Source organism: Carica papaya, chromosome 4, assembly GCF_054855325.1.
Source record: "Carica papaya isolate Zhongbai chromosome 4, ASM5485532v1, whole genome shotgun sequence".
Taxonomy (NCBI): Eukaryota; Viridiplantae; Streptophyta; class Magnoliopsida; order Brassicales; family Caricaceae; genus Carica; species Carica papaya.
This window is the reverse complement of record NC_142312.1, coordinates 22,042,447-22,114,143: the sequence shown is the minus strand read 5'-3', so window position 1 is coordinate 22,114,143 and position 71,697 is coordinate 22,042,447. Positions and strand designations below refer to the sequence as shown.

At 34.1% G+C, this 71,697-nt stretch overlaps 5 protein-coding genes and 2 long non-coding RNA genes across 15 annotated transcripts; 5 read left to right on the top strand and 2 right to left on the bottom strand.

Moving 5' to 3' along the window:
• Positions 1-12,758: 12,758 nt before the first annotated feature.
• Positions 12,759-14,037, bottom strand: LOC148266454 (uncharacterized). Its single transcript, XR_015818772.1, has 3 exons — positions 13,839-14,037; positions 13,108-13,170; positions 12,759-13,016 (listed from the first exon to the last, which is right to left on the bottom strand). It is a non-coding gene; the product is annotated as an uncharacterized LOC148266454 (long non-coding RNA).
• Positions 14,038-22,864: 8,827 nt separating this feature from the next.
• Positions 22,865-25,362, top strand: LOC110824760 (mitotic phosphoprotein N' end (MPPN) family protein). The gene is made up of 4 exons (XM_088218150.1): positions 22,865-23,003; positions 23,536-24,125; positions 24,342-24,453; positions 24,721-25,362. The coding sequence occupies exons 2-4, from the start codon at positions 23,563-23,565 to the stop codon at positions 25,024-25,026; spliced, it is 981 nt and encodes a 326-aa protein (XP_088074276.1). The 5' UTR covers positions 22,865-23,003; positions 23,536-23,562; the 3' UTR covers positions 25,027-25,362.
• Positions 25,363-27,046: 1,684 nt separating this feature from the next.
• Positions 27,047-27,603, bottom strand: LOC148266453 (uncharacterized). The gene is made up of 2 exons (XR_015818540.1): positions 27,462-27,603; positions 27,047-27,342 (listed from the first exon to the last, which is right to left on the bottom strand). It is a non-coding gene; the product is annotated as an uncharacterized LOC148266453 (long non-coding RNA).
• LOC110825595 (CASP-like protein 3A2) lies at positions 27,342-37,119 on the top strand. 6 transcript variants are annotated; one of them, XM_088218149.1, is made up of 5 exons: positions 27,342-27,796; positions 35,521-35,564; positions 36,086-36,164; positions 36,247-36,362; positions 36,736-37,119. In XM_088218149.1, the coding sequence occupies exons 1-5, from the start codon at positions 27,480-27,482 to the stop codon at positions 36,846-36,848; spliced, it is 669 nt and encodes a 222-aa protein (XP_088074275.1). In that variant the 5' UTR covers positions 27,342-27,479; the 3' UTR covers positions 36,849-37,119. The 6 variants fall into 6 exon arrangements, with proteins under 6 accessions (XP_088074275.1, XP_088074274.1, XP_088074273.1 ...); XM_088218148.1 differs by having other exon boundaries at positions 35,503-35,564; XM_088218147.1 differs by lacking the exon at positions 36,086-36,164 and having other exon boundaries at positions 27,344-27,796.
• A 6,554-nt stretch (positions 37,120-43,673) lies between these two features.
• On the top strand, positions 43,674-54,912 carry EMB2083 (AAA-type ATPase family protein). 2 transcript variants are annotated; one of them, XM_088218145.1, is made up of 11 exons: positions 43,674-45,173; positions 45,977-46,149; positions 46,348-46,449; positions 46,533-46,697; positions 46,846-46,986; positions 47,288-47,446; positions 49,350-49,435; positions 49,659-49,737; positions 49,987-50,109; positions 54,088-54,144; positions 54,240-54,912. In XM_088218145.1, the coding sequence occupies exons 1-11, from the start codon at positions 43,853-43,855 to the stop codon at positions 54,432-54,434; spliced, it is 2,601 nt and encodes an 866-aa protein (XP_088074271.1). In that variant the 5' UTR covers positions 43,674-43,852; the 3' UTR covers positions 54,435-54,912. The 2 variants fall into 2 exon arrangements, with proteins under 2 accessions (XP_088074271.1, XP_088074272.1); XM_088218146.1 differs by having other exon boundaries at positions 43,675-45,173; positions 54,243-54,912.
• A 5,238-nt stretch (positions 54,913-60,150) lies between these two features.
• On the top strand, positions 60,151-61,000 carry ENODL7 (early nodulin-like protein 7). The gene is made up of 2 exons (XM_022036248.2): positions 60,151-60,389; positions 60,505-61,000. Exons 1-2 carry the CDS (start codon positions 60,191-60,193, stop codon positions 60,873-60,875), a joined length of 570 nt encoding a protein of 189 aa, XP_021891940.1. The 5' UTR covers positions 60,151-60,190; the 3' UTR covers positions 60,876-61,000.
• Positions 61,001-65,148: 4,148 nt separating this feature from the next.
• LOC110810179 (Pentatricopeptide repeat (PPR) superfamily protein) lies at positions 65,149-71,267 on the top strand. 3 transcript variants are annotated; one of them, XM_088218144.1, is made up of 4 exons: positions 65,149-65,462; positions 68,426-70,549; positions 70,638-70,853; positions 70,941-71,267. In XM_088218144.1, exon 2 carries the CDS (start codon positions 68,489-68,491, stop codon positions 70,538-70,540), a length of 2,052 nt encoding a protein of 683 aa, XP_088074270.1. In that variant the 5' UTR covers positions 65,149-65,462; positions 68,426-68,488; the 3' UTR covers positions 70,541-70,549; positions 70,638-70,853; positions 70,941-71,267. The 3 variants fall into 3 exon arrangements, with proteins under 3 accessions (XP_088074270.1, XP_088074269.1, XP_088074268.1); XM_088218143.1 differs by having other exon boundaries at positions 65,149-65,478; XM_088218142.1 differs by having other exon boundaries at positions 65,149-67,181.
• Positions 71,268-71,697: the final 430 nt, after the last annotated feature.

Below are 71,697 nucleotides of genomic sequence, written 5' to 3'. Positions count from 1 at the left end.
TTTTAGTGTTCAAAATTTAGTACCCAACTACTAAAATAGAAACATAAGTTCAACTCAAAAGACAAAACAAATTGAGAAAAAAATATGGAAGATAATTTGTTTATTAATTTTTAAAACTCTACAACACATTTAGTTGGATTTTGTAAATCTCATAAAATAATATATTAAAAGATTGTATAAGACTATATTAAATTACAATTTTTTACTTTAATAAAATTATTATTATTTTTGTATCAATACTAAATTTTTTTTTCTGATTAATTCAAGGAATACGTTATCACATTGACAGTCATATATTTAAATTTTTACTTTTTGAAATGGTAATAACAAAAATCAGGTCTAAATAATTGATGTAAAGACTTTGGTACTTTATTATATAACATAAACAAACAAATTAATCAAATTTTAATCCAAAAATTATTTACCTGGCTAAATCAATAATTACAATCTTTATTATATAAAACGTGTGGGAAGAGACTAAATTTGAAAAGCAAAGTCATGTGAGAGAGATAATAAAATAATTGGGTGCACGTTGGTTTGATTCATAATTGTCTACCTGATCCTACACGTTTTTCTCTTACGTGGGCCCCACATCACCGCTACTCATGCATAGATATATATATATATATACACACACACACACACACACACATACATATGTATGTATACAATCGAACACTATTCCAATTTTGTAAGAGCTACAAGACCACCATTACACACCTTAATCCAAGTTTAATTATGTCAAATAAGATAAATAAGTCTATTATTCTCACAGTTTATTTTGAAGAATGAGAAGATAAATGTATTATTATGAAATCAAAGGTTAGTTTCCAAAAATATATGTAAATTACAATTAATTATATATTAAATTATTAAAATATAAACATTAAATATATATAGAATGTATGTGAATCAAACACAATATTGATTTATTTATATCTCTCAACATTAATTCTTGAACAAAATTGTGAATTTTTTACCTATACTAACATAAACTTATTAGCACTTGCATAAACAATTTGCAAATTGGTTAAATAATGTGTAAATAGTCACTTACTTTTTTAAACAAAATTTTAACAGAGTCATAAAATAATACATGAGTAAGAATTAGATAGTGATAAACGAATCGATCTCGAAAAGAATTCTTATGGTTTGTGAATACATCCTACGAGCGAAGGAATGAGCCACCAATTTCTATGAGTTTGATTCTTTTAAACCCATATAAGATTTCTATTTCTAATGCTTACTTCCCAAACATTTGTGTTATTAGAAATTCTATCCACTCATTAATATTTATAAGATTGAAATTATCATGTCGCAATCCCAACTATATTAAACTAGAACAGTCCAATTAAATGACATTGAAAAGAACATGTGAAAATAGAATTTCTGGTCACTATTATGATATATATATATATATATATATTTGAGATGTACTTTAAAAGCTTTTATTTCCAATTCTCTACCATAAATATTTTGTCTTTCTTGAATTTTAGTTCTCTATTCAAGAATTTGTCTAATACTAATATTCTTTCTTTCTCATACTAACAACCATGCACCATTTAAGAAAAAAAAAATCCTAATTTTAATAATACTTTTTTAAAGAAAGAAGTGAGACTCTAAAGGAAGCATGCACAAAATAACTTATTTTATCTTTAAATTGCAAGTGATTGATGTAATAGTCCTGAAATTTCAAAAAGAAATATATAATAATTTAAGTGCAGAAACGAAATAAAATATTAAAATTTATATCCCTTACACAATAACTTAAAAGTACTAAACAAATATTACGGAATGAATACTCTGAAAGAAACACGAGAAATGAGAAAAGTAAAGAAAACTCTAAAGTATTTAGTATCTACTCTCAATCTTCTTACGGATCGGGCTCGGGAACCAGGTCCTCTTGATCTGAAATGGTTAAATAAAGGATGAATTACACTAGCCCAGTAAGGACATCACACTATATCATCGGTATATAAGTAAAGGTTGGTAAAAAAATCAAAACAACTAATAGAGCACTAAATTTAAACCAATACATTTATTAAAAATAAAACTATTTACCCTTCACTTATCATTGGAAAATTTATGAAAACAAATTATAAAAGCAATAATATCATACAGATAACAACTTCATGCACGATCATCAACATAGAACATATCATAAATTCACATTCATTAATAATAAACTAAATCATAACCGTCTCTCGTTTCACCAGCCTACTAGTATCTATGGGGATCTATAGGGGTATCCCTGCTACAAATGAACCCTTTCCCTTAACAATCTTAATTACAGAGCCATCCCCATACCCTGTCCGGTATGAGCGCCAAATGACCAAGTCTCCATACCCCGTCCGGTATGAGACAACGTTCACGGTAGGGCTCTCCATGAACCCAGTCCGTCCACCATCTCCTAGGATATCTAGTGAGGCGGTCATCTTATCTGTTTATTAGATCACACCCATTTCCTGTTTTTCCTTAGTCTCCGTTACCAAATCAAACATAATTACATAGACAAATAAACATGCATTCGATAAAACAATTATATCTTAAATTCCAAAATCAAACAGTGATCAAGTAAGGAAATAATACATGCAGTTAAACCATAAAATAGATAAACCAGAAATTATCATGCTTTTAGACTACAAAATCAATCAACAGAGAATAATGTCCGGTTCGGGTTCCATTAGCAATCTGTAATTAATTATACACATCTATTTAATTTGTACAAAATATCGTATTATTATTTATTCAAACTTCAATTCTATGATAGGAAATATGGTGAGGATTCCTTACTTGATTTGACACCGAAAAGCTAAATGATTTATTGCTCCTACGGGTAGTCCCTAGGTTCCCTGAATTTTTCTTCAGGAACTGAAACGCACTTACAGTACCTACAAATATCCCAAATAACTCAAAAATTAGTCCCAGGGCCTACTCGGCCAATTTTGAAAATCTGGCACGGTGGCTCCGCCGTGCTCCGACGACGGCGCCGTCGCCTGTAGCGACAGTCTGCCTCGAGTCGACTATTTTCGGTCGAATTCGTTCAATTTTAGACCAATTCTTGTGAGCACACACGCTAAAGGGCCTCGGTAAGTCGAAAAAATACGAAAAACTGAAACTCACTGACGGCGAGGCTCTTCGGTGCGGTGGCTCCTCCGGCTCACGTTACGGTTGGGTGTTTTGTTTCGGTCAACTTGTAGATAGAAAAATGGTGATCTGGTGAAAAAATTACACGAAACGGGAATCGGGAAGGGCCTCATCGGAGGCGATTTGTGAAATTTCTCGTGACGGTGCCGCTAGGCATCAACGGCATTTTCCAGCCAATTGGTCGGTTTTTTCACTCCGATTTGGCCATGAGTGGGTTTAAAATTGAATTTTGTGCAAAAAGAGAAATTTTTACCTATTTTGACAGTCGAAAAAGGTTCCGGTCCAGCGGCAGGTGGCGGCGGTTGGCTCCCTAACGGCTGGGTTGTCTTCTCTGGCGAGGGGTTCTGGCGGCTAAGGTTTGGGTTTGGGTGCGGATTGAGTTATTTATACCCATCCACTTTTGATCTGGGCCGTCCATCGTTTTTCATCTGGACCGTCCGATCGCGATTAAATAGGGAGTTAATTTGAATCGTTCATCGCGATTCAATCTGGACCATCCATGCGCGATTCAATCTGGGTCGTCCGTCAGCGTTGGAACAGACCTCAGCCGTTCGATTGCGTGCACGTAGATCACCCACGTGGCTCCCCCCCGCATAGCCTCCCGTGTCAGTGCCTCTGCCACTTGGCGCGACCTGGTTGGTTAGGGCTGCTGACCGGACGTCTGACGTGGCGTAATTTTTTCAAATTACATTTTAACCTCCGGTTTCTGATTTTTCTTTCAAAAATACCTTAAAACCCAAACTTTCACTCTTTTTTTCCCAAAATTGTTTTCAATTTAATATTTAACAAAAATTTACCTATTTTTTCATTAAATTAAAATAAAATAAATTAAATAAATAAATAACTATATTTAAAAAAAATAAAAATAAAAATAAATGTTGGGTGTTACAACTCTCACCCCCTTAAAAAAATTTGGTCTCTCAAATTTGTCTCTCACTCTCAATCGAACAGCTGGGGATACTGAGTTCTAAAGTCTGATTCTAGCTCCCATGTAACCTCCCTCGGTATGTGGTTCTGCCATACAACCTTTACAAAGAAAATTTCTCGGTTGCGGAGTAATCTACTCTTTCGATCTACAATCACGACTGATACTTCCTTATAGGATAAATCCCCATAGAGTGGAAGAGGCTCATGGGCCAAGACATGAGAGGGGTCCGAGTTGTACTTGCGTAGCATGGACACATGAAACACATTATGGACCTTAGAAAATTTTGGAAGCAGTGCTAGTCTGTAGGCGGCATTACCAATCCTATCTAAGACTTCAAATTGTCCAATAAATCGGTAGTTCAGTTTCCCACTCCTACCGAACCTACTGATTCCCTTGAAAGGAGTGACCTTAAAGAACACCCGGTCGCCTACCTCAAATTCTAAATCTCTCCTCTGGGTGTCCACATAACTCTTCTGCCTGCTCTAAGCCGTCTGAATGTTCTTCCTGATCTTAACTATTTTGGATCTAGTCTCCTCTACCAGCTCCGGGCCAAACAGTTTTCTATCGCCCACTTCTTCCCAATAAATCGGCGATCTGCATGGGCGCCCATATAACGCCTCATACAGAACCATAACAATACTCGCTTGGTAGCTGTTGTTGTAGGCGAACTCTATCAGGGGTAGATGGTCATCCCAATAGCCCCCCGAGTCAAATACATAAGCTCGGAGCATATTCTCAAGTGTACGGATTATCCTTTCTGACTGTCCATCAGTCTGAGGGTGGAATGCAGTACTAAGGGACAGCTTCATTCTCATGGCTTGCTGAAAGCTTCTCCAAAACTGAGAAGTGAACCTGGGGTCCCTGTCGGACACCACTGTCACAGGGACTCCATGCAATCTGCCTATTTTTCAGATATACATTCTTGCTAACTTGTCTGATGGATCAGTCATCCTGATGGCCAAGAAGTGGAAAGACTTGATAAGCCGATCGACAATTACCCAGATGACATCATATCTTGAGTGTGCCTTAGGTAATCCTGTCACGAAGTCTATGGTGATATGTTTCTACTTCCATTCTAGGATCAGTAATGGCTGAAGTACCCCGTCTGGGCGCTGATGCTCTGCATTGACCTACTGACATACCAAACACTTAGAAACAAAGTCAGTTATATCTCTTTTCATCCCATTCCACCAAAATCAAAGTCGTATACTTTGGTACATTTTAGTGCTTCCGGGATGCATGACAAACTTTGAGCTATAGGCCTCTGTCATGATGTATCTTTTTAACTCACTGTCACCTGGAACACACATCCTATCCTAAAATCAGAGCAACCCATCGACAGAGACTCGAAATTCTGAGCTAACTCCTTATTCTGCATCTTTCTTGAGGGCTATTAGGGCAGGATTGGCTGATTGAGTTTCCCTTATTTTCTGGATTAACTCAGGTTGAGCGGTCAGATGACCCAAACATGTGACTCTCCTCAAGTCCTAAAGCCGAATCTGTTGTGTGCCCCCAATCTTCTTGCATTCTGAAACCATCAAATGGGCTAATATACCTGCACTTTTTCTGCTGAGTGCATCGGCTACCAAGTTGCCCTTAATCGGATGATACAAGATGTCACAATCATAGTCCTTAAGAAGTCTTATCTACCTTCTCTGACGCATGTTGAGATCCTTTTGAGTGAATATATATTTTAAACTCTTGTGATCGGTATAGATCTGAAAGGTATCTCTATATAAATAATGGCACCAAGTCTTCAAGGCGTGTATGATTGCGACAAGCTCTAAGTCATGGGTGGGATAGTTTTTCTCATGAATCTTTAACTGTCTAGACCCATAGGCTATGACCTTCCCATACTGCATTAAAACACAACCCAGTCCTAGATATGAGGCATCACTGTAAACTGTATATCCCCTCAATCCACTCGGTAATGTCAGCACAAGTGCAGTAGTCAGCCGCTTCTTTAGTTCTGAAAAACTTCTTTCACAGTTCTCATTCCACTCAAACTTAACATTCTTCTTTGTGAGCCGGGTTAGGAGAGTAGCTAGACTAGAAAATCTTTCAACAAACCTGCGGTAATAGCCCGTCATTCCTAGAAAGCTACAGATCTCTTTAACTGATGTCAATTCTCTCAGCTGAGCACTGCTTCAACCTTTTCAGGGTTCACTGATACTCCATCCTTTGATATGATGTGTCCTAAGAAGGTGGTATGCTCAAGCCAAAATCCACACTTACTCAACTTTGCATACAACTTCTTTCTTCTAAGAACCTACAAAATCTGAGCTAGATGGTGAGCATGTTCCTCTCTACTTTTTGAATAAACCAGGATGTCATCAATGAACGCGATAATAAATTGATATAAGAATTGTCTGAAAACCCTATTCATCATATCCATGAAGATGGATGGGGCGTTGGTTAGCCCAAATGGCATGATTAGGAACTCATAGTATTCGTACCTAGTTCAAAAAGTTATCTTGGGAATGTCTTCTGTCCTAATTTTCACCTGATGATAACATGAACGCAAGTCTATTTTGGAGAAGACTTGCGCACCCTGCAACTGATTGAAGAGGTCATCAATCCTGGGAAGGGGATACTTGTTCTTGATTGTGACTCTATTCAATCATCTGTAATCAATACATAGCATCAATGTTCTATCTTCCTTTCTAGTAAAAGTGACTCCGGCACCCCAAGGGGACACATTATGTCTGATAAAACCACTGTCTTACAATTTAGTGATCTGTTTCATCAGTTCCTCCATCTCAACGTGGCTCATGGGGTAAGGAGCAACCGAAACAGGCTGGGTGCCTGGCTGTAGGTCTATAGTGAATTCGACTTTCCTGTCCACTAGCAGTCCGGGTAGTTCATCTGAAAACACATCTAAAAAGTCTAGGACTACCAGAATCTCTTGGATATAATTCTATTTCTTAGATTTGCTTAGTTAGAGAAAATAGTAGGGTTGAAGCACTCGACGAATAAGAAAACTTGCCATCAAGAAATAAGTACTAAATGATTTTATTAATTTATAAATGGCTCCTTATTAGGAGGATTAAATACAACCTTCTTACTAAAACAATCTACGGTGATGTGATACGTCGCTAACCAATTCATTCCTAAAATTACATCAAAATATAGAATCAAGTTTATCAGGTAATACATTAAATTTTGATGCAAAAATAAGTGAAACAAATGAATGCGATGCACCAGTGTCAATTAAAATATGAGTAAGATAGTTATAGATAGTATACATACCCTGTACCACGTCCGAGTTGGCTTCAGCATCCTGCTGTGTGACATTATAAGCCCTGCCCTGGATAGGAGGTCAACCCTGATTCTGGTTTCTTGGGCATTCTCTCGCATAATGTTGGGCACTACCACATATGCGACAGGTGTTGTTGAGGCGGTAGTAGGGTCGATCCTCATGATCCCTACCGCAATGCTAACAGATCTTATCACGTCTTGCCATTGGAGCCTGAAGGAGAGCCTGGATCACCGGCCTGAGCCTCTTATTCTGTTGTACAGGCACAGTAGGTGCTGGTCTGCAGGGTGGAGCTGAGGGTCTGAGGTTCCCTACTACTTGAGAGAGGGTGTGGAAGCTCCTCTCCACCAGCTATGCCTTGGCCAGAACGGCCGAATAAGTCCTAAGCTCCAGCACAAATAAATGTTGCTTGATCTCTCAGCAGAGGCCCCACTGGAACCTCCTAGTCTTCCTGCCTTCATCCAACAACGTCTCAGGGGAGTATCGGCCCAACTCCAGGAACTTACGAGCATATTTTGATACAGTCATGTTCCTCTGGACCAACTGGACAAACTCCATCTCCTTCAAATGTCGGAGATGCTCTGGGAGGTACTCTGCATGAAAGGCTGCTAGGAACTGTTCTCAAGTAACTGAAACAGGTAGGGTGGTCTGTTTGAGTTCTCACCAGCGGTCTGCTTCTCCCACTAGCATGTAGGTAGCAAGGGTGACCTTCTGCTCAGAAGTCACCCCTAGGGTCTTAAAGGCCTTATCTGTCTCTGCCAACCAGTACTCGGCATCTTCAAAAGAGGATCCCCCTACAAAAGTAGATGGGTTTAGTCTCTTGTACCTCTCTATGTAGCCTGAGTCAATCGTGGGAGGAACTGGGTCCCGTGCAAGAGGGACTGGGCCAGGCTGAGGATAGACTAGGGGATCCTGTGGTGGTACTTACTGATACGGTGGGGGCACCAGATTTTACTATGGTGGTGCCAGGCAGTACTGTGGCTGGGGTACCAGATGATACTGCGGTGGTGCCGGGTGGTACTGTGGAGGAGCAGGATCGTACCAGGGTGGCTCAAGATCCTTTCTCTACAATGGTGGCTCAACTTGTGGCAGCGGGGGAGGGTAAGGTAGCTTTCTCCTCTCCTTTCGGCGCTGCTGGGCAGCAATGAGTCTCTCCAGCATCTCAAATATCCTATCAATATCTTCCCTAAGTGAACCATCATGGGCTGCTCGATTTAGTGAGGGTCTTTCTCTCCTCATCTCTCTGTACCTGCATTTCACAAGGAAGGGTTGAGTGATAATTCATTAATTTGGTGTTTCTCTAGGTATCATTGTGTAAGGGATGGGTCCGATGAACATGGCTCTGATACCAACTGTAACGGTCCTGGAAATCTAAAAGGAAATATATAATAATTTAAGTGCGAAAGTAAAATAAAAGATTAAGATTAAATCCCTTACACAATAACTTAAAAGTACTAAACAAACATCACGAAATAAATTCTCTGAAAGAAACACGAGAAATGAGAAAAGTAAAGGAAAATCTAAAGTATCTAGCATCTACTCGCAATCTTCTTGCGGATCAGGCTCGGGAACCAGATCCTCTTGATCTGAAATGGTTAAATAAAAGATGAGCTATACTAGCCTAATAAGGACATCACACTATATCACCGGCACATAACCAAAAGTTAATAGAAAATCAAAACAACTAATGGAGCACTAAATTTAAACCAATACATTTATTAAAAATAAAATCATTTACCCTTCACTTACCATCGAAAAATTTATGAAAACAAATTATAGAAGCAATAATATCATACATATCACAACTTCATGCACGATCAGCAACATAGAACATATCATAAATTCACATTCATTAACAATAAACTAAATCATAACCGTCTCTTGTTTCACCAGCCTACTAGTATCTATGGGGATCCATAGGGGTGTCCCTACTACACGTGAACTCATTCCCTTAATAATCTTAATTACCGAGTCGTCCCTATGCCCCGTCCGGTATGAGCATCAAGATATTAAACCTCAATACCTCGTCCGGTATGATGGTGAAGTGGACCGTCCCCATACCCCGTCCGGTATGAGCGCCAAATGACCAAGTCTCCATACCCTGTCCGGTATGAGACAACGTTCACGGTAGGGCTACCCATGAACCCAGTCCGTCCACCATCTCCTAAGATATCTAGTGAGGCGGTCATCTTATCTGTTTATTATATCACACCCCTTTCTTGTTTTTTCTTATTTTCTGTTACCAAATCAAACATAATTACATAGACAAATAAACATGCATCCGGTAATACAATTATATCTTAAATTCTAAAATCAAATAGTGGTCAAGTAAGACAATAATACATGCATTTAAATCATAAAATATATAAACCAGAAATCATCATGCTTTTAGACTACAAAATCAATCAATAGAAATCAACAGAGAACAATGTCCAGTTCGGGTTCCATTAGCAATCTGTAATTAATTATACACATCTATTTAATCTACACAAAATATCGTATTATTATTTATTCAAACTTTAATTCTATGATAGGAAATAAGGTGAGGATTCCTTACTTGATTTGATGCCGAAAAGCTAAATGGTTTACTGCGTCTATGGGTGGTCCCTAGGTTCCCTGAATTTTTCTTCGGGAACTGAAACACGCTTACAGTACCTACAAATGTCCCAAATAACCCAAAAATAAGTCACAGGGCCTACTCGACCAATTTCGAAATCCGACACAACGGCTCTGCCTTGCTCCAACAATAGTGCCACCGCCCGCTACGGCAATCCGCCTCGGGTCGACCATTTTCGGTCGAATTCAGTTGATTTAACATCGATTCATGTGAGCACACACGCTAAAAGGCCTAGGTGGTCGAAAAAATACAAAAAACTGAAACTCACTGGCGGCGGGGCTCTCCAGTGCGGCGACTCCTCCGGTTCACGTTGCGATTAGGTGTTTCGCTTCGGTCAACTTGTAGAGAGGAAAACGGTGATCACAACGGTAGAAAAATGACACGAAACGGGAATCGGGAAGGGCCTCATCGGAGGCAGTTTGTGAAATTTCCCGCGGCAGCGGCGCCGGGCTTCGGCGACATTTTTCAACCAATTAGCCGGTTCTTTCACTCCGATTTGGCCATGGGTGGGTTTAAAATTGAATTTCGTGCAAAAAAGATTTTTTTTACCTTTTTTGGCAGTCGGAAAAGATTCCGGTGCGGCGACGGGTGGCGGCGGTTGGGTTGTCTTCTCCGGCGAGGGGTTTTGGCTGCTAGGGTTAGGGTTTGGGTGCAGATGGGGTTATTTGTACTCATCTGCTTTTGATCTGGACCGTCTATCGCTTTTCATCTGTACTGTCCGATCGCGATTAAATAGGGAGTGAATCTGGGTCATTCATCGCGATTCAATATGAGTCATCCGTGCGCGATTCAATCTGGGTCATCCGTGCTCACGGGAACGGGCCTCAGCCGTTCGATCGCGCGCACGCGGATCACCCACATGGCTTCCCCCCGCGTGGCCTCTTGCGTCAGCACCTCTGTCACTTGGCGCGTTCTGGTTGGTCAGGGCTGCTGACCGGGCGTTTGACGTGGTGCAATTTTTTTAAATTGCGTTTTGACATCCGATTTTTGATTTTTCTTTCAAAAATATCCCAAAAATCCAAATTTTTACCATTTTTTTCTAAAATTATTTTCAATTTAATCCTTAACAAATTTTTACCTATTTTTTCATTAAATTAAAATAAAATAAATTAAAATAAATAAATAACTATATTTTAAAAAAATAAAAATAAAAATTAAAACAAATATTGGGTGTTACAATTGATCATATTTTTCCTAGCTCACAAGTAAGTGTTCATACTTATTTGGTTCCTTCAAAATCCAAGTTGTTTACAATAAATATATCAAATATTATAAAACAATTGTTCTTTATCTAGAGCAAATATAATATTATGTGCAAAATAACTTTCTCATTACAGTAGATACATATATTTAGTGTAATAGATTTATATTCTCTAACTTAGACTACATGTCCTAAAATGAGAAATTCTTGAATTGATACAATTATTTCAAAAAGAATATAGATTTGTCATTTTGACGTCTCGTGTTATCTTTTTTTAAAACCATATAAAAATTATTTTGAAATCTTTTTATAAAATAATCTCATATATTCTTTCACAAAATAGAATATATCAGTAAGAATACAACACAAGGAAGTATTCAAATAAGTTCAAGAAAATATTTTCTAGTCAAGTTTCTTTCTTAAATCATTTTTGAAAAAAACTTTAAGTGCACCTCATAAATAAAATCCAAAGAAGATTTATAAAGTTATCTTAAAGTTCATTCATTAAAATATAAAATGATTTATTATGAAGCCAAAAGGAGAAATAAGATTTTTGAAATGACATTCTATATATGATTTTTCTTTAATCTCTTTCTCTCTTGTTTAAATGAGGTAGCTAAAAGATATTTATGGACTTGATAGCAAACTCGTTGTTGGAGATAAATAGTTTTGAATACCGTGACTTTATCTTTTTTAAATAGTTAAAAATATATTTAATAAACATTTTAAGATTGATATGATTCAAGCGAAATTCAAATATATTTTTTTTTTAAAGAAAAAAAAAAGAAGAAGAATTCTTTTTCTTTAAAAATCTTTGTTTATGTGATATAAAAGAATTTTCTTCTTAAACCCTAGTGATATTCATACAATCTTAGAGGGATAATTCATAGAAAATTAATTTTTTTAGTTTCTTCCTCAAGTTGTTAATATCTTTAATGATTATCTTTTATATCGTTGTTGCTTTGTTTCTCGACCTTACTATTAGTCTTAAATATAATCTCGAAACAACATTACCACGAATTAAATATTTATTATTTATCAATCTCAATAGTTGTAAAAATAGATAACAAGTGCAACTAGTCCTCTTGACTCTTTTTCAGGGTTTTTCCCTTCCTTTAGCGAGGAAAATCGTAATTCGTGCCATCTTTATTATCCTTGATTTTTCCTAGAAATATTACACTTTTGACGTGATTGCAAGCAGCAATCTCCTAATTTAATGTTTATTAATCACAGTATATGCATGCATATATGTACACACAAAGTCATAATGAACATGGCAGGAAAGTAATGTATAGAGTGTAATATATAAAAATCCAACTGCAACTTAGTATATTAAAAATAAAAATAAATTAATTAATTAATCAAACTGAGAGAGAGGTTGTAATATTATTATGAGAAAAGTTTAATTAACCACATTTTAATTTTAATTAAATTTATTTTATTTTCTTGAAGAATTTATTGTGTTCTTTTAGAAAAAAAAAAACAAAAAAACAAAAGATTAATTTATATTTAATAGTGATTTCTAATGTTTATTAGACTAACTTGTAATATTTCTCCAAAATAAACAAGCAGGAATACAAAACTAAAAAAAAAAAAAAAACTCTTATAATTCACAAAAAAAATTAAACTTAGAGCATTATTATTATTGATGGGATTATATTCACACGAATTAAGCCTCCTCATTAAAAGAAAAATAAATGTTCTGAGCATATAATCAGAAAGGAGCAGAAAGAGGCTCCTTGAGAATTAGGTTAATAGGATCAGGTGAATCTGTATTTGCAGAAGAGTTGCATGAACATAGGCAAGGTCCTTCAATCATCTGCCCCTTCTCATCCCTCTCCTTTATTCTTTCTACTACTTGTAATCCCTGCATTAAATAATAGACTAAATTACTTTTCTTGTCATTTTGAAAATAATTTAAGAAAGTTAAATTCCAATTTCTCATTATTCATCCAAACCTCAATTAATATTGTTGAGGCTTCAGCTGGTTCCAATCTCTGCACTACTTCTGCTGCCATTTCCTGCATAATTCCAAGAAGATGATCAGATATCACACTTGTAATTTATGTTTGGTACCAAGTAGTCTTACTTTGTTTTTCATCACATTATTATTATTAAGATGGGTAAGAGTTTTTATTTCGGATTTGAATTCCAGTTTGTGAGAGAAATGACTCGGCTACTTAGTTCAAAAGTGTTATCTAATTTCTTTATGATGAGAAAAAGACTGAAAATTTTGTGTATATTAGATTTTATGGTGTTAGATACGTAGATTTAGTTAACAAATATATATATATATCAATAATTACCGTCGATTTTCTTACTATTTTCTCACACACAAAAGATATAAGTATATAAAAACAACAAAGATAATTCTAAACTATAAGACAGAAAAATAGTATTAGCTCTAAAACTCTTAATTTTTTTTTTTTTCCCAAAATCATATCACGTTAGATAGAATTGTTTTAAATATAAATCATTTAACACATCAGGGATACATGAAGAAGAAAAGCACAGATAAAAACAAATTATGAGACAAAAAATTTAAAAAAAAAAAAAAATTTGATCCTAATATTATGTACCGAAATTAAATAGAGTTATCTAACAATATAAACTATTTAAGATCTTCGTTCTTAATCAACCCGGATTTAATCCAAGATAAAACAGAAAAGTGGAAGGGAGAGAAAGTTACCCTAACAAAGTTGATCTGGCCATGGTTGAGAGTCTTAGGCTCAAGTTCAATGGAGCAGCAGACATTCGCCATTGATGAATGTGATGAAGGAGGTTTTAGGGTTTAGGTATTTATAAAATCCCAGATTGATATTTTTCACGGGACGAGAACTTGAGGCTGTAAATAAATCTACCTGTTCTTCTCATTCACATCCCGTGCAACATTCATATTCACCACCACAATAATTTTATTTGTGGTTGCTGCATTTTGTGTTTGATATTTATATTTTTAATGCAAATTAAATTGTTATGTTCACGATTCTTCCATTTTTTTAGCTTTTGATATTTAATTTTATGTGTGTACATACACATAAACCTTCTTAAAAAAAGCTGGGTGTTTTCTTTTTCTTTTTTTTTTTTCTAATTATATATCTAGTAGGTGTTGTTAAAACCAGTTAATTTGTACCATTTTATTTTTTTTTTAAAAAAAATTCTGCTGTGGGTTGGTGAGATAAAAACAAAATTATATATGTATTTATCTATTGATAAATATATATATATATTTTTTTTTTTTTTTGAAAAAAATAACTTATTAAAACATCATCGACATGAATATGAATAAGTAGTGAGATTATCGAATCTTGAAATTTTTAAAATCAATTTTTCTTTGGTTATAAGAAAATTTTAAAAATATAATATTAAAATTATTCTTGATTTAGGGTTTAAGAAATAATTTAAATGCATATAGTATAAAACTAAGGACTCTAGTATCTTGTATTCTATTCTTACCTCATTTCCTCAATTGTCTTTTTACTTCCATCTTTATACTTTATGTCTTTGCTGCATACATTTTCAAGTAAGCTGAAACTGATTTTAAAGAAAATTAAATATTTTTTTTTCGATCATCAAAATCAATTAGTATTTTCCAACAAATTACAAGAAAAACTTTCATAAAATTTCTATTCGAGACAAAGTATCCGCAAAGGAGATCTCATTTCTGATTACCTATTATTTATGTGCATATATAGGGCTTTTCAATGATGATTAAGAGAAAAGAACAAAATGGTGATCTCCATTATCCTAGAATCTATCAGTCAACTATGACAATTTTGCATTTCTTTTATTTGCAAACAACAATATTATTTTTGTAAAGCCAAAAAAATGAAAAGTTCAGACTCTTCCTTATGTTTTGTAAGTGTGTTAAAGAGCATTTTGCTTTTTCTGTGAGTGTGGATCTTACGATGAGAATCATTTGAATGATATCCTAGAAGTTAAAGCTATTAATTCCCATGGAAATTTGGGATTAACAATGACTATTGGAATCTCTAAAAGAGATGTTTGATTGTTTAGTAGAAGGGTTGGCAAATTATTTATGGAATGGAATGTTCTGATGCTCAGCCTATTCCATCTTGTTTTATGAGCTTTCCCATATTTCTCATATTATATTTGATCAACAATTTATTAGGTGTAATGGAGAAAACTTTACTCTCTTGGAAAATGAAATGATATTAGGATATAAAGATTTTCATAGTCTTTATTTAGCTTTAGTAGCCAAACAAACATAAAGTGTTCTAAAATATATCGATCCTCTTCTTTATAAGTTTTTAAAAGCAAAATACTATGAGGTGACAAATTTTTCATAATTACTCAATCTGAGGAAAACACAAGTTTTATTAGAGTTTACAACTCAAAGTTGAAGATAAATGAAACGGATTTGATGAACTTTGGTGGAGAAATTACAAAACGCACAAAGAGCATTCTAGAGAGAGAAGTTGAGCAGAAGAAGTTGGGAGTAAAAATGATTTTCTATGTATTAATGAGAAATGTTGCAGTATTTATACAGAGAAAAAAATTACAAAATTAACCTCCAACGTTTATATTAACTACAAAACTATTTATTATTCTAATAGTCCCCCTCAAGAAGGAGTATACAAATTTTGGATACCTATCTTACTGATGGCTTGTTTAAAACTTGAAGCTAAAAGGGACTTTGTGAAACAATATGCCAACTGATAAGAAGAAGGAACTGAAAGTAAGTGAATTAGGCTATTAGAAATCTTTTGACGAATAATGTGATAATGAATTTTGATGTGTTTCATTTGTTCATAAAAAACTGGGCTATCCAAATAGCTGACAAATTATCATAATATAAAGCAACTGTCTGATAAGGAATATGTAAGACAAATAATAAGTATTATAACCATTGCAATTCACATCTTACTACTGCAAGCGCTCTATACTCGACTTCTGAAGATGACTGAGAGATAATTTATTGCTTTATCGTCTTCTAAGAAATAAGATCATCATCGAAAAAGATACAAAAATCAGTGATAGACTTGCGAGAGTCAATGCAGGGAGCCCAATTAGAATCACTGAACGCCTTTAGATGCAAAGAGTTATTTGAAGGATAAAACAAGCCTTGGTCGAGCGGACTCTTGAGGTACTGTAAGACTCTATGAGTAGCTTGCAAGTGCAATTATGTAGGTGCATCTAAGAACTGAGATAACTGTTGCACAACATAACATATATCTAGTTGTATATTAGTGAGATACAATGGCTTGCTAATAAGGCATCTATAAGAAGTATTGTTAATAAAAGGAGAGCCATCATTACGAGACAACTTATGTGAAGGCACCATTGGTGTCAATGCTGGTTTAAAACCCAAAAATCCAGTATCTCGCAACAAATCCAACGTTTACTTTTATTGGCAAATGTTAATACCACCATTAGACCTCGCGACTTTAAAGCCTAAAAGAACTTCAAATCTTAAAGATATTTTATTTTGAAAACATCATGCAAATAGGCTTTGACAATCTGAATCTCATCATATTATTGCTAGCCAAGATAAGATCATCAACATATATAACAAGTGCAATGAATGAAGATGCAATATACTTAAGAAACAGGGAAGGATTTGAATGTGCCTGTACAAAGCCTTTATTTTTCAGTGCATCAGTGAGCTTGAAATGTCATTGCCTACTGGCTTGTTTTAAACCATAAAGATTTTTCTTCAATTTACATACGTGATTCTCATAAGTAGAAGGAGGACCAGGCGGAAGTTTTACATAAACTTCCTTATGTAGATCACCATGTAAAAATGCATTATCACTATAAAGTTGGTGTAAAAACCAACCTTTAACAACAGTAATTGTTAACAATGTTCGTATAGTGGTCAACTTAGCAATAAGAGAAAAAGTATCCAAATAATCAATACCTAATTATTGAGTGTACCCTTTAATAACTATTCTGGCCTTATACCTCTTAATAGAACCATCTGTCTTTCTTTTTATCTTGTATACCCATTTACACCCAACTGGATTCTTATTGGGAGGTAAAATGGTTAATTCCCAAGTTTGGTTCTCCTCTAATACATTAATTTCAGCAAGCATTGCCTCTTGTCGACATGGGAACGTAATGGCTTAGTTATAGGTTTTAGGCTCTTGGTCTTGAAAAATGGCAACGATAAAAGGCTTATATGACTCACTGATTTTATGGTATGAAAGAACTTGTGAAATGAAATGAGTAGTTGATTTATTGGAAATAATCCAGGGCTTTAAACCATACATGGTATTAGAGCTTCAAAAGTTTGTTAATTGAGCTGGTTTTGTCTTCAACACAATAAGCCCTAAATTCTCATATCTTGTTTCAACTTCTGATTATTTAAGAGTCAAACATGGATGCAATTTCAAGCAATCTAAGTGTGCTGAAGTCAGACGAGTTGTTTGCGAATCCATTCTTTATTCATCCAACAGTGAGTTCTTTTATGCTCACTTCATTGTGATTAATAGATTCTCATTTGGTTGATTCTTCAGTAAGGTTCAACGAATAATATAATGATTCAAAAGCAATGCATCTGTCATCTACCAAAGATCAGTAACAACAAATGATAATCTCAACTACTAATACAATCACAGTTTCAACCCCATACATTAATACCTGGTCAACCAAATTTCAACCTAAACCAGGTAACATCTTTCCTTACTATTTTCGTGCAGTAATGTTAGAGTTAGATAGTTGGATTATTGATTCAGGGGTGACTGACCATATTGTTAATAATCTTGAAATGTTCACCTCGTATCAACCATCACATAATTTGTTCATAAAGGTGCTTGATTACAAAATTATTTATTATTCTAATAAGTTTTATATTGCAAAGCACTTTGGTAGTGTGCGACTTTTTAGAATCAGGTCTGATATGGATAATGGGAAATGAATAGCAAATCGTTATGTAAACAAATAAATGGTTTTTATCATTATTGTAGGTGAATTTAATCTCTAAAGCTTTTTCCACTTATTTATCTCCCAAATTTCATTCATAATCATTCTGATGTAAGATAAGAGCTTAAAGTGAAATTAAATTTTTTTATTAAAAATTAAGCTTGGAGATCTCGGATCTCAATAATAATGTAATGTCCTAGTATTTAAGTAATAATCATGAATAATTTACTTAATGAATAAGTTAGGGTACTTATTCATACGTACTAAAATACAATAAAAATAAAAAGTTTAGAAAATTTAAAAAAATAAGAAAATAAGTAATAGAAAAAACTAGAAAAATTGGAATATAAGAACTGGAAAATAAATTTTCTTTTTACTTTGTTATGAAACTTTTCAAAACTTAGTCGTTCTATTTCCATAAGTGCTAAATAGTTCATTTCCTAAAATCAATCATCTTTCTTACATATACAGTTTGTCTCTCATTTTTCTTCATAAAACACAAAAAAGTCTTAAAACAGAAAACCAGGAGCTGGTCTATACTACCCCTAATACTATACTCAAAAGACCCTGATTGTGAAACCTTATAACCCTTGACAATTTTTTTGTTCACTTTTTAAGGTTAATTGACCCAAATTTTTGTCTTTCACTTGTTTTTGCAAATTGATATAAGACAAACCGTATTTAGTTTCAGGAAAATATTGAATGGATTTAAAATATTGTTAGGGTTATTTTGGTTACATTCTATTAAGTATATAGTTCAGTTGCACATGATGTACTTCATACAAAAAATTTTATTAATATCGATATGTTGAGAAGATTATAAATCGATATCCTGTCATTTTTTTTTTATGAACTTGATGAAAATGTTATTTGAGCTCTGAGATTCCCTCTAAAAATATTACTTATATAAAATATTTTATCAAATAGAAATTTAATATTTTTTCATTGCCTAAAATAATGAAAATAATTGTTCCATCTATAAAAGAAAAGAACTCAAGAGGACAACATGATAATTCTCATCCTCAAAAAGCTGTATTGACAGATAAAAATTAACTTTCTAAGATTTTATTTTAAAAAGTTGATATGTTTAACATAAAGATGAAAAGAACATGGAATCTTCAGTTGCATAAAAACCTCATATATCTATAACATCATAAAATATGAGGAATAAGTAAGGGATGAAAGGGTGAATGGATTAGTGAGTCAATAAAATCTTGTGAAAGTGTTGCAGCTTAATGATGAATAATTAACTATTGGTATTGAAAATATGCACACAAATGAGGCATTTGAGATAATATAAGAGATTGTGAACAAGGTTTTTATTCCTACTAATCAAGTTAAGTTTTCTAGTAACATGTCTCTCAATTTAGTTATAAACAATGATATTCTTGAAGTTGGAAATGTATAGTTCTCGTTATTTTAGGACAAAAAGGGCCCTACTTGAAGATACTACTCCTTATTCTTTCGCTCATAACAACAATGTAGAAAGTTTGATTATTCTTCATTTTATGGATTTTACGACTCCTAATTGGTTTATTACATTTTCGAAGTACTTGATTTCTGAAGAATTCCTATAATCTCATAAAAATTTTAAGTTTCACAAGCTTTAAAATTATTAAGGCAAGTTTCAACTATGATATTCTTTCTACTTCAATATTTCAAAATTTACGTTCAATCAAATGGATTAGAATAATACAAAATAAGGAGATATTAGAGTGGAAGTATTTCAAAGATAAGAGATATGAAGCAAAAAGAACCAAATGACATAAACTTCTTGCTACCATAATGTTGTGCTACCACAATGTTGTTAAGGATCTAAAGGTTAATATAAAATTTGTAGAGTTGCAAATGATGTATTGTTAAACTTAAGATACTAATGAAATTCAGATTGCCTTGTTCTACTATCTTATTATTAATATGAAGTACTAGACTCTTAATCTAGATAGGTTGGTTTTGAAAAAAAAAAAAATTTGCATTGGTAAAAAAATATTTTCTGTAACAGCCCCGAAGATTCATAATGAAATGTAGATTAAAAATATCAAATGCAGAAGCGAAGTCAAAATTTGAATAACATCCCTTACACTAAAACCAAAAACGTGCTCACAAAATATAAAAAATCAAACTACCTAAAGGAGAAACTTGAAAGTAAAAACTACGAATGTGACTATGGAGTCTTTAGGCGTCCTCTTCGTCGTCCTCCTGCGGAACCGGCTCGGGAACGATGTCTTCTTGATCTGAAATGATTAAATAAGGAATGAGCTACACTAGCCCAGTAAGGACATCACGATATCTCACCGTCACGGAGGTAAAGGTGGGTAGAAAACACAAAAAGACCAATGGAGCATAATTTACAACAAAACCTTTTATCAATAATAAAACCTTTACCATTCACTTACCTCGGTGAAATTCATAAGACAATATACGAAAGCAATAACATCATCATCATCATGAAATCATATATAAACTGTATAACGTAATACTTATCAAGCCTTTCGTAATTCAATCGTTACACAATATATTTTCCTCATTTACCAGCCCACTAGTATCCATGGGGATCCATAGGGGTCCCGCTACCCGTTAACCCTTAACACTTGAAATCATATTCCAAGGCCGTCCCCATACCCCGTCCGGTATGGGCGCCAAACCATAGACCTCATTACCCCGTTCGGTATGAGGGTGAAACGGGCCGTCCCTATACCCCGTCCGGTATGGGCGCCAAAACACATAAGATCTCCATACCCCGTCCGGTATGGGAGACCACAATCCCGGTAGGGTTCCCTACGGACCCAGTCCGTCCACCAGCTCCCATGATATCTAGTCAGGCTGGCCACATTATACAATTTTCATTTACATAACCTTTCATTCTCCTTTTCCCTCAGTCAGCATTATCAATCACATACAAACAAGTAAAACGATAACTTATGCCCAACAGACAACGTACAGCATCAATATCCCGGTCATTCAATCCATAATCAATAAAACAGTAAAATATGCACATGAAACCATAAAATGAAAACATCGAACCTCATGCTGCATTTAAAACTGTAAAACAGGCCAAATAACAGTTAACCGACAAACACACTAGACTCGGGCTCCATTAGCGACCTTAAGCAGTTTCACACACTCGTTGATTCATGAAATACCGTTTTATCATTTATTGAACTTTAAAACCGTGATAGGAAATAGGGTGAGGGGTCCTTACTCGTTTCGGGGTCCGAACACGGCTTCACAGTGCGCTTGCAGGCTGTCCCTAATTTTCCCTGAATTTTTCCCGGGGAACTGAAACGCACTACTGGTACCTGCACGTGTTCCAAAAAATCCCAAATTAGGCCCAGGGCCCCTTTCGGCCAATATCGCAACTCCGGCGACGGCGCCGCCGCTTGCGGCGGCGGTTCACCTCGAGTTGGCCGTTTTCGGTCGAATTCGGCCAAACTCGCATTGGTTCCTGCGATAAAACAACCCTACGGCCCTTGGGGGCCGAAAATTTACGGAAAACCGAAGCTTACCGGCGGCGGTGCTCTCGGGTGCGGCAGCTCTCCGGTGAAGTTCGTGTTTTGGTGATTCGGCTCCGATCAACCTGTAGAGAAAAGAATGGTGATCACGGTGATATAAAAATTGCGTTAAACAGAGGCCGGGAAGGGCCTCATCGGAGGCAAAAATCGAGGAGGGGCGCGGTGGCGCCGCTGGCTTTCGGCCGTGTTTTCCGGCCGTTTGGCCGGGATTTTAGCTCCGATTTGGCCACTGGGGAAATCAGCATGGAAAAATGAGTCGGGGGGTATGAAATTTACCTCGATCGGCGGTCGGAAATCCCTCCGGTGCGGCGGCGGGTGGCGGCAGCCGGCTTCTGGTTCGTCTTCTCCGACGAGGGCAGGCGGCTAGGGTTTGGGGTCTGGTGTGGGGGTCTTATTTATACCCTTTTGCCTTTTGATCTCAGCCGTCCATTTTGTTTTAATCTGGACCGTCCGTTTTTTATTAAATCTGGGCCGTCCGTGCGATTAAATCTGGACCGTCCGATCGTGCGCACGCGGGTCGCCAACGTGGCCCGTCCCCGGTCGATGTGGTTTTGCCACGTGGCAGGTCCTGGTTGGCCAGGCTTGCTGACGTGGCACACACATTTTTTTTTTTCTTCAATTTTCCCAGGCGCTACATTTTCCCTTAGGTGAAGGAAAATCTTATTTACTTTTAGAAATAGTATAATTTTTTAAATAATAGTACAATTTTTCTAAAATAATCTTTATTTAATTTGTATTGAATAAATATATATAAAAAAGTTAAATTATTTTTCTACAATTAAATTTTCACATTTAAAAGAATGAAAATCTTTTTTCTCTTGTATCTACTGATATCTTTCACTGTATATAATATTAAAAAATATTTTATTGAGTAAAATATTAAAAAATATTTATTCATTCTTCAACTGGTTCAATATAAAAGTTAGCTTGTTCTAGCAAGTATAGCTTTAATATTACATTTAAAAACTTATTATTTATTATTAAAATAATTTAAAAGTAAAATATGTAGTTCAAAAATAATTTTATTTATTTATTTTTTTGAAAGAAAAAATTAATATTTTAATTTTTAATAAATAAATTAGATTAATATTAAAAATAAAAACACGAAAAAACATCAATCAAACATTAGAAATTCAACATAAAATTGATGATATAATTTAATATTTGTTCTATATATAATATTTTTATAAGATAAAATTATTCAATAATCTTTTAATCTTATTCTAATCCGCCATTACAGATAACTCAGCACTAATATAAGCGCAGAGGGTATTTTCGTCATTATGGTGGAAGTCATCAGGTTAACTAAACTTAAGACCAAAAATTTGAAATTTGGGTCGGGATTTTCCGGATCACTTTCTTCAAAACCCATTAGGGTTCATATTTACGCCCCCTCTGAGCAGAGCTCTTCTCTCTACCAGATTCCTGGAAAACGTTCCATCCCTAATTACCTAGAGGTATCTTCCCTCTGTCTCTGTATTTTATGTATTTCGCAGAATATTTGTTTCGTAGTTGTATCCTTTCGGGAACTGAAATGTGTTGTAGTTGACATATTCTGTTTGTTTACCATGGAATTGGAAGGAGTTGGAAGATTCTTTGGGACATTATTTTTTTGAAGAAGGAATTTTAGGTTACAGATACTGGACTATACTGCTTGGTTTTGTTGATTTTGGATCTTTAATTATGTTCTGAACAGGTCATTTTCTTGTTCTTTTACTTCCTCTTCAGCCAATACGCGGACAGCGTTTCTTAGTTTTTTTTTCTTTCTTTTTTCTGTGGCGGCGTTGAGGGAGGGAGTGGGGGGACTTATCGGGATAGTTTTCACGGTGAATTGAGCTATTATTATATGGTTTCCTTCATTGAGTGTTTACTTTGTTGTGAACTAGGTCTCTTGGAAATAGATGATCCTTAATCTTCTGCTTGTGTTAAATTAGTTTTGCATTCTGGTTGAGACAAATTTTAAGTAGAAATTCTTGCTGCTCTGTGCAGACTCGTTTTACTTGGTGAGCATCATAAATGAGCACCACGGTGCATAGAACTCCCAAAACTGGGGGCAAATCGTTGTTTTTCCAAGATTTGGCTTCCCCCATTTCTGCACGGAGAGGTAAATTTTCAAGTCCAGGTCAGGCAGCGGCAGTCTCTGCTCTATGGCGGGAAAATTTTGGTGGTTCAGATCTTCCACCTCCTCCCATGTACACCTTGGAGGACCGCTCAGATTTCTCTCCTGAAACTGGGATTCTTGACTATCCAGTTTCTCCAGAAATCAAGTTAGACCCAACCGCAAGTTCTGGTCCAGACTTCTTAACTCCATTGAAAGGAAAGTCAACGGCTAGTACTTCTTTTGCCTTGCTGAGTCACCAGAATCAACAGGGGTCAGGTAGTTCAAGTTGGTGGTCCCCAACAAAGACTAGTAGTGCTGACCAAGACGACAAAGGAAAGGGTTCTCCTGTTGAGGGTGTTGTTCAGCCTGGTGCTTTGATCACACTTCCACCCCCAAGGGAGGTTGCAAGGCCAGAAATGCAGAGGAATAGCCTACCTGCTGCTAATCTTGATGATGAAGAATGGGTTACTGTTTATGGGTAGATCCTTAGCTTCCTAGACATCTAGTTTTTCATGCACTTTACCTATATGTTTTATGTCTTCTGTTATAATTCGCTCATGCTTGCTGTGTTTGTATTATGAAAATTGAAAAATTCTTGTTATTATAGTGTGTTAAATAGTTAAGAAACCATATGACTGCTTTTTGTGTAAACTTTAACGTACAATCACCAATCTAATATTTCTTTCCTTTCCAGATTTTCTCCAGGTGATACCAATTTAGTTTTACGGGAGTTTGAGAAGTGTGGCGTAATCTTGAAACACGTTCCTGGCCCAAGGGATGCTAACTGGATGCACATTCAGTATCAGGTTAATTTTCTTTCCATGTAACTCGAAGTTATATATGTTCATGTTCATTTTTTAGTAAAAAACTGGTCTCTTAACCAAATGATTCCTTTTCTTCGGTGGGTTTTTGAACTCAAATAAACTATTTGGAAAGCATGAAGTGCTTAGCTTGCTTTCAAATTTAAAGAATGCTGCATTTAACAAATAATTGATACTGGTCCAAGCTTGGAATATTCTGGTTTTAGACTAAGAAGCAGCATCAATTGGCTTCTCCATTTTTTTTGGGTGCAGCATCGCTCTGATGCTCAGAAGGCTCTCAGCAAGAACGGTATGCAAATCAGTGGAGTTCTACTTGTAGGTGTCAAACCACTTGATCCGATTCAACGTCAAGCTCTGAATGAAAGACTCAACAATCAGGGGTTTATGACTTTACCACTGCCATCTAGTAGAACCGCAGAATTGAAAACACTGAGAGCCTCACCTCATCCATATTACGTTCAGAATGGCAATGTCAGTTCTCGGCAGTCAGGAGGTGCCATTGCATCTCCAACAAAGTCACTGGTATCAAAAATCATGGATTTAATGTTTGGTGTTTAATATAGCTAACTTTGTAATCATCTGGCCTTCTGGCACCAAGTCACAACCAATTTTCTTTCGGCAATTCAGGTAGGGAATTGAGAGTTTCTGTTAGTCTTGTAGCTTGAAACAAATTCTTGTCCCAGTGGAAAATGTTATAGTTCTCCATTTCTTGTCCGTCATGGAACCTGTATATCATAAAAGAGTCACCTGGGTTTGGAGATGATAGTTTTTGGTGGTTATACAAAAAAAAACCAGAATAGTCGGTTTGTTCAAAAAAGAATTAACCTCATGGGTTTTTCTGAGTTGTTTTCAGTCTACTAATATTAATATGGAAAGAAGTTTGAGAATTGCCAATATTCTGAACTAATTCTACTTGTGCCTTGTTATTATTAATTTAAAGTTTGAAATTGAGAATGGATTCGGGTGGGTAAAGTTCTAAAAGAGGGGGAATTGATCATTATATAAATTATAAAAAAAAAAAAAAGATGATTATTTCATTTTTATTTTTTTTGGCTGGCTGTACTGTCTTTTTGTTAATTTACATATTTTAAATTTTTATAAAATAAATGTATGAGACGGTGTGTATCAAAACTTGTAAAACATCATATTTTGTAGTTAGCTTTTTAAAAGATAAATACTTTTTATAATATAATAAGTTTTTTAAATGGGCAAATTTAATTTGCCTTGAATATATCTCAACTTTGTTTGGAAAATCTCTAGTTTCTTAAATTTTAAGTGTATTTGTTCCCTTTTTTCTTCTTTTTTTTTTTAACTAAAACATAATACAATGAGAATTTGAATATGATATAATATATTATATTATATGAAAGAGAGAGAGAGAGAGAGATAATCATTGAGTTAAATGATCCATATATTAAATTACAATAAATTTATCAGATTATGATGAGTTTATATGAGAGATATAGTAATAAATTTGCTAGAATTTTAAGATATTTTATACAATTAAAAAATTGAAAGAAACCAAAACATGTGAAATAAATAAACAAACAATGTTAATGACAAAGGTATAATGAGTATTAAACTTGAGGAACTGATATGATAATAATTTATTATTTTATTTTTAATCAACTAATTGCATTTTATCTAATAGCCTATAAATTTATTAACTTTTACTAATTTTCTAAAAGATATATATTAACTGAGAGGGAAAATTACACGATTAAGAACGGGCCTGCTGTATGTTTGGATGTAGCCCGTATGGCAACTAACTTGTTACATATATATATATATATATCTTATTCCATAGAAATTTTTTGAAGGAAAATTATATATGTGTGTGTGTGTATATATATATAAGTTGTTACCAAACTAAACCCTGACGTAGTTTTTTTAGCTTCTTCGCTTTCTTCAATTCTTTTCAGCTCATCTTCACCATTCTCAGCAACTCACTTTTTCCACCATCTATTCAGTCTCCCAAAAACACTCTTTGCTCCCCAGACCCATTTGCAATCTTCTCACATTACGAGCACCACAACTTGAAAGAAAATGAGAGGAATATTATAGAGAGTTATAATATTTTTATTTTAAAATTCTTAAGTAAATTTATTAGTTCTCTTATTATGATAGATGTGGATGGTAATAGAGAAAGTAGAAATCCAAAATAATTTGATAAAATTTATCTTTTAAAATACAAAATATTTTGTGTGACTTTCAATGCATATATAACTCTCTATAGTTTAGAGATTTGAATTTTATATTAACTCTGAAAAGGGTATTTTAATTTCTAATATATATAAATATATCATGTGTAATAGGATTTATATTTATGAAAATTAAGTAACATAATATTACTTCTAAGTTCATTATTGATCGAAGATTATTTAATTTATTTAGTAATTTTTAGTAATAACTTAATAGATTTATTCACTAAAATAAATGAAAGAATTAAATTAAATATAATTTTTAAAATAAACAATGACTATATTACATTAATTCGTACATAAAATACATTATAATTAATAAATTAATATTATTACAATATAAATTACCAAATACAATAATTTAATTACAACACGAGTTATTAAATTAAACTTAACAATCATTTTGCTCACGGTCAAATATCTACATTGTTGAGAGTTATGGCTAAAAGAAACAAAATATAAAAAGATATAATTATACAAAGATTAATTAATCATACACTATCAATTTAATCAATACTTTTAAATTTTTATTTTTTAATTTTTAATAAAAATTTAAAATAAATGAATCATATTTACTACTCCACCGAATAATAATTATTCATAAAAATCGTCTCTAGCTTCAGTATAATGTTGGTGGAGAAACTCGTTGTTTTAAATGCCCCTCCGTACCGGTCTGCTCTGACTCAAGAGTGTTTTAAGAACAGGAGAAAAACAAGTTAGATAGCACGAGTTCAGCCATATATATATATACACACACACACACACACACAGACTATATACTCAAATACGTACGAAGCGAAAAGAGATTCGATGATGGTGAATGGCCAGAAGACAGAGCCACTGTCATTGGAGGTGGCGGAGACGAAGGTGGCTGCTGCTGCTGCTGCTGCTGCTGAGGAGGAGGAGAAGGTTGGACGTAGAACCCATATGGCTGTGGCCCCGAGGCTCGATCCGAGACTGAGTAGCCGGAGAGCTGATCTGGTGCGGGTGGCGCTGAGGCTAATGTGCATGGCGGCATCTGTGACGGCCATGTCATTCATGCTCACCGCCCGTCAGGTTAGCGCGGCCTCATTCTACGGATTCCAGCTCCATCTCTACTCCAAGTGGTCTTTCTCTTACGCATTCGCGTAAGTGCAGTAAGCAAATTAAGTTTGTTTCCTTCAATTAAAAAATGGGTTGTCCTTTTAATTGTGAATTACACTCTGTGTTCTTGTTTTTGACCGTCTGTTAGTCCTAGTTGTTTGCTGGTTTCTTGTCGGTTTCATGTTTGGTTACTGAGAAAGTGATAGAAACCATAGGAGAAGTGCAGGTTTTCTAGCTGAGCTGACTCACCTACCGGTGTTCAGAGGAGATTCTTGTCTTCTTATCTTTTCTCAAACTGGGAGGAAACAAAAAATTGAAGAGGGAACTTGTTTTACTTCCTTCTATGTTTGACAAGACTGCCTTTAATTTGTTGTTTTCTTTGAATAGCAACAAAAGTCGTGCACTCTTGGCATTTCAATGAACAGAAACAGACCCGTGAACATCTGTTTCTTATTTTAAATTTATTATGTTTAATTTATTATTTAATTTTCTAAAAGAATTGGGAATATACAATTGCTCTTGTTTTCATCTTGTGAGGGTATGAAGCCTCTAGGATTAGTGGATTAAAATTTGCTGGGTTATTTTTTTGCCTCGTTTTCCTCTTCTTCAAATACTTATCCCAAGTTAATAGAGAATTCAAACAAGTTAAACATAGACAGGATATGATATGAATATTAGATCATATTTCATATCCGTCTCCACAAGATAGTATGCCCATCATGAACATCCGTGTTCAATTTCATGTCTAGAAATCTTTCCTTTATCTAGTTTTTGGTGGCTAAATCTGCCAATTGATTCTTGGAGCTGATTTTTAAGATCTCGTGATGATAGTTTTGGATTTTGTCTTGAATGAAATGGCATTTGATGCCCAAATGTTTCATTCAAATTCGCAAAATAGTATTAACACAGAGATAGTTTGCTCTAATATTCTAACAATATAAAACCACTACTAAGGAATTTTCGTGAATAGTTCTGTGAGAAGAGATTGGAGCCATGTGAATTCAGTAGTTGTATGTGTAGAGAATGACTTGAATGAATCTATAAGAAGTGAAAACTAAATAAAAATTCAGCCAAAATAAATATGATGAAATCTGCCGTAAGATACTTAAAAACAATCAGACAAAGATACCAAAATTTTTAACGTGAAAAACTCTTTCAATAAGAAAGATAAAAACCATGAGAATTTTCTGATCCAAGAAAAAAAAGCTCTACTATAAAAATTAGTGTTTACAGCAACAATAAGCAACCATTATAATCCTCAAATAAATACTCAATAATAAATCAATCAAACAATAAGAGATAAACAAAGGAATGGAGAAATATCACCAAAGCAGCTATTATTCATGCAAAACGGGTGCATTCTGATTATTCAAATCCGATCTTCACCGTTCAAATCAAAGAACAACTTATTCCGAACATGCTCACCAAATTTCAGCCTCATCAAACCACAAATAACTGTTCGATCGTTGGAGAAATTCAAACTGGTCGGTGTAAAGAAGAAAAACGTGAACAGTAACTTCGAATTGAAAGACCTGAAATCCAACCATCCAAAATCAATCTCTACTGACAAAAATGAAGAACAATGAGTTTTCTAAATACCTACCAAATTTCACCCTGATCCGAATGAAGATCACTGTCTGACCGTGTAAAGAAGTAAAACACGTTGGATGTAATTTTTTCAACAAAAAATTTCCTTTTTTGTTCTCTATCTTTTGGTGAGTAAAAACTTGTTTTTATACTGTTTTTTAAGATTAAAGTGGTATACTAAAAAAAATCCTAATAATCCTAATGAGCCAAAAATAAGTGGGTTCAAAAAGGATTTGAGTTTTTCCACTTAGAAGGGAACCCAAAACCCAACAATTCTCCCTCTTCTAACTACGTGGAGGAATTCGCCAAATTGGCAACCATTCAACATACTTCAAATTTCATTCTTGGTAAAGCCTCTGTGCACATATCAGAACTATTATCATTAGTGTGTATCAAGTTCAAGCTCAAGTTCAAGCTACTTAGAATCTAAAACATCACGAATCCAATGATATCTCATATCAATATGTTTGAATCTATCATGAAGAGTAGGATTCTTATCAAGATGAATAGCACTCTGACTGTCACAAAATAAAACATATCTTTTTGGTGTAAAGCCCAGCTCATTCACAAACTTCTTTATCTAGAGCAATTCTTTACATGCTTCAGTCGCTGCAATGAATTCAGCTTCTGTAGTTGACCATGTAATGCATTTTTGCAACATAGATTGCCATGCTACAACTCCCCCTGCAAAAATAATCAGATATCCAGAAGTAAAATTTTTTGCATCTGTATCCCCTTACCAAATCAGAGTCTGTAAAATCACTGAGAATAGGTTTCTCAATCCCAAAAGACAACTTCAAACTAGCAGTACTACGAAAATATCTCAAAATTCACTTTATGACATTCCAATGCTCTTTTCCTGGATTAGATAGAAATCTACTAACAATACCAACTGCATAAGTTATATATGGTCTAGTACAAACCATAGCATATATCAAGCTAACTACTGCAGATGCATAAGAAATTTTCTGCATGTCTTCTTTCTCTTACTCACTAAAAGGAGACTGTTTGACACTCAATTTGAAAGACATAATAAGAGGTGTACTTACAAACTTAGATCTGGTCATATAAAATCGATGCAGTACCTTTTCAATGTACTTTTCTTGAGATAGCTACAACTTCTTATATTTTTTATTGCGAGTGATTCTCATGCCAAGAAATGTACTTTGCTGGCCCTAAATCTTTTATTGCAAAAGATTTACATAACTCTTTCTTCAAGCTATCAATTCTAGAAGAATTAGAACCTACAATGAGCATATCATCAACATATAGTAACATAATGATAATATTACTATAAAAAAATCTCTACATAAAAACATAATGATCAAAATTAGTCTTCTTGTAGCTTTGTTGAACCATAACTGACTCAAACTTCTTATACCATTGCCTAGGTGCTTGTTTCAACCCATATAAATTCTTTCTCAATTTGCAGACATAATTTTCTTTTCTTTTCACCATAAAATCTTCAGGTTGTTTCATGTAGATTTTCTCTTCTAAGTCACCATGAAGGAAGGCTGTTTTAACATTCATTTGCTAAATCTCTAAATCAAGACTAGCAGCTAATCCCAAAATAACACGAAATTGATGATATCTTAACCAATGGTTAGAAAATCTCCTCAAAATCAACTCCCCTTCTCTGATCGAAACCTTTAAAAACTAATCTGACTTTGAATCGTGGAGATTTAGAATTCTCTTCTTGCTTCACTCTAAAGACCCACCTATTTTTTTATGATTTTTCTATTTTTAGGAAGCTTCACCAATTCAAATGTGTGATTATCAGTTAAAGACTGTATTTTATCTTTCATAATTGCAGTCCATTCTATATTTTGCTCACTCTCAATTGCCTCTTCATAACATTTAAGTTCTTCTTCATTTATCAAGAGTATGTACTCATTAGGTGAATATCTAGTAGAATACGTTCAATGTGCTTCTTGTTGAACATCAACTGCTTCATATTCAGGAGCACCAATCTCATCTGTATTATGATTATCATTTTGCACATCATGATTCTAAACCTCAACTGCATCAGGCATATGAGTTGTAGGAGATGGGTTTAAGTCAATCAAACTACCAATTTGAGACTTAGATTTCTCTACCTTGTTAATATCTTCAATAGTCTGATCTTCTACAAAGATTACATCATGACTTCTGATAACTTTCTTTTGTACTGAGTCATAGCATCTGTAACTAAACTCATCTTGCCCATAGCCAATGAAGATACACTGCCTAGTCTTGGTATCTAACTTGTACCTTTCATCTTTGAGAACATGCACAAAAGATTTGCAACTAAACACTCGTAGGTGTTCATAGGAAACATCTCTATCATACCAAAACCTATTAGGAACATTATTTCCTAATGCAACAGTGGGAGTTAGATTGATCACATGTGTGACAGTATACAAAACTTTATCCCAAAAAGAGTTAGATAATTTAGCCTCTGAAAGCACGCATCTAACTCTCTCTATCAATGTTTTGTTCATCCTTTCTGCCAAACCATTCAATTGAGAAGTTTTAGGAGGTGTCTTCTGATGTCTAATACCATGTTCTTTGCAATATACATCAAAAGGCCTACGATACTCACCACCATTATTAGTGTGAATACATTTTAACTTCTTTCCAGTTTCTCTCTCAGCAGAAGTTTAAAATTCTTTAAATGTACCAAACACCTGATCTTTTGACTTTAAGGTACGAATCCAAAGTCTCTTTGAATGATCATCAATAAAGATCATAAAATAAAGTGCACCACCAAATGACTTATCTTTCAAAGGACCACAAACATCTGAATGCACCAGCTCAAGCAAATCATATTCCCTGAACGAAAAATAATGTTTGAAAGAAATCCTCTTTTGTTTCCCAGCCAAGCAATGAGTACACATGTCTAACCTTGCACCTTTTAATCCTGAAAGTAAATTCCTTTTAGTTAGGCAATTAAGTCTCTTCTCACTAATATGACTCAATCTCTTGTGCCATAATTCTGAAGAGCTATCACCTTCAACTGCATTAACGAGATCTGTAAAGATTAAAGCTTGCAACCAATATAAGCCCAAAGCCTTCTTTCCTTTACCCATAACTAAGGAACATTTGCTGAGCTTACATTGCCCATAATCGAAAGTGCTACAATAGCCATCATCATCAAGCTTACTAGTGGAGATCAAATGCAACCTAATGTTTGGAGCATGTCTAACATTCTTGAGCTCTAATTTTGTTCAATTTTGGATCTTTAAACAAATAGTTCCAATGCTTATTACCTTTGATACTCCATCATTACCCATCTTTAAAACCCCAAAATACTCGGAGTATAAGATGTGAAGAATTCTTTCCTTGATGTAACATGAAAGCATGCACTACTGTCAAGAACCCAAACAGTATTATCGTAGGCCACATTGATCATATTCTCTTAATAAACTATAACTAAATCATCATCTGAAGTGGTAGTGGTAACACGATCAGTATTGTTGTCATTTCCCTTCTTTTCTTGCTTCCCTTTATTTGCTTTATTCTCTTTCTTCCACTTGTAACAATATTTCTTGATATGTCCCGTCTTACCATAATAATGACATTCAAGGTTCTTATACCTTGATTTTGATTTACTACTACTATTGCCTCTATTCTGATCTTGACCCTTACTTTTACTTTTCTTCCTATTTTCAGTAACTAAGATTTCTAACTGTGAACTAGATGTTCCCTGAGTTCTTCTTTTCATCTCTTCATTCAAAATGTCAGACCTTGCATACTGCATGGTTACAACATCATCAGGAGCAGAATTAGTCAAAGATACACGAAAATTTTTCCATAAGTCAAGAAGTGTAGTCAACAACCAAAGTCCAATAATATCTTCATCAAGTTTGACACCCATTCCAGACAGTTGATCAAAGATACCTTGAAATTCATTCACATGATCAAGTATAAAACTACATTCTCTATATTGTAACCATATAGCTTGTTTAAGCAAAAATAACTTATTGTTTCTAATCTTTGAAGAATATATGGTTTCAAACTTTTTTTACAAAAATTTTGGCATTTGTTTCATCAGCAGTATGATTCAACACATTATCTTTTACCAATTGTTGAATAAAAACCACATACTTGTAAATTCTCAAATTCTTAATTTTTATTAGATTTAGACTTAGGTTTTTAAGAAGCAAACACAGGTAAATACAACATTTTCACAACAAGAAGATCCCTCATTTTTCCTTTCCACTTATAATAATTTGTGTCATCCAAACAAACTATTTTACTCATATTCACCTCCATCATTCAAACAAGCAAAAGAAATTTCATAATCAACCAATAAATTAGTGAACCAAACTCTGATATCACTTGTAGGGAAGCACTTGAATGAATCTATGAGAAGTGAAAGCTAAGTAAAAGTTCAGCCAAAACAAATATGATGAAATATGCCCCAAGATACTAAAAAACAATCATATAAAGACACTAAAATTTTAAATGTAGAAAACCCCTTCAATGTGAAGAATAAAAACCATGGGACCTCTTCTGGTTCAAGTAAAAAAAGCTCCTCTATAAAAATTAGTGTTTACAGCAACAATAAGCAACCACTATAATTTTCAAATAAATAGTCAACAACAAATCAATCAAACAATAAGACTAGAAATGACCGTTTGATCGTCGGAGAAAGTCAAATTAGTCGGTATAGGGAAGAAAAATGTGAACAGTAACTTCCAATTGAAATACACGAAATTCAACCGTTCAAAATTAATTTCACCGTTCAGAATGAAGAATAATGAGTTTTATAAATACTTACTAAATTTCAGCCTGATCCGAATAAAGATTATCATCTGATCGTGGAAAGAAGCAAAACATGTTGGATGTAATTTTTCCAACAAAAAATTCTCTTTTTGTTTTCTACCTTTTGGTGGCTGAAAACTTATTTTTAAACTATTCTTTGGGGTTAAAGTGGTATAAAAAAAAAACTCTAATAATCCTAATGGGCTAAAAATAAATGGGCTAAAAAAGAATTTGGGTTTTTCCATGTAGGAGGGAACCCAAAACCCAATAGTATGTGCTACTGTCAGACATTCTACTTATATTGAAGGTCTGACAACTCTGCACTGCCTTCTTTAGCTCCCAGTAACAAGTGTGTTTCCCAGGTAAACAATGTAAATAGAGGTGGAGGGCAGATTAATTGTCACCTTCCTGGTCTGTGTCGGAGAAAATGGCAAGTATTGCTTGGCTGTTTACCTTTTGATCATTAGGCCTAAACAGTACCTTCTTTGTAGGATAAGAGTCTTTTTCGTGCTAAACTGCTGCTTAATAGGCCTGTGCATGAAAGTATCCAACAAAGGAATGTGGGATCAAGTGATGGTTAGATATTGCAAGGAGCCAATCAGACTGAAATTTTGAAGACTGGTCAGGTGCAAAAAACTCAGGTTTTTCGTTAGCAATTTGCAAAGCCTTGTGTATTAGTCATGTTTTAGCTGCTAAGAATGTCCTGAATGACTTTTCGTTGGCTTAGGAAATAGTTATTTTTTGGGTATGACATAATTGGCCAAGAAATATTGACATGCACCCAAGTGTTTGATGGAAAACATGTTGCAGAGAGCTAGTACAACAGAGTTCATGAATGTAGAACAGCTGCGGATTAGTTGTAGATCATCAACATAGACAAGGAAATACACCACAACATTGCCCAAGTGATAGATGAATATTGCTGGATCTACATGGGAATTGTGGAAAGATGAGATATGAAAAAGTCGGCTACTCTGTGGTACCATATTCTAATGATAAATTTGATTCATATTCCAATTGCTATGAAATGGGAATAGAAATGCAGTACAAATAGAACAGAAGTTTGAATGAAAACTAACTCTGTATGGAGGCTGGATTTTATTATAATATATGTTAGTTTGATTACATTAAATATCAGCAAGTATAGTTCTTTCCATGTAATGTAGCATTTTATCCTTGCAGACATTATATATGCATCTTTATTCTCAAGAACATTATCTCGCCTGTGTGAGATTTAGGTTATTGGAGCTAGGATTTTAGTACGAGAGAAATACATTATGATCATTAGATTTCTTCTATAGTGAATTTAAATCAATTATCTGATAAAGTAGATTACATGTAAATTTTTTGAACTGTCGTTTTTAGAAGTAGATGATTAGTTTAAACCAAAGTGAATGATTGAGTATGTGATGTACAGATATGTTGACTTGACCAGGAAATGTATTTTAATCAAGGGCAACGTATCTATGGACACATTTGGTTAGTTCCATATCTCCTCTAGTACCCCACACAACATTTGGCTGAAGTACATAGTAACTCTTACTCATTTTTTTAAATAACACAAATGTATTAGCCAGAATTCAAGCTCTTTAAGATTTGGTTTTGATACCAAATGAAACAGGTAATTTAGCGATTAACCACCTCAAAACCTTAAGAAAAAATGATCAAATTTGTTATTTATATTTTAGTGTATGCATTCTGGGTAATTATAGTTTGTACTATGACTTTTAAAAGTGTTGTTGAAATGATTTTTTTATTAAAATTACTTTTAGTAAAAAATTATTTGGTGTTTGGTATAAATAACTGTGAAATGTGCTGTCACTTTAAAAAAAACAGAAATTGTATTGGGTGAAAATAACTTTTAGAACTTAAAATATAAATTTTTAATAAAAGTTAAAGTCATTTTTTAAAAACTATGCATTGTAACTTTTGTATTTAAACATGTTAAAAGAAAATTTTAGCTCTGAATTTTGTCAAAGCACTTTAAATTGTTTCTTTAGTTGCAAAAGTGCTTTTGAAACGCAAAAGCCGAAGCCAAAACTCAGTCAAAAGCAACCTGAAGAGAGATATATGGTTTTGGTATGTGAATTGAATTATTAAAAAAGTTTTAACAAAGTCTGTATTAATTTTCTATTGAGCAGGTATTTGGTTGGAATTTCAGCTGCTGCTACAGGTTACTCCTTGCTGCAATCACTTATTTGCGGGTCAAGGCTAATGAGAATGTCTCCAGTTATTCCTTCACGAAGTCAAGCATGGTTCAATTTTGCTGCAGATCAGGTAATGTTAATTGAAGATCTTTGTATGAAGTAACTTTTTTAACTTGCATCTTTTTGCGTGACTTTAGTTATTGAGAGTGGTTTAGGATCTTGTGAAAATAAAAACATTTCTGTTATCTTTCATATCAAAATGTCATAAAAAGATGCACCTTGAAAAAACAGAATAGTTTATGAAGCCTATTTGAGATGCTAAGGATATGAATTCTTAAGTAAAGCTCATTATATTCCCTGGACAGATGCATCCATTTCGTATAATAACTTGTTTGTCATCCATTTCATGTATTTGAAGCTTGTTAAGGAATGCATATTCATCTTATCCTTTCTGTTAACCGAATGCCTTGTATTCATGTATCTGATTGATACCAAATCTGCAGATCTTTGCATGTGCAATGATAAGTGCCGGATCAGCTGCATCTGGAGTTACAAACCTGAATCGGACGGGAATCAGACATACTGCTCTACCAAATTTCTGCAAGGCTTTGGATAACTTCTGTGACCATGTTGCTATCTCAATAGCATTCACTTTCATCAGCTGTGTCTTCCTCATGACATCTGCTATCCAGGACGTAATATGGCTTTCCGAGTATTAGATTTCCTGTTCCTGATATATTGTATCTTCTATGTGCATCTTTTAGTAGGGTTTTTCTGGAAAGGAGGCAAGGATCAACTTAGTCTCTAACACTGTTTTTTGGTTTTAATTGGAGACTTTGTTGTTAAGGGCACTTAGTGCTATAACAAAGGGAAAGCGCTTTTTGTCTTGAGGATTCTAAAGGAGTTTTCTAACATTTAATAATTAATATTGTCTATAATGTACATATTATACAACATTACAAAATTATTTAAGAAGTGTTTGATAATTCTATAAAGTCTCATAAGAAGAGAAGCAAAAAAGTCATGAACATAATTTAAAGTGAAAGACAATTCCATACATTCTCCTAATAAGCAAAATTAGGTTATGTTGTTTTAATTTAATTTTTTTTATCACTTCTAATATATAATATTTTATTTACGTATTATTGTTTCTATTATAGAAATTGATTAATATTATTTTTCAAATTTAATTATTAAGTTTTTTTTTTTTTTTTTGTTTTCATGTATGAATCTGTTGCTTCCGATTTCGTTTATATTAGTTTCGGATGTTCTTACATTATTTCTGTTATATGTTGTTTTGATTCTAAAAAATATTTATTTAACTAAATTTAGTTTGCTTGAAATGTAATTTATGTAATAATGTTTGACGTTCCTTTAATGAATAATGATTTTTTTTAGTCCAAAAATTAATATTATCTTTTATACCACATATGACATGAAAAAGAGCTATAATGAGGTTAATGTAATTAGAGTCTATCTAATTTTACTCTAAGTGCTAATGTTATAGTATTAACAAATTTTTGGATAAATTACAAATTATTTCTTAAATTTTGAGCTTATTTTTGTTAGTATTAAATTAAATTAGATTTGAAAATAAAACTATAAATAAATATCATACTGAATCATAGAGAATAAACACAAAAGCGTACCTGAATCTATAATGGAAGAAATCTGCTCGTCCTGCAGTAGATCTTTTAAATTAGCACGTAACATTTCGAGTTCTTACACTCTCTCTATTTCTAGTGATGGAATATCACAATAAAAAAAAAATTACGTGTAATTTGGAGACTATAACCGCTTATTTATAGACAAATCTTGGCTATAAATTTTTTATATTCCTAATTTGACCCATTACAAAATTAAGAATTACAGATTTCGTCTCTACACATAAAGTAAAGTCTATACTTTAATTTGATGCATTAAGACTCAATATACCATTAACCGTATCAGATCACTTCTAACTATGCTCAATTAATTTCATAGTCTTTTATGTACAATGATTTACACATATAAGCCCATACAGTAAATCTCTTGATTTCATGCAATAAGCATGCATCACTGCTGGCAAGCAGTATGTCATCGACATATAAAATAAAAAAATATACTTACTCCCACTGGACTTGTGGTATACACAATCTTCCACTATATTCGTTTCAAAATCAAACGAGATGATAATCTGATAGAATTTATAATACCATTAACGGGAAGCTTGTTTAAGTCCATCGATGAATTTCTTTAGTTTCTAAACTATTTGTTTCGCATTGCTTGATATGAGGTTTTTTGGTTGCACCATATAAATCGTTTCGTCAATGTCACTATTAAAAAACATTGTTTTAACATCTATATAATGCAACTCAAGATCAAATATACCACTAAAGTCATTATAGTCCTAAAATTTTTTTTCGATGAAAGCGGAGATAATGTCTATTTATAATGGATGTCTTCTTTCTGTGTAAAGCCTTTGGTGACAAGACGTACCTTGTACCTTTTCACATCGCCTTTTGAATCCCTCTTGGTCTTAAAAATCCATTTGCAACCAATATGTTTTGCACCTTCAGGCAATGAGACAAGATCACAAATGTCATTGTCCTTCATGGACTTAATCTCTTCATTTATGACATCAATCCACTTATGAGAGTTAGAACTTTGCATGACTTGACGGAAATTTATTAAATCATCTTTCATCATTCCAATGACATCCTCATGTTCTTGAAGAAATACAATATAATCATCTTAAATTGCATTTCTCATCTCTTTAGTGGATCTTCTTAATGACATTGGTTCTTGAGGATGTGAAATTTGTTTTTCTGGAATAGTTTCTTGAGTATGAACTAGAGGTATTGCGATATTTTCTTGATATGGATTTGCTTCTTGAACAATACAATGTACAAGAACCTAATCCTAATCATTATTAAGAGCAATTGAGGGAATATCAATATATTCATCTTCAAAGACAAGGTCTTAAACTCTTTCTTCTCCTGCAAACTTAACATCCTCAAAGAACTAGGCATTTTCCGTATAAAAAATTTTCTTGGTAGTGCGATCATAAAATTTATAACCCCAAGATCTTTTAGAGTAGTCAACAAAATAATGACTTACAGTTCTAGAATCCAGTTTATTTTCATGTGGTCTATAAGGTTGACCTCAGCTGAACATCCCAAAATATGCAACTATCTCAAACTAGGCATCTTTCTCATCCAAAATTCATAAGGGGTATTTGTTGTTACTTTAGTTAGAACTCTGTTGAGTAAATATATTGTGGTCTTTAATTTTTTTCTCATAGTTATTCAGGAAAGGTAGAATGATTAATTATACTCTTCACTATATCCTTAAATATTTTATTTCGCCTTTCAGCAATATCATTCATGATAGGCGAACCGGACATGGTGTACTGTGAGACGATACCGCATTCTTATAGGAATCTAGCTAATGGTCATGGATGTTGTTTACCTGATCCATCATATCTAACATAGTATTCACCACCATGGTAAGATCAAACAGCCTTAATTCTTTTTTTGAATTGGTTCTCAACTTCTACTTTAAAACTTTTGAACACATCTAGGGACTGTGATTTATTATAAATAAGATAAAGGTAGTCATATCTAAAATAATCATCTATGAACATTATAAAGTATTATTGACCATTCCAAGCTGTAGGGAATTATTCACAAATATATGTATGAATCAACTCCAATACATCCATAACGCTGTTGGCACCAAATCTCTTGATGTTTATCTGTTTTCTCTTGATGCAACTGATACATCTGTCAAAATTTGTAAAATCAAGATGATTAAGAATTTCATTCGATATAAGTCTCTCTATTCTCCATTTGGAGATATGACTTAATCTTTGGTACCACAATGAGACAGAATTATCATAAGTTAATTTACACTTGATACCTCTTATACCCACATGCAAGAATTTATTATAAGAAGTAGTTATATCAAACAAATAAAGATTACCATGACCTAATAAAGAACTAGTACCAACCATATTAGAATTATAATAAAGATTAAATATTCTATTTTTAAAAGAACAAGAATAACCAAATTTGTCTAATATAGAAATAGAAATCAAATTTTGTCTAAATGATGGAATAACATAAGTCTCTTTTAAATCTAAATAATGTCTAATTCTTAATAATAATCTAAATGTGTCTGTTGTTTCCATCTCCACTGATTTGTCATTGCCGACATGAATGAATTTAACACCTTCACTTAGCTTGCCGCAATAGAGACAACTCTGCATAGACACACTGATGTGAGTAGTGGCATTAGAATCTATCCACTGCATGCGTCTAGATACAAATGTTAAATTAACTTTAGAACAAACAAAGTTAAGAAGCAACATTTTTTTACGCACCACGCATGATAGTTGATGTATTGCTTATTTTGATAACCTGGAGCTTTACAGAAGAAACATACATTGCCATTTTGTTCTTTTTGCTGTTTCTTTTGTAGCACTGGAATCACAACATATTTACCTTTTTTTTTATTATTCTTGTCATTTGAGATCGTATCTAAATGAACACTCTCTGTCTTTTAATACTTTAACCTTTCATCTTCCTAAACAGAGTGTGAAATGAGCTCATTGAGAATCTAGGATTCCTTTTAGCAGTTGTAACTCACCTTGAAATAATTATAGTATGGAAGAAGAGAGATAAAAATAAAGTACACTAGTAATTCTTCTGATAAATCCAGTATGGGTGCCTTGAGCTTAGCATGTATGCAAGACATTTCTATTATGTACTCTCTTATGTTCTATTTTTCTTTATATCTCATGGAAACAAAGTTCACCAAAAGCGTACAACCTTCGATTTTATCAGTTATAACAAAATATCGATCGATAGATGTAAGGAAATCTTTAGTTGAAGTGATATCATCGGACATGTGCCCCTCAAAACTTTTAGAATTGACTACTGCATTACCAACAAACTCATACAGTTCGACCGATCACATCTTTTAAACTCTATTTTTTCCTCAATGGTACTATTAGGAGTAAGTGGAGCGAGTGAATTGACCTGTAAAGGCCAATCGATATCCATAACTCCAAGAACAATCCGAACACTATTTTTTTATGTTTTGAAGTTTGTGCCGTTCAACATTGGGATAAAATTAACATTCGTGATGATACTTCTAGTAGAAAAGAAAGTTGAACAGAGAGCATACAACATTCAGTCAATATTCACATTAAACCTTAAACCATAAACAATAATAATGAATTTAAATATTGACAAATCTCATTTCAAGATATCAGACACTTCATTAATACTCTATCTTTGGATAGAGTATTAACTTATAAGTGATATGTTGTAATAGTAATTAAATACTGACAGTAAAAACATACACCAAATAAGAAATCTTTCTTTAGGTCAATTTATAGTTCACATGCAAAAATACTGAATAATTATCACGTATTTATCACTTCCAATTGGAATACAATTATATTAAATATTAACCTTCTTTTGACCTGTTAACATTAACATAAAATACATAATACAACTGTTTACATTCTAAAATAAATCAACTTAATACTAGATATATCACTTTGGCGACATATTGCATAAATCAATTCATTTCAGAATGTATATATAAACTAATATTTAAATTCAAAATTAAACCGAATTTATTCTGTATAAAAAAGAAAGTACCAATAAATAATAGTCAAATTATCTTGAAAATATACACTCTTAAATTCTATATTTTTTTGTAACTGTTGATTGGTTAAAGTTAATGTTGACCGTTGACTGTTGACTAGTCAAAGTCTTTCTTTTGACGTTGACCGGTCAAAAGCTGACCATTAACTAGCCAGGTCAGGCCCGAACCCATCTGAGATTTGGGCCCACTCGCACACGGGCCTCCTTTCCCCTCCTCTTTCTTTCTTCATTTTTTTTGTTTGCTTGGGTTGCAGTCACAATTTGAAAAAAATTTCTATAGTCCATCTGACAAAATCTAAATCAGAAAAGAAACCCAAATTTTTTTTTTTTTTTTTTCCTTCTTTTTTCTTTTCTTTCTTCTTCTTCTTCCTTCATGCGGCGGCTGGCCGTCGCTTCTTCTCTGCACGCCGCGACTAGAAGGTCGTGGTTGCTTCACTGGCGCGACGCACAGCGCGGCTTCACCGCCGCGATCGAGAGGTTGATCGGCCTCCCTTTGCGTGCATTCTTTTCTTCCTTTTTTATGTTACATATATATATATATATATATATATATATACATGCATCTGAGTATATAAAAATCCATAATTTATTTTTTTTAATGCATAAAACTTAAAAACCTGAAAAAAAAATTGTTTCTTAATTCATAATTTTTATTTAAAAAATTAATCCAAAAATTTAAAACCGAAACAAAATCAACACCAAACTATATATATTCGGCATCTTAAAATAAAACACAACTAAATGTAATCTGAAAAGAAAAAAAAAAAACTGTATCTCAACGGTTCAATATGAGATAACTCTGATATCAATTGTTAATATTAAATTAAACTAAATTTAAAAATAAAATTATAAATAAATTTTATAATGAATTAAAGAGAATAAATACGGAAGCATACTTGAATTCATAATGAAAGAAATATGTTCGTCATGCGGTAGATCTTCAAAATTAGTATGTAATATTTTGAGTTCTTACATTCTCTTTATTTATAGTGATGAGATATCAAAATAGAAAAAATTATACGTATAATTTAGAGAGCATAACCGTCTATTTATAAGCAAACTCTACTTGTAAATTTTTTATATTTTTAATTTGACCTATAATAAAATTAAAAATTATAGATTTTATCTCACACATAAAATAGAGCTCATATTTTAAAATTCAATATACCCTTAACCGTATCAAATTAATTATAACTGAGTTCAATTAATCTGATAGTATTTTATGCACAGTGATTTATAAACTCATATGATAAATTTAAAATCCAACACTATTCAACAAATGAAAATATTACTTTATACACATGACTTTGAGTATTAATACCCTAATTCATTTGAAGTACAGAAAAGAATTCTTATATATACATTCTGTGGTTTCATATACATTTTTATTATGCTATGACTATAACATATATAGGATTGTGTATGGATTACAGATGAAATGATATGTTAAATGAGGATAAAAAAAAAAAATCTTATTAGGTCAAATATACACTATTTATTTAGAGTTGATTTCTTACAACTTTGAATGGGATTGCTAATTAACAGCCTGTTTGGATTACATCAAATTTGCTTTATTTTATAAATGTCTAAATGTATTAGGTAAATATATTTTGTTTCATTTATAATAAAAATAAATAAATAAATAAAATTTGCCAGTATTTCTGGTGCATACAAACGCCTATAAAAAGTTCAATAAAGAAAAAACCTTTTATAATTTTCAGGAAACGTTGCCGTTTTGATTTGCGTAGCCCAGTCCAAGCTCCAACCCGAAGGCCTTCCGGTCCACTTATCTGCGAGCTTGGCAAGTAACGAGCTTCTCTCCCAATTTCAATGTCGATTACAGCAAAGCATGATACTCGTTTAGCTCATTATCTGACTTGCCACTTGAAAATGTAAGTCTTTTTTCGTGCACTCTGCTTCAATTGAATTTCATCTTCTTACAAAAAATTATCTTCAAATTTCCATGGCTTCTCAGTTACATTTTAGCTCTTCGTTATACCTCAAATTCCCATCCCATAGACGCAAATCCCAATTTCGGAACGTCTATTCTTCAATTTCATGCCTACAGAATGATGATTATAGTGATAATGATGATAACAGCAAAACCAGGAGTACTAATTTCAGTTGGCTTACCATACCCGTAACTCTCACTATAATCTCCACTTCTCTGAGTCTGCCTCAAGCCTCTCTTGCTGCGGCAAAAGTTTCAGATAGAAAGAAATCCCAAAAGAGATCCCAAGAAGCATTAACGCCAGAACAACTAAAAACATGGACCAATAACCTTCCTACTATATCTAAGCGTATTCCATATACTGAAATATTGAGTTTAAAGACTGAAGGAAAGCTTAAGCATGTGATAAAACCACCTGGTAGTTTGAGGCAAAGGGCAGAACCTGTTTTGGTGGTTTTGGAGGATTCTAGAGTGTTAAGAACTGTGTTACCATCAATTGAGGGTAACAGGAAGTTTTGGGATTCGTGGGATGAGTTGAAAATAGATGCAATGTGTGTTAATACGTATACACCTCCTGTTAAGAAGCCAGAGGTGCCTGCCCCTTATTTGGGGTTCTTGTGGAGGGTGCCCGCGTTTATGTTGTCTTGGACTAAGCCCAAGAAAGAGTCAAAACGGGCTGCAGAGTTGAGGAGTTTGAGGGAGGAGTTTAAGAAGCAAAGGAAAGAGGAGTTGGAGAGGATGAGGGAAGAGAGGGAGATGATTGAGAAGGTAATAAGGGTGCAGAAGAAAGAGGATGAGAAGAAGAAGAAGAGGGAGATTAGGAAAAAAAAGTACGAGGAATCTTTGCGTGATGCAAGGAGAAACTATCAGAATATGGCAAACATGTGGGCAAGCTTGGCGCAAGATTCAAATGTGGCAACTGCACTTGGATTAGTGTTCTTTGTGATATTTTATCGTACAGTGGTCCTTAGCTATAGAAAGCAGAAAAAGGATTACGATGACAGGTTAAAGATTGAGAAAGCAGAAGCAGAGGAGAGGAAGAAAATGAGGGAGCTGGAGAGGGAGATGGAGGGAATTCAGGGAGAGGATGAGGAAAGCGAAGAAGCAAAAGGTGAGCAAAATCCTTACCTGCAGATGGCTATGCAGTTCATGAAGTCAGGGGCACGTGTTCGAAGGGCGCGTAATAAGCGCCTTCCGCAGTATTTGGAAAGAGGTGTGGATGTGAAATTCTCAGATGTTGCAGGACTTGGGAAAATACGACTTGAACTTGAGGAGATTGTGAAATTTTTCACTCATGGAGAGATGTATCGCAGGAGAGGAGTAAGGATTCCAGGTCAGATTTGTGAAAACTCAGCTAATTTATGTGAATATTTCTTTTGTTATTTGGTTTTTCAACTTACTGCTATGGAATTATACCAAGTACGTGTTTGAGGGGGCGCAATAGGTGCAACTATTGTAACTCCATTCTGCCTGGTGTTACATCTGTAATATTACGTCTGTAATGTGACATGCGTAATCACCTAAACTGTAGATCTTTCAATCCTCTTTACCTTTATGTTTCTTATGAGAGTATCATAATCTAACAAATTGGGGAAGTAGGTTTTTTTGATTGGAAAATCAGGTAAGAAACTTATGAAGCAGTAAATGGGTGGTACCCCCTTGGTACCTCTGTTTATAATACTACACTTTTTTTTTTTTAAAAAAGACACTTATGAAGCAGGCATTTGAGCTGTCCAGTTGGGCCCTTATTGTTTGGACGGAAGATGCTATTAGACACTGATACTAAAAGGAATGCATAATCATGGTCAGAGTGAACTGGAAGCTTGGTCAGAGCGAAAATAAAATAAATTTGGTAAACTTGAGCCGTATCTGGGGCTGATTTGGTTTTTATATAATTACATCCGGATTTAATTCGGGTTTTGTGAAACCCACCTCGAACCTAACCCGAGGCTTCCGGGAGGCCTTAGCTTGCCTCAGTAACAATTTGAGCCTGAACAAAGATTTATTAACAATCTGCTCAGGGCCATCCCCTGATTCTCTTATTGTTTTTGTTCATTTAGCCTACCTTATAACAACAGCTATTTACTTTCTTAGTACTTTCTACAACTTATCAGGTCGATTTCTTTTTCTAATCAGGTGGCATTCTTCTCTGTGGTCCCCCTGGGGTGGGAAAAACTTTATTGGCAAAAGCTGTTGCTGGTGAAGCTGGTGTAAACTTCTTCTCTATTTCTGCTTCTCAGTTTGTTGAAATATATGTCGGAGTTGGTGCATCTCGTGTTCGAGCGCTCTACCAGGAAGCAAAAGAGAATGTAAGTGCTGCCTTTAGCTGGTTTGCTGTCATCCTGCCCAATCATGTGTATGGAGTTCTGCCATCTGTGATCAGCTTCATCTGAAGATTTTTATGTCTGGTCTTGCTATTAAACATCAGTCACTAATGTAACATGTCTTGCTTTGAAGCTTCCTAATTAGGTTTAATACAACATATTGTCACTTTTATGTTTGCACAGGCCCCCTCTGTTGTCTTTATAGATGAACTGGATGCTGTTGGAAGGGAGCGGGGGTTAATTAAAGGTTCTGGTGGACAAGAACGTGATGCTACTCTGAATCAGGTCGGTTCAATATATTTAATGCTTGCTGTTTTAACTATTGGTAGTTCTTTCATTTTCCTGACTTAGTTGGAAATTATGTGCAGCTGCTTGTGTGCTTGGACGGATTTGAGGGAAGAGGAGAGGTGATTACTATTGCCTCAACAAATAGACCAGATATTCTAGATCCTGCACTCGTGAGACCTGGACGGTTTGATAGAAAAATTTATATCCCTAAACCAGGCCTCATAGGTCGGATGGAAATTCTTCAGGTAAGTCTTCCTGTTATATGTGATTCTGCTATTTTTAATGTTTATTTTAGGCCATTGCAACATCAATCTTTGAGAAATTTCTGTAGTAGATTCCTGTATCTTGATACTGTCTTTAATATAACTATTTAATTTCATTTCCTGGTGGTAGGTCCATGCTCGTAGGAAGCCAATGGCTGAGGATGTGGACTACATGGCTGTTGCTAGTATGACTGATGGAATGGTTGGTGCAGAGTTGGCCAATATAGTTGAGGTTGCTGCAATTAACATGATGCGTGATGGAAGAACTGAGGTATTACATACTATGGGAAGAGAGAACTTTTTTTATGCATTTGTGAGTTATAAAAGAATGAAGGAGACTAATATGAAAGAGAAATATTATGAAAATTTAGAGAATTCGGAAATATAATGTTCATATATAATTTACAAATAAAGCATACAAGAGTTGGAATCTGAGGCGGGGTTACATTACTCCCTTGGTAGGAGGTTTGACAATTAAGAATAGGTTTCAGTTATGGTTGTTCACCAGAATGCCTTAAAAGGGAGCAATATGATCCCTAATTTTAGTTATTTACGCTTTTGGCACTGTGCAGATCACAACTGATGATTTATTACAAGCTGCACAAATAGAAGAGAGAGGAATGCTGGATAGAAAGGAGAGGAGCCCTGATACATGGAGACAAGTAGCTATCAATGAAGCAGCAATGGCTGTTGTAGCTGTGAACTTTCCTGATCTCAAAAATATTGAGTTTGTAGGGTCCTTAATCTCTATTGTTTTTCTGCTTTTCCTTTGTCCAAATTGCGTCTCACAGTTACATACGCAGGATTCGTTCCATGCCATTCTTAGAATTCTAATTTATGCTAAAATATGATGCTCTTATTACAATATTAGATCTGTTAAGATGTAGCATTACCTCTTAAGGTCTTGTCCTGCAAGCTCTAGGTGCATCTTGGCATATTTTGTGTTGGCATGGGGTCTTGGCATCTTTCTTATGGACATGCCATTTTGGTTAAGAGCACAACTTGGCCTTTGGTCTTAGAGCTGCATAATGATCATAAAGAGTCATGTTGAAATTCTTGACTTGATGTTTTTCCAGACTGTTGTGGAGCAATGAAAGGATTATTATTTCGGAGAACTGGGGGCTTTGACATTTGTCTTTTGTGTGCATGAGTATCAATTATGTATATATTGAACAAACTGCATGCAGTAATGGGATGGAAGAAAGTAACTTCGAGAAGGTTAAGTATTGAGTAAAGCAACAATTTACTAAAACATCCTAGATGAAGTAAAATGGTAAATTTTACTATGGCATGGTGGCTTGGGCTGGTGACGGGTGACAAGCTTCTTAGGCATTGTATAGAATTTTAGGGAGAATAGGCATGGAAGATATTAATCCTGTAAGATTTTCTCTCTAATAGGTTATGCATGGGTGATACATTCATGAAATTGGGAGCAATTTGTATTGAAAAATTGAGTATAAAACCCAAAAAGAGATTCATTTATTTCATGTTATTTTTGCTTGAGGTATGCACATATTTGTTCTGCGTCTTACCTGTTATTTTTTTGAAATAACTGCATCTTATCTGTTTTGTTGGTTTTTTTTTTAAATAAAAAAAACCTATTAGAGAAGGCCCATATTTGTTTTTGTTTTGTTGGTTATAAGTTATAACTAGCTCAGTGTCATGTATTATGTATGAATTTAATTAAATTAATTTAGATAATTTTAAGTTATCTACTGATATATGCAACTTCTTTTATACCAGAAGGCCCATGTAATACGTGGATCCATGATTATTTTTTTGGGTTCATCTATGCATATCTGATTCAGCTTAGACTGCACTTTTTTTTGGAAGAGAAGATGCAGTTTGCACTTAGTACCCCAAGGTCCTGAACTACCATATAATTTTTAACTGTGGTCTTCCACTAACTGGTAAACTCCAACAAAAATTTCAAATATTTGGCAAATGTTAACCTTTTGTATGCAAGGGACATGCATTATAAAATTATTCAAGATTTGAAGAATTCTCTTAATAAGATTGTACTTTATAATTTCTTTTATTGTATTATTCAGTGCGAATTATTATATGAAGAAACCTATATGTATGTAATGCATACATGAATGCGTTGTATATAGATGAAGGTATCTATCTAATAAATTAATAATAAAATCAAAATGTTAGCATATGATTAATGAACTACAGATACATATCTAAGCAGCTAATAATTTGTACAAACAAACCTTCATTTCTGCTGAGGTTCAAAAAATATTTCCCCTTTTTCACTGTTTTCTCAAAATGATTTTTTTTTTAATTTTGTTATTCTCTCAAGAAAATGAAAGGTGGTTTTTTTTTTGGCATATTTTTATTATGGAAATATATCTGAAGAACAATTAGTATTTTCCTTAACTAATTGTACCCATATTTACTTACTTTGCCAAGTAGCGTCAATTTGCAGTCTGTTCTTTCCATATAGCTTATGTTGTATTATTGACCAAAAAAGTCAAACTTGCTGAGAAAGCACTTATTCTGAATCTCAGTTTTCCTTTTAGAACCATTGTTTTTTTTTTCTTTTTTGTGAATGAGGAACTATCATTTTTAATCTACGTAACAGAAAAATTTAGTAAATTGTTCTCATATTTGAGTTCTTTGGAGCAGGTAACTATTGCACCTAGAGCTGGTCGGGAACTAGGCTATGTTCGGATGAAGATGGATCATATTAAATTCAAGGGAGGAATGCTTAGGTATTTTGCTTTCCACTTTCTCTGTCCTGGTTTTTTCAAGTGTTGTTCTTATAAATACTGTTAGAAGTATAAATATGGTGCCATAGATTTTCTTTTGTGCTTAGTTTGCTGTCATGCTGTTAACAAGTCCATTGTTCACTACAGAAGTAATCCATATATATATATATATATATCTTTACCTTTCTGTCTATTCCCTTTGGCTCATATTTGCAATGGTCTGCAGCCGGCAATCTCTCTTAGATCATATCACTGTTCAACTAGCACCTCGTGCAGCAGATGAACTTTGGTATGGTGAAAGTCAGGTGAGAGACTTCTGACACGTGTACGCAAATATATTGCTTCCTTCAGCTCACATTTGCAATGTTCAACTAGATATATATATTTTGAAATAATATTCAACTAGATATATTCCTGTGAAAAACTTTGGGGGAGGTTCTTTGGATTATTTCTATATGCCCTTAAGTTTCTTTTATCTTTTGTTTTACTCTTGAGAACCCTGCAGTATTTTCTTTTTTATTCTTAAAGTTCTATCTTGTGCCTTATTATTTCAGTTGAGTACCATATGGGCTGAAACAGCAGATAATGCTCGGTCAGCCGCACGAACCTTTGTTCTCGGTGGCCTTTCTGAGAAGTATTATGGTTTGTCGAACTTCTGGGTTGCAGATCGAATCAATGTATGGAGATTTCCTTGATGCCTTCCTACTTGTTATTTTCATGTTTAAATTTTCCTCAAGTCATGGTTGCCAAAACTAAGTTTCAATGAGTGGACTTATATAAGATAAAAAAGATGTTAAATATGTTCTTGCCTGATTTTTTACCCATGAAAGTAGAGTACAATATTCAATAAGCAGAAATAGAAACGACTGACTTTGAATACTGATTCTTATCATAATGGAAAATGGTGTGTTAGTCACATTTTTCCTCATTCTCTGGTTAGGCAACTTCTGTGTTAATAATGGTCCTTGCATATAAATCCAATGAACAACTTATATTGTTATTGGAATTTCTTCCCTTCTCATCTATGGTGAATAGCTGAATAAGGGCTTGTTAGGAGAGAGCCCAAGTATCTCATAACAATGAAAAATAAAATGTTCTAGAAATACTTCTTACTATTCTTGTTCTGTTTTCCCTATGAGCAGGAAGACTATAACGGTTCCTTGGAAAAAGGAACTCCCATTTCTTTTGGAAGTAACTACTTTTCCCACATCTATATGCTGCATAATCTATTACATATGAAAACCAACCTTACTTCCACAAAAAGACAGGAACCCATAGAAGTGCAACATAATCTTATCTTCAAGTCCCCTTTAATCTGCCATGTGTCTTTCTTCTATTTACTTTTTCCTTCAATCTATTCATAACATCACTTTTGGCCTTAAAAACATGCTTGTCCTCAAGCATAAAAAAAAGGATAGCAAGAAGTTGTTGCTAAAATGGTTCCCATGAAGCTTCTACAGGGGAATATCCCACTCAATGCACAAGAACTTCTTGTCTGCCATAGGGAGCATACTATATATTTCTTCAAGAAGCTCGTCAACAGCTGGAATAAGAAATTTATCTGTGATTGTTTTACTGTTGAAATCTTTGAAGTTGACACAAAAACATGACATGCTCTCTGCCTCCCAGTTGCAATTTCAACTCTCAGCATGTCTTTCTCACATCAAATTCTTCCAATTTAGTACCTACATCTATTTCATAGTTATATGGACATGTTTCTTTACCAAACTTGACCTCCACTCTGTATATCATCCTATTATAATGCATCTTGCAGATGATTCTTTGAGAAGCTTGTCAATAACTGGAATGGGGAATTTATCTTTGATTGTTTTATTGTTAAGAGCTTCATAGTTGATACAAAAGCACCAAGATCCATCTGCGTGTCTTACCAATAACACAGGTGGAGAGCGGGTTGATTGGCTGGTTTTGATAATACTTTCTTGAAGCATATTCCTGTATTATCTCAGAATTTCTCCTTCTGGAGATTGCAGTAGCAGTGTCTAATAAATTTGATGATCGTGATTGTGCAAGAGGCACTTTTATTGGAGGCTCAAAGATTTTCTAAGTGGCAATGACGAGGCATTATAATTCTAATTGGCCTTTGCCTCCACAAAAACTATGGTTAATTAGGGGAAGCAACAACTTTTAGAGTTTGATTAACTTGTGAATAAATTGGGAAAAGTTGATGCAAGGAAGACGTGCGGAGAGAGTTGAAATCCCAACTGATGGGTCCTAATTTGTTACCCAGTTGACAACTTAAATTGCCTCAAAGCCACTTAGGTGCTAGAAAAAAGATCTAAATGAAATGGGTTCTTATAAGCCAAGAAACAGTTATGATTCCCATTTACTACCACTAATCAGATGTTCTTCCGATATTCCACCAATGCTAGTAGCTTGGAGACCAAATCGTCATCTACTAGATAAATGGGTACTACCAGAACCGATGAGAACAAGTATAAGCATGCTGTTGGAATGTTCTTTTGAATCTTCCATCAGTTCAGGCCAAACCAGTTATTTGCAACTATTGGCAAGTACAAAGAGCCTGTCATAGTTGAAACACAACCTTTTCTGCCTTCTCTCTGCCATCTCAAATTTTTTTCCTTCAGCATTGTTGGACTCCATTGCTGGGAGAAGAGCCACAACCAATCTGTCGTCAGGAAGCTCAGCTTGCGATGACCATCAAAAGGCCACATATTAGATGCATGCACCAACACCTGCAAGTGAAATTGATCTAGTCAAGCCATTAAGCCATATTACTCAAGCTGAGTATATATTACTCCAGCCCAACTGATCCACCGGAGTCAAGTTGCGTGGAGTTTTTGAGGCTAATTGATTTGTTGTGGAGACATAGAATTTTTGGAATTTCTTCATGAGGTACCAAAAACCTAATTTTATTCTGGGTCTTTCTCTATTGGTTTGAATCAGTTGATTGCTAGTATATATTCTACCTCCAAAGAGTTACCACTGCCCATACCGCTTAAAACTCTCCTACTGACCTCAATTCTAGACTTAATAGTTGGAATTACAAATAGCTTAAATCCTTACACATTTGGGAAAAAGGCCAAATGAAACCGCCCAACCTCTGTAAGACAACCTGATAATCCTTAGAATCATTGAGTTTGCACAGGATATACTTCCTTCTACTGCTCCTAGAAATACTGCTTTCCCTCTTGAGTTAATTATGAGTAATTTTCGTAGTAATCAAATACCGTATGATAAAAATCTTTTTGACAATATTCAATTTGAAAATGTTCCCTTCAAAACTCTCCATAGGCAACCTATTCATTTTAGAGTTTCAAGTAGAAATACTAGCCATTTGCCACAGATCTACAGACATGTTGACCTCATAGAATACCAGAAGGATCCATATCACTGTTTTCTCTTAAGATGGTACCTTGGTTACTGGTATTTTCATGGATTGGTTAGATGCTTTAAAGGATTATTTTGCATGGTATTATGTGTCTAAAGTAGAGTGTCTTGAGTTTAACTAAAATGAAGTTGGTAGGTTCTATAGGCAATTTATCTAGTGAAACTTGGAGCACTTACCACTTGGGGGATCCGCCTACCATACAACAGAAGGTTATGATACAAAATTTGGAAGAAAATAGCTTCCTAAATACTGCTATTGCTGCTCCTGCAAGAAACTATCGAACTTGCAACAACTAGCTGATAGTGTAATAGGTTATTTAGATTGGTTTGAGGAACTCATGTCTGGGTGAACTGAAGACACTTGCCACTGTTTGTAGACGCATTAACAGCATGAGGGTAAAATTTAACAGGAAAATTTCTTTATATTCTCCCAAGTCTGTAAAAGAACCCTATCAAAAATCACTAGAAATAGAGAAGTATTTCAAGTTTCCTTATGGGGTACCATCTTCCACGGGAGAGCCACCTCAGCCAAAGTCTGTCTTTTGTCCATTTCTACATCTAAACTTGTTATCTTTTAGTATTTAATTTTATCATTCCTCATCCTTGTGGCCTTCCTAGTACTTCACATAGTTCTGCAATTCATTGTCATTATTGACATAAGAAAGGTCACGTTGCTTCGAAGTGCCCTCAACATTCCTTGATTGTAAAGCAAAAGTCTTATGATTCACTTGTTGAAACAAATCCTAATAAATACTCTCGTGATGAAGATGACTTAGATCATGTAAAAAAATGTTCTCGTCTCTCATCTTGTTCCCACCTTAATATGTCCTTTCAATGCCCATAGGGAGTCTCTTGAGTTCAGGTTGCACCTTGTGATCCCATCAATTAATGTAACATAGTCCTTAAAACTCCCCGATAGTCTTGCATCCGAAGAGCCTTTTGAAGTTGGTAATATTGTTCTCTCTCCTTTTGTTAGAACTAGAGACCAATGTTTGTCTGGTTCTCTCCTGTAAATTTCTTCCTATTTGGTTGGTGTTGCTTTCGTGCCTTGTGAATAACATTCTTTTCCTTTTCCTTTTACAAAGCTTCTTTTAGAGGTTAAGAAAAATTGACTTCTGGAAAAAAAGGTGGTGTTTATAGTGGGTTCTTGCTAATACTCTAGTTCTGATTGAAATACTTGGAAAGGTACCAAATCAAGGAATCTTTAAACTATTTTGTTTTTTTACTTCTATTACATTGAGGCTATGGTTGTACTTCTATAGTATAACTAGATTTTAAATTTTCAGGAAATTGATTCAGAGGCCTTGCGAATAGTGAACTTCTGTTATGAGCGTGCTAAAGAGGTATTTGTGTGTCATAAAAACTTCACTTGCAAATTTTTAGCTTCCTTTCAGTATTTTTCCCAGCGTACTTGTGTTAAACTATTTATTTTCTGTAGCAGATCCTGCAGGAAAACCGAAAACTTATGGATGCCATGGTTGATGAGCTTGTTCAGAAGAAAAGTTTGACAAAACAAGAATTCTTCCATCTAGTTGAGTTGCATGGATGCACTAAACCGCTGCCACCAAGTATTGTCGACCTCAGGGCCGCTAGACGCTTGCAGTTCCAGCAAATATTGAAGGGCAGGAAGTAACAACTGTTGGTGGCAACTCTTAACACAAGGTGGTAACAAAAACTTTCCTTAAGGCATTTTTGTGTTTGCCCCGTTGAGCAATATGCAGTTGTGGCTATCAGTTATTGGAAGGAGCATTTATTGGGAATTTGACCATGCAACTGCAAAATCACTGGCTTCAGGAAACTATTTGTTCATGATATCTGTGTGCAAGATGCAAGAATTGCAGGTTGTGGATAATCCGGTGAGCATCGAAAAGAAGAAAGGAGCAGTTTTGCCACAGCTGACCGGGCTAGCTCAATATCAGATCCTGTTTCCTCATTTATTTTTGCAACAATTTTAGTTGTGATCTTTTGTCATCATCTTATCAAAATTACAAGTTAATATTGGCATCGACCACCACCTCAGAATGCGGGATTGGTTGATGTATGCGATGGTAAATTGTTTTGGAGAATGTTATTCTAATTATCACAAGCAGGACATCCCTTCAACACCGAAAGGAGCTTTTCTCCTGATTGTAAGTATGCATATTGACCATGTGTTGCATCTAAAAATATAATTCTATGCACTGGAGTTTGAAACCTCCTTAACTGCTAGAAAAACATTGGAGGTTTAAATATCATTTTTCCAATAAGTTTTTGAGAGAAATTAAGATCTTGACCAAATTCTACTTGTAATATCCACTCTAAACGAGAAATTATTGGACTCTAATATTTTTTTTTTTTTAAAAAAAACATTTCTCATACTTTGTTAATCTCAATGTCGTTTGTGGAAAATAATCTTTCACAATGCAAATAAGCATTTTCTTATTATACAACTTCCAAATCATAGTCACTTTATGTAAATACCCAAACATTCAAATATGTCTAATTTATTTCCTCAAGCACCTTCGTACAATTAGATTTAGAAATCTTATTTTCGTTCAAAATGGTTTTATACATTAATCAAATTATACGAGGAAAGTTAATATATTTCATTATATTATTGTTTACATGAATTTATACAAACTCGATTACTAAAAGAAAAATTAAGTAATATTTATGAGAATCTAAATGAGCTTCGTTAAACACCAACAATTCTATTTTTTTAACAATGTTCGTGTTATTCAATCACATGTATCAAACACAAACTTATTTATTCTTCATTGTACTGAGGGAATTCAAGCTCAAAATTACTTGACTGAAACCGAAAGTCAGTTGCAAATCTCATAACTTTTTCCTTCTCTATTATCTCTCTACTTTTCTTTTATTTTTCTGTTTGACTAAACTCTTTATATTTATGCACATATGATTGATGACTTTTATATAAAAAATTTAATTAATATAGTACCAACTATTTAAAGTTTAAAATTTTGAAACCAGCAATGTAAAACCCGGCTAGCCCAATCCAAAAGACCCAAGCCCATTGGCAGGTCCCCAAGTTTTGCACGAACAACCTTCCTTTTCTTCTTCTCACTTGCAACACAATAAGGGTTTGGGGTGAGGTTAGTAGAAAGAGAAGAGAGAAAGCTCAAGTGAAGGATGAGAGCGACGATCTAGAGAGAGAAAGAGAGGGAGAGCAGCCGGAAGAGGAAGGTGTCGCGGAGGCTGAAGTTCAGAGATCAGAAAAGAAGGAAGAATCGCGAGAAGAGGGTTATGATTGTTGTTCAGCTTTGGATTTTGTTTGATAAAATTTGTATTTATTTTATTAAACCTATGTGAATATTTGTTTGCACATCTGCATTTTAAACACAACTATATTTTTACTGAATTCGTAAAACTCATCTCAATTCACACTCTCTCAATGTAGATTAGTTTAAATCAAGAGTGAGTTCAATATGAAAGAAAGACTTTAAAGAATTTTTAGTTATTTTAGATGTTTGTTGTAAAATAAATCTAAATATATTATTGTGACACAATTTTAAAAGATTTTTGTGAGATTCATGAATTGTGACTAAAAATGTATTGTTGATTCATAAATTTTAGTATAATGTTTGCACAAAATTTATCATGTTAATATATGTGGTAACATTCATTTCTCATGACGTTATAAATAATTTATGTTAAAAAAAAATAAGAAGTGTTTTCATGAAATGCATGCTTTTGTAGGAATTTTGGAATGGTATGCCCAATTAAGAAAATCAATTATGAAGTTATTCAATTTTGTAATGAGAAGACTGAATTATATTGAAGTTGATTTAAAACTGTATTTTAAAATATGGGTAGATGTATATAGACGACATAAATTTATGAAGTTTTTCATATTAAGTTGTAAAAGCTTATAATTTTTATATTTATAATTAATTTTAAATGTGGTTTAAAATATTTTTAATATAATATATAATTTAAATTAGATTCTTTATTACATAAGCAGAATTTACATAGGCTTTACAAATAGTCTTACATTGGCATAGGGGTTAATTAATCTTTTACATCATTCAAAAAAAAAAAATAATAATAATAATAATAATCTTTTACAACCAAACTGACTCCGTCCCCATAAATTATAGAATTTGCTAAGAAGGTGTAAAAAAAAAAATACTTTATAATATAAAAGAAAGAGAATAATTAGATTAAAAATAGCTAGTAATATTTGTATAAATTGATATACATTTAAACTAAAAATTTATTATAATGCAGACAAAGCTCCTTACATTTTTAAAATTGGATAATATTATTTTCAATTAATATTTCTTAAAATCACTGGAAAGAAAAAATAAAATTCTTGAAAAGGAAAAGTAAAATATTATAAATTAATTTTTCAAGCTATTTACAAGATAAAAAAAAATATCTATAACGATCCCGGAAATTTCAAAGAAAATAAATTATAAATTAAGTGCGGAAGCGAAATAAATAATTAGAGTTTACATTCCTTACAAAATGACTTAAATATCAAGTAGGGTTACGAGAATAATTCTTTTGAGAGAAATACGAGAAATTAAAGAATAACTAGAAAATAAATAAAATTGACATTCTACTCACAACTCTCTTGTGGATCGGGCTCTAGGTCCTGATCCTCTTAATCTGACATGCTTAATAAAAGATGAACTATACTAGCTCAGTAAGAATATCACACTATTAACCGATACAGAAATAAAGGTTGGTAGAAATAATAAAAACAACTAATGGAGCTCTGAATTTAGCAAAATCGTTTATCATATATGAAATCATTTACTGTCTACTTACCATAACGAGATTTACAAAATAACTTATAGAGACAATAACATAACACATCTCATGATTTCATATGTAATTGATTGAAATAACAATTTTCTCTTTTATCAGCCTACTGGTATTCATGGGGGTTTATATGGATGTTCCCACAATATGTGAACAATTTCCTTTAACATTCTAATTAACAGGCCGTCCTCATACTCTGTTCGGTATAAGCACTAAATTACTAAACCTCAATACCCCGTCCGGTATGAGGGTGAAACGATCCATTCTCATACCTCGTCCGAAATGAATACCAAATTACCAAGCGTCGATACCCCGTCCGGTATGAGACAACATTCATAGTAGGATTTCCTATGTACCCGATCCGTCCACCATTTCTCAGAATATCCAGTAAGGCTGTTGTTTCATCCATTCACTTAATCACATAATTTCTCGTTTACTTCTATTATCTAATTTTTTAATTCAACCGTAATAACATAAAACAAACAAAACATGCATAAGGGAATATAATCACATATCAATTTTTCAATTCAACTGTAGTCACATAAGGCAGTAATATATACATTCAAATCCATAAAATTGATCAGCAGATATTATCATGCATTCAAACTATAAAATAATTTAACAGAAATTAACAATGAATAATTTTCGATTCTGACTCTATTAGTAACCCATAATTAGTTATGGATATTTTCTAAATTGCACAAAATATCGTATTTTTGTTAATTTGATTTCAATTCTATAACAGAGAATATGATAAGGGATTCTTACTCAAATTGATACCCGGAATGTCAAACTTGTTGACTGTGCTTATTGGCGGTTCCTGAATTTCCTAATTTTTTCTTTAGAGATTAAAACGCGTTACAAGTACCTACAAATATCCCAAAAAAATTTACAAATCAGTGTCAGGACCCCTTTTTAGCCAATTTCAGAATTCTGACACGGCTGCTCCGCCGTATTTTACTGATGGCGCCGCCGCGGTTTGCCTCGAGTCGGTTGTTTTTAGCCAATTTTGCATTAATCATTGCGAGAAAATACGTTAAAGGGCCTCGGTTGGCTGAAAAAAATAAAAAATCGAAACTTATCGGCGGCGGGGTTCTCCGGTGCGGCGACTCTGCTGGCTCACCTTTGCGGTTGGGTGTTTTGCTTCGGTCAACATTTAGAGAAGGAAATGTGATTATAATTATGGAAGAATTACGCAAAATGAGAATCGAGAAGGGCCTCATCGGATGTAATTTTTATAATTTTTTGCGGTGGTGCCGCTTGATTTTACTCGCAGTTTTCGGAAAATCTGTTGGTCTTTTTACTCCAATTTGGTCGTGTGGGTGTTTAAAATTGAATTCCGAGCAAATAATTTTTTTTTTACCTATTTTGGCAGTTGGAAGTGGCTCCGGCGCGGCGGCTGGTAGTGACGGCTTCTCTTCCTAGCGGCTGGGTCTTCTTCTCCGACAAGAGTGTCTGCCGGCTAGGGTTAGGGTTTGGTGTGAAAAGAGTTATTTATATCAGTTTCCTTTTAATCTGGGCCGTTCTCCGCATTTGATTTGGACCGTCCGATCGCGATTAAATAAGAAATAGATCTGCACTGTTAATCGCGTTTAAATTTGACTGTCCGATCACGTCTAGGAGGGGATGCATTTGGGCTGTCCGTGCGCATATGAGTGGATTTGGATCGTCTAATCGTGGGCACGCGGATCGCCCGCGTGGCTTCCTGCGTGGCACCGCGTCAGCGTCCGTTGCCACACAGCGTGTTCTGGTTCGTCGGGGCTGCTGACTGGGCATTCAACGTGGCACAACTTTTCTAAATTGCGTTTTAACCTACAATTTTTTATTTTTTAAAAAAAAATACTTCAAGATCTCAAATTTTCACTCTTTTTTTCTAAAATTATTTTCAATCTCATCATTCACCTAATTTTCTTCATTTTACATTAAATTAAAATTAATAAATTAAAAAATTATATTTATAAATTAATTTTAAATTACATAAAAATTCATTTGGGTATTACAATATCAATAATAAATTACTAAATTACTTTTTACACTTATAATTTAATTTATAATATTTTTCATTATAATTTAATCTCTAATATTTTTATTTATTTCAAACAATCAATCTTCTTTTATTTTTCAATAAAAAAATTGAAACTAATTATATTCTATTTGAACTCTTTAGAAAATAGTTTAAATTAATTAATTAAATATATTTTCTGAATTATTTTTTAAAATGTTAAAATATAATAAAACCAAAAAGAGTAAAAAAAAATCATTAAGAAAAAATTAAAAATTGTATTACATTAAGCGATAAAATTTAAAAATTAATTTAATAATTTATTTAAAAAATCATTTGAATTCCATATCTGGCGGTCAAATTTGTATGTTTGACCTTTTCAAACATCTTTTTGAACTTTAACCGTTTCAACATTTCACCTCATCTCACACGTACTTCAAATCCCACTCCATCCAAACCGCCACGTCTCTTCTCTCCACGTTTTTCAAATCAAACCGCCGTAAACTCCACTCTCCTTCTTATGCAACATCATATATATATATATATGTATATATATATAAATCTCCACAAAACACCCTTTCCTCATTATCATACTCTTTTCACATTTTCAAACAAACATGGCTTCTCTCTTAACTCACTTCTGCACTTGTTTGGTTCTTCTTTCCACCATTAATGGCGGTACTCTAGTAATGATTCAAGGTTTGAAAGAGTTCAAAGTTGGTGATGAATTTGGTTGGCAAGAACCCACCGAGAACAACTCTGCAATATATAACCAGTGGGCCACAAGCAAAAGATTTCACGTTGGAGATTCTCTCTGTAACTCTTCTTCTTCTTCTTCTTCTTTTTCTTATTTCTTCTTCTTCCTCCTTTGTTATTTGATTATAATTTTAAACTTGAGATTAATTAATTAATTAGTTATTTATTTATACAGATTTTGAATACAAGAATGACTCAGTGGTGGAGGTAGAGAAATGGGGATACTATCACTGCAACTCAAGCAACCCTATTGTTGCATTTGACAATGGCAGGAGCATCTTCAAGCTTGATAGGCCTGGAGCCTTTTACTTCATCAGTGGAATCTCTGATCACTGCAAGAATGGTCAAAGGTTAATCGTGGAGGTGATGGGTCTGCACCACCATCTTCATTCTCCTCCTCCTTCCATGGCCATGCCGCCTGAGCACCAGCTTTCACCATCACCATCACCAAATTCACCAACTAATTCAGGGTCTCAATTAGTTTCAGCTTCATTGATCTCCTCTGTTTTTTTCATGGCTCTTGCTGCAGCTTCGTTTGTTATTTAATCTGTCTTTTTTTTGAATTATTTTCATTATATTCTGAGACAATGTTTAATTGGTATTTTTTTTCTGATACCCAGATTGATATTTTCCTCCATTGTTGTTTATTCCGATGGCTCTTGTTCTTGTAGTGCTATCTGAAAATTAACCTATTTATTATGCACTTCATTTATTTATTTATTTTGCTCTTTTGATTTAATCCCAGAGTACGTACATACATATATATATATATAAACAACTTAAATATCTAAGGGGAAGAAGAAAAAGCAGACCCAACAAGAATATGAAAACTGGCTTCCGCTATATTTCTTGTCTCTTTCTAGGTTTGCTATAAGGAGAGTATATTGTATGCGTATTAGATGAGATGGATGATTATGGGTTATCTGAGGCTATTTCGAACAATGGTACATATGGGTTTCTGGAAACAAAGTCCAAGTGAGCTATGGCTGTGTGTGTGTAAATATATATACACACACACATATATATTGATATAATGAGTACTGCAGGAGACTCCAGTGCTTGAACCAAGTCAGCCGGGACACAAATCCTTGGGTGGCCTACAAGTTGAATTTCAACCGTCAGAGTGGTTTATGTATTGCCACTCACAGGTGGCACTTGAACAAGATAATGCTACATTTATATGAAGAAAGCTTCACATCCAGATTAAACTCAGTTGCTGTTACTTATATATATATATATATATATATATATATATGCACTAGAAAAAACAATGACGAAGTATATATGTAAGACATTCTCAAACTCTTTCCAAGAGTTTTTACTCAGCAAACAAAACTAATTTGTATCAAGTCCCAAATCTTCCCCACTGAGATTTTTATAAATACTTTCTTGCTCGTAGCTAACCAAATGAATCATGCTATGACATAAAATAGGACCACTCTGGCCTTCTTTAATCCATGATTCTCCCTTCTACTTTGCCACATTGCAAAAACGTAGTAAAAACCAATACAAAGCATATACACCACATTCTGACTTTTGGCAATGCAAAAAATACGGTTCCAAGTAATTGGATAATTAATACTTTCTTTTTATAAGATGTTGTCATGAGTAAAATTGTATGTTTGAATATGTTATTTATTTAAAAGTTGTATTATAATTGATATGAGTATACTATATAAATATATAATTTTTTCATTTTTTTAAAAATAGTAATTTAAAAATAATTAATTTTATTTATAGATAATATATTAAAAAATCTTAGTATTATTAAAAAAAATTTAAGTCAACTCCTACATTTCGAATAAAATCTATATTTTTAAACTAGTAAGTTTTTATTATTAAAAACATATTTAATATCACTAAATAGATACACACATGACAAAAAAATGTATTTACTTGAACATTAAATTTAGAAAATATTGTTAGTGCAGCAGCTAATAACAATTTTTATTTTTTTTTATTTTCTCTATCCGAATAATTATATGTAACAACCTGAAACTTGAAGGTAAATAAGTTATAAATTGAGTGCGGAAGCGAAATAATCGTTTAAATTTTACATTACTTACATAATAATTCAGAATACCCAATAGAATTACGGGAATGACACTTCTAAAAGAATAACGAAAAAATAAAGATGTAAATGAAAAATAAACAAACTGAACATCCTATTCGCAACTCTTTTGTGGATCGAGATTTGGATCTTAGTTCTTTTGATCTGAAATGATTAATGAAAAAGTGAGGTACACTAACCCAACAAAAATGTCATACTACTCACCGATACAGAAATGAAGGTTGTTAAAAATAATAAAAATAACTAATGAAAGTTTTATTTTAAGTAAATTCATTTATCATAAGTGAAATTATTTATTATACACTTACTGTATCGAAATTTCCAAAACTGACCTATAGAGGTAATGACACAAACAGTCTCATAATCTCATGTACAATTAATTAGAATAACAACCTTTTCTTTTTATCTGCCTATTGGTATCTATAGGGGTTCATAGGAATGTCTCCACTACGCATGAACCTTTTTTCCACGTTTTTCATTAACCGACCGTCCCCATATCCCGTCCGGTATGAGCACCAAAAATACCATTTTTCAATACCCCATCCGGTATGAAGGTTAAACGGACCGTCCCCATACCCCGTCCGGTATGAGTGTCAAAGTACCATTCCTCCATACCCCGTTCGGTATGAGGCAACGTTTACGGTAAGGTTCCCTATGTACCCGCTTTGTCCATCATCTCCCAGGATATCCAGTAAGGTTACTATTCATTTACTCACTTAATCGAGCAATTTTTCGTTTTCATTTAATTTTTTAGTTTCCTAATTTAACTGTGAACCATACAAAACAAGTAATATATGCATTAAGGGACAGAAACGAATCATCATATCAATTCTAGTATGTTATCATACATTCGAAACTGTAAAATTAATTAATCAATTAAAACATGACAAATAGTAATAAATAACCGGTTCAGGCTCAATTAGTAACATTTAATTATCGATATTTCTAAATAACGTAAAATACCATAATATTTATAATTAGACTTCAATTATATAACAGGAAATAAGGTGAGAGATTCTTACCCGGATCGGTGTCCGAACGCTAAACTTTTGGCTGCGCCTATTGGCGGTTCTCGAATTCCCTGAATTTTCCTTCAGAAATTAAAACGTGCTCCAACTATCTAGAAATACCCCAAAAAATCTAAAATTGGTGTTGGAAACCCTTTTCAGCATATTTCGGGATTATGGCACGGTAGTGCTGCCGTGCTCCGGCGATAGCACCGTTGCTCACGACGGTGGTTTGCCTCGGACTGGCCGTTTTCGGCTTGTTTTGTGCTTCTCCCTGCGAGAAAATATATTAAGAGGCATCGGTTGGCCGAAAAAAGTAAAAAAATAGAGGCTTACCAGTGGTATGGTTTCTGGTGCAGCTGCTCCGCCAGCTCACCTTCGCGGTTGGGTATTTTAGTTCGGTCAACCTATAGAAAAAAAATGGTGATTATAATAGTGAAAAAATTGCACGAAACGGGAATTGGAAAGGGCATTAGCGAAGGCGATTTTTGTTTTTTTCGCGGCAGCACCACCGGGCTTTATCCGCGGTTTCCAGCTCATCCATCGGTCATTTTACTCTGATTTAGTCATGGGGGTATTCAAAATCAAATTTCGAGCAAATAAAATTTTTTTTACCTCTTTTGCCAGTCGGAGGTGGCTCCGGCACGGCGGCAGAAGGCGATCGACTCCCTTCTCGACGACTAGTTCTTCTTCTCCGGCAGGGGGTCTGGCGGCTAGGGTTAAGTTTTGGTGTGAAGTGGGGTATTTATATCCGTCTACTTTTAATCTGGACCGTCCATCGCGTTTGATCTAGAGCGTCCGATCGCGTTTAAATAGAAAGTGAATATGGACCGTTCATCGAGATTTGATATGAACCGTATAATCGTGTTTAAAGGGAGAACGAATTCAGATCGTCCACACACGCGAAAATAAATCTGGACTGTCTGATCGCGGTACGCGGATTGCCGGCGTAGCCTTCCGCGTGGCACCGCGCCAGTGTGCCTTGCCATGCGTGTTTTGGATCATCAAGGTTGCTGATTGGACGTCCTACGTGGCACATTTTTTTTAAAATATGTTTTAACCCTTAATTTCTATTTTTTTTTTCAAAAACACTCATAAAACCCAAAATTTTACTTTTTTTTCCTCAAAATTATTTTCAATTTCATCATTCACCTATTTTTTTTTTTATTTTTACATTAAATAAAAATTTAAAAATTATATTTATACATTAATTCTAAATATATTAAAATTAATTAAGGATATTACATTCTAAATTAGATATAAATTTATAAAAAGCCAACAAAAAAACATAAAATTAGAAGAAAATTTTCAGAGCCAATGTCACTCGAGTACTTTTCAGCACTCATTTAACTATCATCGTCTTATACTTAAAAATTTAATATCATAAAATTTCAACATTCATTTAATCATTACCATCTAACAGAGAGTTAATGATAAAATTTACCATACCGACTATTTTTATGACTTGATAATCACATGAACACATAGTTTTTGTCATCCAAACTTCTGTCTTACCGTGTTAGATACATTATTAAAAATAAATTTATTTAAACAAAATTCTAAAGTGCAGATTATATTTTAAACTAAAAATAGTGCAATAATACAATAGCTTTTGATGTATCATTAATTTTTAAACAATTGAGGTATGGTTCAGCTAGCTTTTCCTTTTGAAGCCCACACACACAAAATGGAACCCAAGCCCAGTCTCCAACGGCACCGTTTAGAGCGAAACAATCCTGTCCTCGGCGTGACTGTTCGAAGAAGGGTTTGGGTGGCTGGCGGGAAGATTCTGCTCTGAAAGCTTATTCTTTGACTATACTAGAAGAAGACAGAGAAAAGGACTAGATGAATCATAGCAGAGATAAAAGAGGCTTCTGAGAGGGCGGAAGCGATTTTGGAGAGAGCGTTTCGGTTTCGAGAGAGGAAAAACAAGAGGAGGCTCTTTTTACGGAGAAGAAAGGAATCTTTTTCGTAAACTTAGAAAACGAAATTGACAGAGAGAGTGAGAGAAAAGGAGGCAGAGGAAATTGAGAGAGAGATTCAAAGGCTTCAGTGGTAACTTCGACGTCTTGTATGCTTTCTACTTCGTAATGTACTCTTTTTTTTTTCTTTTAAATGAATGAAAAGATGTCTGATTCAATTATCCAACTGGGTTATTTTCTAAGCTCTTTAATTGAAAATTTCCAGTATAATCTCTGTTTCTTACATAATTAGTTGTTGGTCGAATCGGTTTAACTTAATTGAGATCAATCTATGGGGAGCCTGCTACTTGCTTGAAAAAATGCTACAACGAAGTTTTTTTTTCCTCTTTTGAGAAGGGACAGCCTGTACTGTTGGATGTTTCAGAGCTAATGACAAACTCTTGAATTTATGTATAATATGATGGTTCTTTTTTAAGTTTGCATCCTCTTTTATCTTCTCTTTTGCTACTGTTTGGTTTATTTTTTGACTGGGTTCTAAGGTGGAATCATGGGTTGAATGGTTGGTATTCTATTACTGGTTTGAAAAATGTCAATAATGACAAAAACTCTCGTGAATGAACCTTGCATTTTGTTTTGATTGTTGATTACAATTGTTGCCACTGGTTGGATCTTGTAAAGTATAAAGCTTTCGATATTTGAGGAGGATGATTAAACAGTAAGGAGAATGATGAATGAATTTGATGTTTGACAATGCTTGGCTGTGTAAGTAGCTGTCCATGGTTGAGGTATGTTCAGATTAATTTTGGCTAACTCCAGACTATGCTATAGTTATCTTTTTCTATTTAGTGCAGGTAAGGTTTTCTGTATGAACTTTGGAGTTGGGTAAATATAACTTCAATAAGGCTTCGCTTTATCTTGTGCACAAGGTTTTTTGATACGTAACCATATAGAATTTATTGAATCAAAAATCTGCTTGAAGCATTGAAGGAATCATCCAGTTACTAGGAAGTCGTGACAAGGTACCTATATTGGAAAGTTCTGCTAGATCACCTCCTTTTCAGGATGTCAATGAAAAAATTGGTTATTTCTGGACCTGCAGGGAAATGGTCTCTGGTTAGAGCTAGGTGTCAGGCATATTTCAATTTATTTGTTTTAAACTGAGTATTGAGAAAGTTTCATAAAATGTCAGTCATTTGTGTTTCTTGTTGTCATTCTTTTTCTTTATCTGTACTTTGACCCAGACCTCTACTTTGAGAAAGTGCTAAATTTCTAGCTTCTTATCCTGCTTCCAATAGAATAAAGAGCAACTTAAATTTGATTCCCTTTATTTATTTATTTATTTATTTTATTTTTTTGGGGGGGAGGGGAGGTGGGAGGAGACTGAGACAGAGACGGAGATGGAGAGAGATCTGCAACATTGTTTTGGTATGCAGGCTTGGTTATGTTTTCAATTGAGGAATTGGGTTGTTTATTAAAGAGGAATAGAGCCATGAATTTGGACTGCAACAATTACCTTCCTTCTTGATGTATTTGATATTTTCTCTCCCTTTTCTGAGTTAACAATATAACTAGGATCTGAATATTATTTCTTTATTTTGTCACTTTTAAATAAATCTAAAGAAATGCGGACACTGGTACTTTAGATAGGGCATAAACATTGCCATAAAAGGTAAGTCTTTCAAATGATTAATCTATGCCAACAGGGCACCTGTCATGTCCTGTGCATTTCACAGACTTAGAATCTTTCTTTTGATCAGTGCTCACTTTTGCATCTGATCCTGCCTCCTATAGTATCATGATGATTCCATGATCTTGAAGAGCTTCACGTCATCCGGGGAGTGACAATCAACATGTATGTCAATGTTATATTCATTAGAGGTCTTATCAGTTACTCATTCTATCATTCTCTGCCTATGCAAAAGTTATTTCAGTTTTTGGTGTATGTGTGTTTGACCCTAGGTACTGGTGACATTTTCAGTGTTTGAAATATGGTTTGAAGAACTAAGTGTTGCTGCGTTTGGTTCATTTCATTTCTTTTTTCTTATCTCTGTTAATTGCATTTACTGTCTGATTAGTTCCGCTGCATTTTTTAATCAGAATCTCTTTATATTTCTCTTTTCTCTCTTTACTGAGCTACTTTATCTTGCACTGGATCTGTGTTGATTTTTGTTAATATTATGCCTTACTTTATGTTCCACTGGATCTCTGTGTCATTTCTTTTAATATAATGCCTGTTATTACAAGACTGTCGAGAAATTATCTAAACTTCGGGTGATTGGGCTGTCTTATTCAAAGTCTGGACCAAGAATGTAGAACTTAACATGGGTGGCTGATTATGTGTTTGACAAAAAAAGCTGTGTGAGCGTCTGGTATTGCTCAAAATATATGTGGACTTAGATATACCAGGGTTTAGCTTGAATATTCATGTCTTCTTTCAATGGATGAAAGAAATTGGGTTAAGTGTGCATATGTTTACACTCATATATTCCTTCTGCTTTTGTATGCATGAATCAATGGATTCTTGTTAATCTTGCATCCGTTATAGCTTCATATTTGGGTTTAGAATTGGTGTTTGATTTTACATCAAGTACCATTTTTTAGTTACATTCTATGTAAGGTAGATTTCTTGGCTCATCATTTTCAGGTAGTTAGATTTATTTTATACTCCTTAATGATGTATCAGCTTAAAATCATCTCTGAGGGATTAGGTATTTGGTATTTGCTTGTTGGGGTGTTTTCATGAGATTTCTTTAATGTTATCTCTTTAATTTTTGATTGGTTCATTGAAAATAAATTTGGGGTTAGCTGTCTCTTAAATGATTTTCTTGAACTTTCTTCTGCTCTGGGTAAGTTTTGTAAATGCTGATTTTACCATGAATTTTAAATAGGTTCATTGCATTAAACTTTCCATAAAAACAACCAATCCCAACTGAATCAAGTGAGCCAAAGTAAAGTGCATATTACTTCTCATGTTTTGATTTGTTTTTTCTTTTTAGGTTTTTCCCCTTTGTTCTTCTTGGACTGTATTCAATGCCTCTCGCAAATTAATCATTTGTAACTTCCTCTTACTTTCTATTTTGGAATCTGCCTCAACAGGCTGTCATAAGACTATGAGAGGGCCCATTCTGCTTTCGTCATCTATCAGAGAGATATTTATGGATGAGTCTCTACCAAAGCCCTTTCAGTCCCTCCTGTAGACAAGAGCCTAGAGGAGCTTCAAATTGGCTGGAGAATTCTACTCACAATCTGCGGCAGGCAGAGATTGCAACAGTTGTTTTCTGTAATAAAATGAGACCTCATAAACTCCTTTTTCCTCAGTTTGCCAAGCACCACAAGCTTGCCAATCTAATACCCATCAGTCACTCTCTTTCCCCTGTGCACTTCTCTTCAATTCTGCAATCCATGAAGATTTCCACAGAAAACTCAATTTCCCCTCCACCTGCTGCATCAATAAGCCATGACCTGCTTCTCAGTTCTGTCCAATCTTCTCAGTGGCATTTTATAGAACACCTTTCGCCAAACCTTACACCATCTCTTATCTCAGCCACTATCTTCAGCCTTCTTAAAACCCCTGAGTTGGCCCTTGAATTCATTGCCCATATCAAGTTTCATACAATGGATATCAAAACCCATTGCTTGGCTATTGCGGTAATCTCTCGCCTCCCATCACCAAAACCCACTTTGCAATTGTTGAAGGAAACCATCAGCAATGACATTAGTGTTGGAGTAATTTTCGATGAGTTAACCATTGCACGTAATCAATTAGGTACTAAAAGTAGTATTCTTTTTGATTTATTGATAAGGGGCTATTGTGAGTTGGACAGGGCTGATGAGGCAATTGAGTGCTTTTATAAGATGAAGGAGAAAGCCTTTGCTCCAAAGATTGAGACTTGTAATTCTATGTTGAGTTTGCTCTCAAAATTGAATAGGACAGAGAGCGCGTGGGTTCTCTATGCAGAGATGTTTAGTATGGGGATTAAGTCAACTCTGTATACATTTAATATAATGATTAATGTGTTGTGCAAGGAAGGGAAGTTAAACAAGGCCAAGCAATTTATTGGGATCATGGAGTGTTTGGGAATCAAGCCCAGTTTTGTTACATTTAACACCTTAGTTCATGGGTATTGCTCAAGAGGAAGAGTTGAAGGGGCTCGTTTGATTATCAATGAAATGAAAGCTAAAGGGATCGAACCAGATTTTTACACGTATGGTTCTCTAATTAGTGGGTTGTGTAAAGAAGGAAGGCTTGAGGAGGCTTCAACGACATTTGAGAAGATGAAAGAAAATGGGTTGTCTCCAAACGCTGTGATGTATAATATATTGATTGATGGGTATTGCAACAAAGGGAACTTGGAGTTGGCTTTTCATTATAAGGATGAGATGGTTAAGAAGGACACTATGCCAACTGTTTCAACTTACAACATGTTGATTCATGCATTGTTTATGGAGAGTAAAATGGACAAAGCTGATGGTATGATCAAAGAAATGAAAGAGAAAGGAGTAGCTCCCGATTCCGTCACATATAACATATTGATAAATGGATACTGCAGATGTGGGAACCTGAAGAAAGCTTTTAGCCTCCATGATGAGATGGTAAGTAAGGGGATTCAGCCTACACGAATAACTTATACCTCGCTTATTTATGTTTTAGGTAAACGGAACAGAATGAGGGAGGCGGATGACTTCTTTGAGAAAACATTGCGGAAAGGCATCACACCGGATCTTATAATGTTAAACACCTTGATTGATGGTCACTGTGCTAATGGAAATATGGAGCGTGCCTTTTCACTGCTGAAGGAGATGGATAGGATGAAAGTTCCTCCTGATGAAGTGACTTATAATGCCTTAATGCACGGATATTGTAAACAGGGAAAAGTCGAAGAAGCTCGTGAGCTTCTTGATGAAATGAAGAGAAGGGGAATCAAACCTGATTACATCAGTTACAATACCCTCATCAGTGGGTATAGCAAGAGAGGCGATATGAAAGATGCATTCAGAGTTCGAGATGAGATGTTGAGTATAGGTTTCAATCCCACTCTTCTAACTTACAATGCCTTGATACAAGGTTTATGCAAAAACCAAGAAGGGCATCATGCGGAGGAACTTCTGAGAGAAATGTTTAGTAAAGGCATTACTCCTGATGATAGCACCTATTATTCTCTGATTGAAGTGATGGGAAACACTAACACCAGAGGAGACTGCCATCCATAATCTTTATTGGTAAGTTTTTAAAAAGATTTTGACCTTCCATAAGTTTGAGCTGTAATTTTTTTTGAGCTTCCAAATTTATGTTTTCCTTTTTACTTAGCCATTGGAGATGTAGATGAACAAGAATCAGTAGGAAAGCTCCATGTGAAACAAGAGTTGCCCGGAGCAGAAGTTTTTAGAAAACTTCTGAGGAGGAAGAATCTTCACAGCGGAAGAAAAAGAAAGAGCATGCCATGCTGCTTTGATGTTCAAGACTAATGATCCTTCTTGCACGGTTATCTTGCAACCATCCTATGTATGGAAGGGCTTGCTATTGGTGAGTCCTCAAACTCGATACTTTGAATGACAGTTATCAGTTGCACCTGTCGATGATGCTAGTTAGCCTTGTTTTTTGCTTGTTCAGCATATGCCCTGCAGACTCAGAAGTATCTGAGGGGGGTTGCTGGATGCATCACCCTTCCATTGCCCGAAGGAAAGGAGTGGGCTGTTTGCTGTGTTACCGGATAGGGTGCTGCAAGGTTGGGCAAGAGATGGCCTGAGTTTGTATGGCAAGATGACTTGAAAAAAGGTGATGATTTTGTCTTTGAGCTGATCGGAACGAGATATGTGGTTCTGAAAAGTTACCATTTTTTGAGTTCTTGAATTTGCTTGAGCACCAGCTATGAAACCCTGAAGTAGAATATTCAACAAACCAATATAATCTATAATCTCGTGGTTTATAATTTGCTCAGGTAAACTTGCTGTTCTGCTAATGCATTTTTCATCATTCAATTAAAAATGAAATATTTCAAATAACAATTTGTAAGTAGTAGTTTTGAAGTTTTTACTGCTTAGTTTTGAATTATATGACAAATTATTCTAGTTGTTTTTTAGTCATAATTTGTAAGCATCTAAACCAAATTAGTCAAACAAACAGAAATTAATTTCTTAAATGCAATATATAAATTTTGAAAGAGATATTGCAAGCTCAATTTATAGAAATCATATCATCAATGTCGTGTTTATCTAACGTTTATGCATCGATGAATGTTTTTCGATAATTTTTTTAAATATTATAATATTTAATATTTTATTTCATCAATAAAAAACGAAATTTATTTGAACAAATAAAAATTTTATAAAGTTTTTATTATCTTATTAATCAGAGTTAAAAATACATA

Bases quoted from the DNA above. Each gene is read 5' to 3' on its own strand.
- LOC110824760 (XM_088218150.1), top strand. From the start codon at position 23,563: ATGAGCACCACGGTGCATAGAACTCCCAAAACTGGGGGCAAATCGTTG. The intron at 24,126-24,341 runs GTAGATCCTTAG...TTTCCTTTCCAG, and splicing joins GAATGGGTTACTGTTTATGG to ATTTTCTCCAGGTGATACCA. The intron at 24,454-24,720 runs GTTAATTTTCTT...TTTTGGGTGCAG, and splicing joins GGATGCACATTCAGTATCAG to CATCGCTCTGATGCTCAGAA.
- LOC110825595 (XM_022056061.2), top strand. From the start codon at position 27,480: ATGATGGTGAATGGCCAGAAGACAGAGCCACTGTCATTGGAGGTGGCG. The intron at 35,565-36,246 runs GTTAGTTCCATA...TTGGAATTTCAG, and splicing joins CGTATCTATGGACACATTTG to CTGCTGCTACAGGTTACTCC. The intron at 36,363-36,735 runs GTAATGTTAATT...CCAAATCTGCAG, and splicing joins TCAATTTTGCTGCAGATCAG to ATCTTTGCATGTGCAATGAT.
- EMB2083 (XM_088218145.1), top strand. From the start codon at position 43,853: ATGGCTTCTCAGTTACATTTTAGCTCTTCGTTATACCTCAAATTCCCA. The intron at 46,698-46,845 runs GTAAGTCTTCCT...TCCTGGTGGTAG, and splicing joins GTCGGATGGAAATTCTTCAG to GTCCATGCTCGTAGGAAGCC. The intron at 46,987-47,287 runs GTATTACATACT...GGCACTGTGCAG, and splicing joins TGCGTGATGGAAGAACTGAG to ATCACAACTGATGATTTATT.
- ENODL7 (XM_022036248.2), top strand. From the start codon at position 60,191: ATGGCTTCTCTCTTAACTCACTTCTGCACTTGTTTGGTTCTTCTTTCC. The intron at 60,390-60,504 runs GTAACTCTTCTT...TTATTTATACAG, and splicing joins TCACGTTGGAGATTCTCTCT to ATTTTGAATACAAGAATGAC.
- LOC110810179 (XM_088218144.1), top strand. From the start codon at position 68,489: ATGAGTCTCTACCAAAGCCCTTTCAGTCCCTCCTGTAGACAAGAGCCT.